Raw genomic sequence first — 72,089 nt, 5'->3', positions numbered from 1 at the left:
AGTTTTGAAGGCAATATCTGCAGAAATAAAGAAAATTGCAAGGTTGCATGATAACATCACGGAGTTAATGCTGACTCAAAAAATAATGAAGGAAATGGACACATTTCCCAGGATATGTCCAGCACCTGCAAGTTGACCCTTTTGCAGTACATCTCTATACAGAGTCAGGATTTGCCATTACAAGAGAACACCTGAGAAAGGCAAATGTCAGCCTTTACCTGGATGCCACTGGTGGTATCGCTGCTCGTCTCCCTGAACAGAAAGAGGATGCTTTATTATGCCCTCTGTCTTGGGGGTGAAGGTAGGGACAAGCCACCGATACCAGTAAGTGAAATGCTTACAAATGACCATACAATGCCAAACTTTACCTTCTGGCTATTGAAGTGGTGCAATAAACTATCCAGACTCACAGCACATTGTGTGAAAAAAGTGGAGACAAACTACAGTTGGGCCCTTATTCAGAGTGTGTTGCTTGCATTTAATAAACAGGACATTCTGTCATACATCAGACAAACACATCGCATCACTCAGCAAACCTTCACCAAAGAAGAGCTGAAGAGAGTAACAGTGCTTCAATTGTGCTCAGCTGACATTTTGAAGGCAGTGTCAAACTGTTTTGAGAGTAAAACACAAGACAAAGGCTTGAGAGAGTTTGCAACCCATTGTGCAGCTCTCGTGATCAACTGCACTTCACTGGACCATGCACTACACATCTATAGCCACATGTGCACTGTCTTTGGAACCAATCATGCCACAACAAAGGTTTCTGGCAGCGTTCAGATTTTATCCGATCATATTCGCAAACTCAGCCCAGGACTTTCTGACCACACTGACAGTTCTTTATCAGCAAAACCACTGGAAAATCAGAAAACCCAGCAATCAATGTCCATTTTGACAGGATCTCCATATTCTGTCCTTTTTTCTGATGTTCGTCACAAAGCAGAAGAGGGTGAAGATAAAGATGATGGGAAAGACTCTGACAGCACATATCATTGCCCTGGTATTCTAGATGTCCTGTCAAAAGACTATCTTGCATTGTTCCCATTGTGGTCTTGGATAATGCTTGGAGATTTATCTAGATATGCATCTGATATATCTGTGCAAATCCAGAGCAAACCTACTACTACAAGGAGCACCAATTGCTACGTTGAGAACTGGTTTGGGATTTAAAAAAAAATATCCTCAATAAGGAGCGTTTATGACCAGCATCTTTTCTGCGTAGGTTGTTTACCTCTTTAAAAGGACGGTACAGGGAACACATTCTCCAGCATGCTCTTCCAGAGTACATTCTGGAAAGGCATCTTAAAATAAGGGAAGGAAAAATTCAACACTTGCAAGAGCAATGGAAGAAAGAACAGATGAAGCAAGGTCATGAAAAACAAAATACTTTGATGCCCCTCTCAAAGTACCTTCTCCCAAAGCCCCAAAGAAAAAGTGTATGTTGGGAAAGTGTCGGTACACGCACCCACAACAGGGGGCGCAAAGGAACGGACAATGGAGTAGGTCAAATAACACTTTACTGTTGTGAATGTGCACAACAAATACAACAGATTACAACAATAGATCAGAATCAATTCACAAAGGTGTCGTGTGGGCAGGCTCGAAGATAGGAGACACCTGTCCAAAGCAGAACCGGAACCACACGATTTCCTCTGCCACCAGACCCCGGGAATACTGGAGCCGCCAAGTCCCGAATTCCCAGGTGGCCACTGCCTCCGCGTGTCGGACCTGGTACTGCTGGCGAGGAACAAAAACACAATTAAAGGTGGGCGCGTTTGCACCCAGTAATCCGCACGGCAGGAAAGCTACCTCCACCTCTCGTTGGAAAAAGGTCTGTTATCACTCACAAAAATCACAAAAGGTTACTGTCAAGCAGTCAGCTGAGAATATTACCTTCCAGGTAGAACGATATCTCGGCAAAGAGGTGGAGATGACGTCTTGCTGATATACCGATGCAGATCAGATGAGTGGTGACAGCTGTCACAGGTGATGAGTGTCAGCTGTCACCCCGGCTGCTCCTGTGAGGCGGCAGCGCCCTCTGGTGCCTGGAGCCAGCACTCCAGGCAGGGTGCCCTCTGGTGGTGGTGGGCCAGCAGTACCTCCTCTTCAGCAGCCCACACAACAGGACCCCCCCCCTCAACGGGCGCCTCCTGGCGCCCGACCAGGCTTGTCCGGGTGGCGGCGGTAGAAATCGGCCAGGAGGGCCGGGTCCAGAATGAAGCTCCTCTTCACCCAGGAGCGTTCTTCAGGTCCGTACCCCTCCCAGTCCACCAAATACTGGAAGCCCCGGCCCATCCTACGGACATCCAAAAGCCGGCACACAGTCCAAGCCGGCTCGCCATCGATGATCCGGGCAGGAGGCGGTGCCGGACCCGGAGTACAGAGGGGTGAGGTGTGATGTGGTTTGATTCGGGACACGTGAAATACAGGATGGATCCGCAGTGAGGCTTCAGCTGCCGGCCTCACTGCGGCTGGACTGATGACCTTCTGGATTTTGAAGGGACCGATGTAACGGTCCTGTAACTTGGGGGAGTCCACTTTGAGGGGGATGTCCTTTGTCGACAACCACACCTCCTGCCCTGGCCGATACGCAGGGGCCGGGGTCCGCCGACGGTCTGCATGGGCCTTTGACCTCATCCGGGCCCTCAGCAAGGCAGAACGGGCGGCACGCCACACCCGACGGCACTTCCGTAGGTGGGCCTGGACCGAGGGCACACCGACCTCTCCCTCAACCACTGGAAACAAAGGCGGTTGGTACCCCAGACATACCTCGAAAGGGGAGAGGCCGGTGGCTGACGACACCTGGCTGTTATGGGCATACTCGATCCAGGCCAGATGGGTACTCCAGGCCGCCGGGTGCGCGGCTGTCACGCAACGCAGGGCCTGCTCCATCTCCTGATTGGCCCGTTCTGCTTGCCCGTTGGTCTGGGGATGGTACCCGGATGAGAGACTCACCGTGGCCCCCAGTTCCCTGCAGAAGCTCCTCCAGACGTGGGAGGAGAACTGGGGACCGCGATCTGAGACAATGTCTGTTGGGATCCCATGCAGCCGGACGACGTGGTGAACCAGGAGGTCCGCTGTCTCCTGGGCCGTCGGGAGCTTCGGGAGGGCCACGAAGTGGGCCGCCTTGGAGAATCGGTCCACTATCGTGAGGATGGTGGTGTTGCCCTGGGACGGCGGGAGACCCGTGACAAAATCCAGGCCGATGTGGGACCAGGGGCGATGGGGCACGGGCAGCGGCTGAAGCAGACCCGAAGCCCTACGATGGTCAGCCTTGCCCCTGGCGCAGGTGGTGCAGGCCTGGATATAATCCCGGACGTCGGCCTCTAGGGACGCCCACCAGAAGCGCTGCCGGACAACTGCCACGGTTCTTCGCACCCCTGGATGACAGGAGAGCTTAGAGCCGTGACAGAAGTCCAGGACTGCAGCCCTAGCTTCTGGTGGGACGTAAAGTCTGTTCTTCGGCCCAGTTCCGGGGTCCGGGCTACGTGCCAGGGCCTCCCGGACGGTTCTCTCTACGTCCCAGGTGAGGGTGGCCACGATAGTGGACTCCGGGATGATGGGTTCCGGTGGATCCGACAACTCCGTTTTGACGTCATCTTCATGTACCCGGGACAAGGCATCCGATCTCTGGTTCTTGGTCCCGGGACGGTAGGTGATCCGGAAGTCAAAACGGCCGAAGAACAGTGACCAGCGGGCTTGCCTGGGGTTCAGCCGCTTGGCGGTCCTGATATACTCCAGGTTCCGGTGGTCAGTGAAAACCGTGAATGGCACGGATGTTCCCTCCAACAGATGTCTCCACTCTTCAAGAGCCTCTTTCACCGCAAGGAGTTCTCGATTGCCGACGTCATAGTTCCGTTCGGCCGGGGTCAACCTGCGGGAAAAATAGGCACACGGGTGAAGGACCTTATCGGTCTTCCCGCTCTGGGAAAGCACAGCTCCTATCCCTGAGTCCGAGGCGTCCACTTCAACCACTAACTGGCGACTAGGATCGGGCTGCACCAGAACGGGTGCAGACGAGAAGCGCCGTTTCAACTCCTTGAACGCGGCATCGCAACGATCCGACCAGGTGAAGGGAACTTTTGGTGAGGTCAGGGCTGTCAGGGGGCTAACTACCTGACTGTAGCCCTTAATGAACCTCCTGTAGAAATTAGCAAAGCCGAGGAACTGTTGCAGCTTCCTACGGCTAGTGGGTTGGGGCCAGTCTCTCACCGCCGCAACCTTGGCCGGATCAGGAGCGACGGAGTTGGGGGAGATGATAAACCCCAGGAAGGACAAAGAGGTGTGGTGGAACTCACACTTCTCGCCCTTCACAAACAGCCGGTTCTCCAACAACCGCTGCAGGACCTGACGTACATGCCGGACATGAGTCTCAGGATCTGGAGAAAAGATGAGTATATCGTCTAGATATACGAAGACGAATCGGTGCAGGAAATCCCGCAAGACATCATTGACTAATGCTTGGAACGTCGCGGGGGCGTTGGTGAGGCCGAACGGCATAACCAGGTACTCAAAGTGACCTAATGGGGTGTTGAATGCCCTCTTCCATTCGTCTCCCTTCCGGATCCGAACCAGGTGATACGCATTTCTAAGATCCAGTTTAGTAAAGATTTTGGCTCCATGCAGGGGGGTGAACACGGAATCTAATAATGGCAACGGGTATCGGTTGCGAACCGTAATCTCATTCAGCCCCCTGTAATCAATACATGGACGAAGTCCGCCGTCTTTCTTGCCCACAAAAAAGAAACCTGCCCCCATCGGGGAGGTGGAGTTCCGGATCAGCCCGGCAGCTAATGAGTCCCGGATGTAGGTCTCCATTGATTCGCGCTCAGGTCGTGAGAGGTTGTACAGCCTGCTGGACGGGAACTCAGCGCCCGGAACCAAATCAATGGCACAATCGTACGGACGGTGCGGGGGAAGGGTGAGTGCCAGGTCCTTGCTGAAGATGTCAGCAAGATCATGGTACTCAACCGGCACCGCCGTCAGATTGGGCGGGACTTTGACCTCCTCCTTAGCCTGGGAACCGGGAGGAACCGAGGATCCTAAACACACCCGATGGCAGGTTTCGCTCCACTGAACCACCACCCCAGACGGCCAATCGATCCGGGGATTGAGCTTTAACATCCATGGGATGCCCAAAATCACGCGGGAGGTGGCAGGAGTTACAAAAAACTCAATCTCCTCCCGGTGGTTTCCAAACACCACCAGAGTTACTGGTGGTGGTGTCTTGTGTGTGAGTAAAGGGAGGAGGGTGCCATCTAGTGCCCGCACCTGCAATGGCGTAGGAAGCGCCACCAGAGGGAGCCCTACCTCCTTTGCCCATCTGCTGTCTAGCAGATTCCCTTCTGACCCCGTGTCCACCAGTGCTCGGGCTTGAAGGGTTAAATCCCCGCTCAGGATTGTGACTGGGAGTCGTGTGGCAATTTGTGTGTGTCTCACTTGAATGTCTTGACCCCCCCTTAGCCCAGTCTCTAAGGGCGAGTGTTGACGTTTTGGCCGTTTGGGGCAGTCTCTGTGTGCTCTGTTGAGCTGCAGAGAAAACACTCTCCACGGATCAGCCTCCCCATTTTGGCCCTGTGCGTTTCCCTAACAACGTCACCAGGGGGAGCTGTTGCCCCACAAAGCGCTGCGGCTGTGGAGCGTGGGGAGGGCGGCCCCTTTTCGAACCCGGAAGGGAGAGGGGCGGCGCGTATCCGGTCAAGTCCTTCGCCTCGCTCCCGACGGCGTTCCTCTAACCGATTGTCTAACCGTATAACGAGATCAATAAGCCCGTCTAAATCCCGCGGTTCGTCCTTGGCCACCAGGAGCTCCTTCAGGACCAACGACAGTCCGTTTACGAAGGCGGCGCGGAGGGCAGTGTTATTCCAGCCGGACCTCGCAGCCGCGATGCGGAAGTCGACTGCATAAACAGCTGCGCTCCGGCGCCCCTGTCTCATTGACAGCAGCACGGCTCAAGCGGTCTCTCCTCTATTTGGGTGATCGAACACTGTTCTGAACTCCCTCACAAACCCATCATATATCAGAAGGAGCCGTGAATTTTGCTCCCAAAGCGCTGTAGCCCAAGCGCGTGCCTTGCCGCGAAGCAGATTAATGACATAAGCTATCTTACTAGCATCAGTTGCGTACATGACGGGACGTTGTGCGAAGACGAGCGAACACTGCATAAGAAAGTCCGCGCACGTCTCCACACAACCTCCGTACGGCTCTGGAGGGCTTATGTATGCTTCAGGGGAAGGTGGGAGGGGTCGTTGAACGACCTATGGAACGTCACTGTTACGCACAGGATCGACAGGAGGGAGAGCCGCAGCAGCGCCCTGAGGGCGCGCTTCCACCTGCGCGGCGAGAGCCTCCACCCTGCGGTTAAGGAGGACGTTCTGCTCGGTCATTAAATCCAACCGAGCCGTGAAAGCGGTGAGGATCCGCTGCAACTCACCGATCATTCCTCCTGCGGACGCCTGTGCGCCCTGTTCTTCCATTGGCCGTTCAACAGCCGGTTGACGCCCCTCGGGATCCATGACGCTGGCCGAGATATCCTGTTGGGAAAGTGTCGGTACACGGACCCACAACAGGGGGCGCAAAGGAACGGACAATGGAATAGGTCAAATAACAACACTTTACTGTTGTGAATGTGCACAACAAATACAACAGATTACAACAATAGATCAGAATCAATTCACAAAGGTGTCGTGTGGGCAGGCTCGAAGATAGGAGACACCTGTCCAAAGCAGAACCGGAACCACACGATTTCCTCTGCCACCAGACCCCGGGAATACTGGAGCCGCCAAGTCCCGAATTCCCAGGTGGCCACTGCCTCCGCGTGTCGGACCTGGTACTGCTGGCGAGGAACAAAAACACAATTAAAGGTGGGCGCGTTTGCACCCAGTAATCCGCACGGCAGGAAAGCTACCTCCACCTCTCGTTGGAAAAAGGTCTGTTATCACTCACAAAAATCACAAAAGGTTACTGTCAAGCAGTCAGCTGAGAATATTACCTTCCAGGTAGAACGATATCTCGGCAAAGAGGTGGAGATGACGTCTTGCTGATATACCGATGCTGATCAGATGAGTGGTGACAGCTGTCACAGGTGATGAGTGTCAGCTGTCACCCCGGCTGCTCCTGTGAGGGGGCAGCGCCCTCTGGTGCCTGGAGCCCGCACTCCAGGCAGGGTGCCCTCTGGTGGTGGTGGGCCAGCAGTACCTCCTCTTCAGCAGCCCACACAACAGTGTAAAGGTATATCAGATACAAAATACATTGCATTGTCTTAGTTGTTGAAGAAATCCATGATGTTTAATTATTATTGCTATTTTTCAGATTCTAAAATGAAGACCCAAACCAACACAGCCGCTTCACACGGAGAGTACTGCCACAATCCTCGTCCAGGTCAGTAATGAGTGAGGTGGCATTTTAACAATTCTGCAGATGAAAAATGGGAAGCCAGTAAACCCATTTTTAAAAAGCAAAATCAAATGTGAATATGCATCAAGATTTTTCCAGTAGTTTCTATTTTTTTTTTAATTTTCAGTCCATAACACTCAACTAATAACTGATAACAGGAAGTTCAGTTACCAGACATTTTAAACATTTAGATCTCAGTGTAATTGCTGTTGAATTTCAATTTAACCATAATAACAATAAAAAAAAAAAAACAAAGTTACCAGTTTTTATGTTTGCATGTGATTACAGAACAATTAATGTTTCAGTTTTGTCTCTTCAGAAACACAGGCAAAATTACACTTAACCGATAGGAGATAACCAAAATAAATCACAGTGTCTAAATATGCTTTCAGTTGAAGACCCAAACCGAGAAGTGGTCACACAAACTCAACATACAGGTATGTCTGTCTTATTTCATGCAAGTGTATTTCTTCCAATCTCCTGTCTCCCTTTCTATTGTATTGTTTCATTTTCTTGCTTGTACATTCTGCTTAATTGCTTTGCCGGGGGTGAATACCATCTAATTAATAAAGATCTTATACCTTATGTAAACCAAATCCATTTTGTTTTCCAATGTGCTGAAGTTGGATATTGTACATGTTACAGACATTGTCAAGGGTGCAGAAGCTGGTCTTGAATGGGTGAGGGCTCAAAAGCACACCTTTCATGGAAATGTGGAAGAACCTCAGTACTTCATGCTTGAAGTACTGCAGCAACCATCAGCTGACCCATCCAAACAATGGTGACATCCATAATGCTATGGATTACTTTGTTTTCAAAAAGGTCTATGACGTTTTCCTCCAGAATATGAGAGACAAACAAAAGTATAAAGTGTCAGCAGCTTTCAATAACCCGCGAGGGTAAGTGGGTGTATTTTATCCTTCTTTTTAATTCTTTTATCCTTTTATCCTTCTTTTTCTGTAATAATCAAGGCTGGGATGCAAATACATTAAAGATGTCGTCTTCCACAAGCATTAGCAAACCACTGCTTTTTAAAAGGTTCTATAACAATATGTAAGTTGCGTATATATTGTAAATGGACTACATTTATTTAGCACTTTTACATCTGCACCAGAAGCTCCAATAGCTTTACAATGATGCCTCACATTCACACAGTCACACTTACACACCAATGTCAGGGTGCTACCGTGCAAGGCGCTCACTATACACCGGGAGCAACTTGGGGATTGAGGACCTTGTCCAAAGGCCCTTAGTGATTTTTCAGTCTGGCTGGGATTTGAACCGAGGATCCTCCGATCTGAAGCCCAGCACTTAACCACTAGACCATCACCTCCCCCCTCACTGTATTCCCCCTATATTCTTGTGGAATTTACTGTTTTGTTGTTTTTATGTCTATATTTCCATTGTTGCATTTCCCAGCATGTTACACAGAAACTGTAATGCTGCTTACTAACATTTGTGATATGTCTGGAAATAGAAGCATAGGCAAACGTATGGGGGATGGGAGTGTGCCAGCAAACCAGCTTCTAGAGCAACAAGACGAGACAGAGCCCGCATGTCATTTGGACGCACAACAGGTGCTGCAGACTGAAGGAGACAGATACTAGTATATCTACAACAATGAAAACAGAATTAAAGTGACAGCAAAAATGATGCAGGCATTACAAATTTAGAGTCAAACAAGTCTAAACTCTTGTCACAACCAAAAACAGCTATACACATATTGCTTTTACAAACACCACAAATATTATTTGAATCCAGAATCATTTCCACTATCAATTGTTCTTGGTTTCTAGAATTAAATGTCTAGCTTTGTCTTACTTCTGAAGAGTTTGCCTCACTCCCAAAACACTAACAATAGCAATATATACTTCAATCTAACCTTGAGCAAATGAGCGTACCCTCTTATGTTATAATGTACTTGAGTTGTTGTTGTCCATTTGGCTGCTCCCAGTCTTGTTCGGGGTCACCACAACGGATACAGCCAGATGCTCATTTGGCACAAGTTTTACGCCCGATGCCCTTCCTGACGCAACTCCAGTTTTACCTGGAGAAACATCACAGCTGCTGGTGTACCGAAGAGTTCTCCCATCCAAGTACTAACCAGGCCCCGCACTGCTTAGCTACTGAGATCTGATGGTATCAGACTGACACAGAGCAGATCAGCTACAATATAATGTCCTTGAGTAAGTCCATGAAATGTAACCTTTACTATCATGAACTTGATTTGTTTTCCCATGTCCCATCTGAAAAATTCTAATGCTGCATATATGATATACATTCCACACATGCATTAATTCAGTGACCTGTACTGAACTGTTTGGGCTTTTCTGTCAGGTGCAAAAGCTATGGAACAAGACTTCCTCTGAAGAAATTGTAGCGGTGCTTGTCACTCTAGACAGGAAGCGAGCAGTCCTCCGTCTATCTGAATTCCAAACACTGGCCCAGGCTGAGTGGCTTGTTGGAGAGGTGAGGACAATACTAATATTTAAAGTGCACTTGTCTGATACAGTAACATGACGGAACATGAATCATTTGCACATTTAGTCTCCACATCCCCCCTTTTACACATACAAATACAGCAGAAGGACTACACTGTCCACTATTTACTGTTTCTGTTCAAATTTCTTGCAGTCAAATGGTTCTTTTTAATATTAATATTTAATTGTCATATATCCGCTACCTGAATTGCACTGTTCCTGTTGTGTGGGCCACTGAAGAGGAGGTACTGTTGGCCCACCACCACAAGATGGCGCCCTGCTTGAAGTGCGGGCTTCAAGCACGAGAGGGCGTCGGCTTTGCTGGAGGTGACAGCTGTCATCAATCAACACAAGCTGTCACCCATCACCACCACTACAAAGACCGGACTGCAACTCCACCTCCTCGCCGAGAAATCAACTACCATTCAGGTAGTTTCTCTGCTGACTGACACTGTGTGTGTTTAACTTGAACTTCTATTTGCAGCCGTTTTCCTGGAGTGTTTCCTTATCTGGAGGATTGGCGTTTGGTGTGACAGCGACGGCTTCGCCTCACACCCCAACTCAGATAAGTGGTTGACCAGGAGCTGCACGAGTGTGTGTGATTGGAGGTGGAGGTTTTCCCTCCTTTACTTAATACAGACTGTGGGATTACTGAGTGTGCGAACTCACTCTCATCTGGACTGTCTCTGTTCTCTGCCAGCAGTACCGGGTCTGACTGCTGAAGACAGCGGCCACCTGGGGCGCAGGGCTTGGCGGCTCCGGTGTTCTTCAGCTCCGTTGGTGGTGGAAGCTGTGTGGGATCCGGCTCTTCTCTCTCCAGGCGTCTTCTATCGTCGAGCCTGCCCACACGTCACCTGGTGTATGATTGACAGTCCACCATATTGTTATTGTCTGTACGTTGTTGTGCGATTCACAACATTAAATTGTTACTTTTTGGCTTATCCATTGTCCGTTCATTAACGCCCCCTGTTGTGGGTCTGTGTCACGTCACTTTCACAACAGTTCCTTCTAGTCATTCATTCTTTCATTCCTGAATTGCAGAGGCATGAGCAATTGCCATATCATCTGTCAAACTTAAGTTTGTACCTACCATATTTCCTTAACCTTTTTATTTCTTTAAGCCCTATACTGTACTTGCTGATAATACTAACAAATACCTTCCCCTGAGAATGAATGAAGTACTACCACATGGTATCGAATGTAGTATTTTTATTTTTTGACAGGCAGTGGAGTTCTACCTATTGTTGAGTATTAAAAAATACTCAAAGAACCATCTGCTTCCCTTGAACAATTACACCGTTCAAGTCATTCATCTGAAACTGTTGATATCATTAATGGAACTCCTCAAGGGTCAGTTATCCTCTTCAACATCATGATTAATGATATATCTTTGAAAGTACGTACTCACTTTGGGAAGTCTCTGTTTACAGATGATGGAGCTCTCTGGAAGAGGGGGAGAAATTTGCAGGTTCTTTTCTGTCAAATGCAAAAGGCTCTGGATCAGGTTGTTCAGTGGGCAAATGACTGGGGTTTTAGAATTTCTTCTGCCAAAAGTAAATCTATGATCCTTGGGAATAAAAGGAAAGTACCTGTATTAAATCTTCTGTTGTATGATTGCCCTGTAGAAAGAGTTAACGGATTTAAGTTCCTTGGTCTGTGGGTGGATGAAAGGCTTACATGGAAAGGTCACACAGGAAAAGTTGTAAGTGTGAAAAGGTGATCAACATTATTTGTAGTCTGGCTGGGAGTGACGGGGGTACTGAAAAAGATACCTTGACAATGATCTATTGTGCCATAAGATCCATTTTAGATTATGGTGCCAAATCTGTCCTCTGTATGTTGGACCGGTATGATTGAGAATCTGTGAGGGTGCTTTCAAAACGACTCCTATTCCAGCATTACTTGTCAAAATGAGGGAAACATCTTTGGAAATCAGGAGGAACAAGCTGGGGCTCCATTACTGGGCTAAGCTATGTGGCACTAGCTGTAGCTCTGCTTCAAAGTGCCTTTTAGATAGTTCTTAGGAGTTTTCAGGTAATGGAAAGAAGACAAACTTTTTACAGCATATAAAGCAGTTGGTGGGGGATTTTGGGTTGGAGCATGGGAAAGTGGCTGGGTCTTTTTGGTCCCCTATCCCACCTTGGTTTCTCCCTGAGCCTGCGGTTCTACTGTCTCTCCTTGAAGAAGGGAGAAATAGTCATTGTAAAGATGTGAGGATGCTTTTGGATGAATTTAGTGGATCCACTAAAATTTTCACTGATGGCTCAAGAGATTGTGTTTCTGGGAGAACCTGGATTAGGGTTTTATTGCAGATGAGAAACTTTGTTTCAGTATTCGCTTACCAGACAACATGAAAATTCAGTAAGGTATATCTTGTATATTATATTCCAATACTAAGGTGGTACTATGCTAGAATACTAAGGTATAATTAAATATCTAAAAAAGAAGAGTAAAATAGAAGAGTAGAAAAGAGTAGAGTAGAACCAGGGATGGTAGGTTTTATATAGTAACTTATGTATAAGAAACAGGGTAAAAGTATATTATATTATTTTGTAGGACTGTTATTATACGTAGTTATCATAATATCAGAAAAGTATAGAAAATTATTTGTAGCTAGAAAAAACATTAAAAAAGTAGAAAGTAAGAAAAGCTAGGAATAAGTATATAATATACACAGTATATGGAACATACTTGTACTCGCATATGAAGATTTCCAGGCAGGAATAAATATGTCATATCAAAACTTAACCTAAACAGTCTGCCGGGGTAATGAAACCACCAAGCACAGAACTGGAAGTTAAGTAGCTACATGAAAATTCAGTAAGGTATATCTTATATATTATATTCCAATACTAAGGTGGAACTATGCCAGTATACTAAGGTTTATTTAAATATCTAAAAAGGAGGAGTAAAATAGAAGAGTAGAAAAGAGTAGAGTAGAGCCACTTAGGTGTCCATGTCCATCTTCTCAGCTGAACTTCTGGCGATTCATAGGGCAATAGAATGGATAGAGCATAATAAGCCTCAGTACAGTGTTTCTGTGTAGGCTCTCAGTTGTCCAGGTGCTTTCCATAGTAGAGAAGCTTGAATCTTCGACTGGACTGGGTTGCTTGACGCGAGGACGTTTCGCTTCAAATCGCAGAAGCTTCCTCAGCTAAAATTCTTGCTCTGGTAGTCTGACTTCTGTCTTGACTCTTGTAGAAAAGAAAGAGTCCTTGTCAAAAATAAATATAGATCTGAATGTACAAATGGGTAAGGGAGAGTGCTTTAGTATCTGCAATGAGAAGCTTGAGATTCAATGGCAGCATGAGTGGGACCAAGGAGCGGAAAGGCCGTCAGTATTTTTCCTTGCAACCAACTGTAAGGCGTAAAAAGTGGAAGCGTGTAATTGGGCGGAAGGACAAAGTGATTTTAACTAGGCTGAGATTAGGGAATTGTGGTTTAGCAAGTAGTTTAAAAGTAGATGATTTGTGTGAGTGTGGGGAATTGGAGACTGTGGGTTATGTGCTTTTTTTTCCTGCAAATTGTACTCTTGCAGTAGACATTAGTTGTTTGCAGATCTGTCTGATCTGGGCCTGTCTGTGTTTTCCCTATGAACAGTCCTGGGGTCAGGGGAAAAGTCGGTTTTTATAGAGAGGGCTGTGGTGAAATTCCTTCATTCTTCTGGGTTCTATGAGAGGGTTTAATTAGTGTTTCGCTTTGACCTGTGGAGGGCAGCATTACGCCCTGCGGTGTACAGCCTGCCGGAATTTCAGAAGAAGAAGAAGAAAAAGACGACGACGACGACGACGACGAAGAAGAAAAAAAAAATAACAGCTAGCGAGCGGCACACTGAAATTTCTTCTTGGAACAAAGTAAACTTCACTCTGTAAGTATATTTCTTAAAGAGCTCGAAAACACGACGGTAAACTGGAAGAAGAAGAAAAAACGAAGTTAGTGTAAAGCGTCCAATAGCTGGTAAGATTGTAAAAACCAGCGGCTAACTGCTGCTAATGATGTGCTACGAGTTGTATCAGGTCAACTTGGTCAAGTCGTCGTCGCACTTTTCAAATTGGCAATCGGATTCGGTGTGTTACGCCGCGCGGTTTTATTTGTTTGCTTGATGTCGATTTGAACTGGTAAATTATTTTAAAGTCAGTTAGCGTGGGTGCTGGTCATAAGGTCCACAAGGCGAAAAGGCCCACATACCAAAACATCCACATATATTTGCCAAAACGTCCACAGTTTACTGGTACTACAATAAATATAATATTATTGTATGTATTTGTTAAATTATTTATTACCTTATCACATAAGGCATGTAGAAATTATAGCATTTTGAGAAAATAGTGACCTGTGGAAATACATGAAATAAAACGGACAACCATTATTTTCAGCCAAAATTCCTCATTTTAACACATCTCATGTGCACGTTTTGGCTTAAATCTGTGGACGTTTTGGTGTATTTGTGGGCATTTTGGCATTTCGACGTTTTGGTTGTGGACGTTATGACTAGAAAGACTTCAGTAGCAGGCCAATGCTTGTTTACTGTGGCGTTATCTCGCGCGGTAATGGTTCCATCTGCAGTCGTTCCTATGCTTGCTTTGCTTTATTACAGTTGGTTGGTAGCCTAGCTGTATGGTCCTATTTTTATGTCCTGTGACTTGCTTTCTTTTCCAGATGTGTCTTGCATACCACTGCGTTCCTCGTGTCACTACTGCACTCTTTGAACAGTGTTGCGTTACTACTGTGTACATCCACTCTTCTGCATTGCAGTGCATGACATTCTTGGGTACTGTCAATGTTTACCTCATGTCGGAGTATTCTAACTTGGGTTAAATATTGTTGATTGAAAATCAAAGTCACTGTGTCAGCATTCACAAAATATCTATTACATTTTCAGACCCTGGTCTTCCTAGTCAAACTTTATGAGTAAACATTAATATTAATGTAAATGAGAATTGCATTCTTATGGACCCTCTGGAAAAACACTCCTGTCCCACCAATGAAAGAGATTAGTGCTGTTGCAAAATCCAGAAAAAAAGTCAGACATGAACCCAGAAGAATATCCAGAGTACTTGAAGAAAGATTCACAAAAGAGATGAAACAGCTATACTCCAGTCTTCTTGCTGTCAGATGCCCAGCATGTTGAGAAGGGGAGAAAGTAGGGATGGCTTGCTCGTAAGGGCAATTTGGGTGAGACACTTCCAAATGGGAAAAGAGGAATTTGTTTCTGTCTGAGTCTACCCCTGTTACAGTGGTTATGTGTTCCAGACCATTTGATCTTCCTCTGAATGACATTGCCCAGTGAGCTCCCGCCCATTCTGGTGCAATTTCAGTCACTCTTACAGACTCGTGTAAAATCAATATTTTTCACAAAACTAGACCTTCAATGGAATCTTTTCAGGTTCCAGGTTTGCACAGCACATTATGTGTTTACATCATATGCAACTGTGAAGAGCGCGAGCTGTGGCGTCCATTGGTGCTGCATTCAGAAACCCTGAGAAGCTCATTTTTTATTTTTTTAAACGGCGGCAAGAAAATCAAGAGAGCAGCGCACCCACAGTGCATGGGTTAGTTTATGTGGTTAACAGCCTCGTTAATGTTTCCTCCTGCTTACCAAGGCATAGAGGTAAAGCACACGTTAAATACTTCTCATACCAGAGTTAAGTTGCTTTAATAACTGCCACTGTCATAACTGTCATTATCTCAAATGTGGGAGTTTGTTCATTTACCAACGCCTTTGGCTTTAACAATCAGTAATTAACAGCTTCACGGGCTCCCACAGGCTTAAAACAATTTTAAAATGTTTGATTCATGATGCCTTTCTTCCAGATTTTAATGTTCAGTGGACAGATTTAAAAAATAAACAGGAGTGATATTTGACAGCTGTTTGAGGTTTGATCAACAGATAAACGCTGTTGTCAAAGCAAGGTTTTTCCAGCTTCGTCTTTTGGCTAAAGTAAAGCACTTCCTCAGTAGATGTAATCTTGAGACAGCCATTCATACTTTCATCAGGTCTAGACTTGATAATTGTAATGCACTTTATGCTGGCATTAACCAGTCTTCTCTTCCATGCCTCCAGTTGGTTCAGAATAGTGATGGGATGAACAACACTGGTGCGTCAACACTGTGCCGAGCACACAAGAGTGAAACCCCGTATCGGTGCGCGTATCGCTTTAAGAAAAAATCACGTGACCGATACAGGAACTGTGTCGTTCGGCTGCGCCGTGCCAAATTGTGTTTATAAGGAAACAAACTATCGACATGTTGCGGATTTGTTGGATGGAGTTTTGCTGTTGGAGTTTTTCTTGCCCTCACCTTGTTCCACTGACTTCATGGATCGTTCAAAGACATTTCCCCAGTCTGGAATAATTTTGATCTTTTGACGCCAAATAAGAAATCTTTTTCTCCTTTGGGCATTGTTTACTGTTATTTTTCCAATTAGATATGTTTGTACTATTTTCAGTCTTTTATTTCGTATGCTTTAACACTTAAGTTATCACATTTCCATACATAAGTTACAAATTTTAACTCTGAATTTTATTAGACAAATTTGCTATATTTTACAAACCAACTCAGCTTAGCATTTACACAAACAAGGTTTTAAGCAAATTTTAAACTCTTCTCATGAACAGCTTAACTCGACACACAAATTGAGCACATAAAATTTTGCAATGATGAGATCATATTTTAAATAGAGGACTGGCGATTAACCATTTCACAGGCTGATGTTGCATTTGCAGCACGGTAACTTTTCCATCTTATTTACCTGCAATGATTTTATAACTACTGCAGGGGTCACTATTGAGTGACCAACACAGTGTCAACACAGTGCATACACAGTTTGTATAGTGTGTCAATACACTCCTTGAGGTATCATCATCCCATCACTAGTTCAGAATGCTGCTGCTCGTCTTTTAACAAACACTTTTAGACGTGAGAATATTACACCTGTCTTGTACTCACTCCACTGGCTTCCACTTTGTTTTAGAACTGATTTTAATGTTTGTTTTAAAGCTATTTATGACTTTACACCTCCTTACCTGTCTGAAATTTTAACTCTGCGCTGTTATAGTAGGACATTACGGGTATCTGGCCAGTTTATTTAGATGTTCCGAGGTCAAAATACAAACTCTGGGGCAATCGTGCTTTTGCGGTAGTTGGCCCCAGACTGTGGAATAAGCTAACTCTTGACTTACCCCCTATTCCTGACCTAGCACTTTTTAAAATCTAAATTAAAGACTTATTTATTTAAGATGGCTTTTAGCACCTAGTGAAGAGGTGACATGTTCTTTTTTTACTTTGTTGCATGTGTGTTTTATTATTATTATTATTATTTTTTTTTATGAATAGATCTGTGTTTTACTGTAAAGCACCTTGGACACCATCTGGCTGCTGTAAAGCACTTTATAAATAAATGTTATAGGCTTCTCTGGCTGTGAATGGAGAAATGCAGCAGAGATTGTCATTCGCTCAGGTACAGATAGAAACAAAAGACAAAAATTTCCTGTATATTTGTATTGTCAACTGTGTTGGTAGCATGGCCCAAGCAGAGGGTCACCCCTTTGAGTCTGGTCTGCTTGAGGTTTCTTCCTTAAATCATCAGAGGGAGTTTTTCCTTACCACTGTCGCCTGTGTGCTTGCTCTAGGGGTTGGTAAGGTTAGACCTTACTTGTGTGAAGCACCTTGAGGCAACTTTGTTGTGATTTGGCGCTATATAAAAAAATTGATTGATTGATTGATTGCTATAAATGAAAATAAATTGAAATTGAATTGAAAAAGTGTATTAAAAAACACACCAACAAAAAAGCCCCCCCCCCCCCCCCCCCCCAAAAAAAAAACAGCTTGGACGCTACACCATATAGAGAGATAGCATTAAATCAAACCCTGATCTCTTACTTGATTCATTGATTCAGTGACTCACTTGGTTCATGATTCTTTCTTTTGTGTGTTTTTAAAGGCTTTCTACAAACATGTCTAAAGTCCAACAGCTGAGGGATAAGTTGAGACTCCGGCTCACAGCTGATGACAAAGAAATATTTGAGTTGTTTGAAGGAGTGGTCTCAGAATATGAAGGCGTGATCGCAGACTATGAAGAAGAAATTTGTTCTTTAAAAGAAGAGAACAAAGGATGGAAAGAGCTGGCTACAGTTTTTAATCCTCAAGTTTGCTTATACAGAGCAGGTTTGTTCACTAACCTTTTGTTTTTCTTGTATTACTGATAACTTATATTTTTATAACTGCCAAATATTTTCCATAATCAGATATTCTACCAATAATTTTGTGAATACTCATGCAACAGGATGAGAAAGGTTTTATAAAAAAAGATATGTAATGTTTATAATGTAAAAACTCTCAATCATTTATTGCTCCAAGAAAGTGAAGTTACCATCCTTGATTTTGTCATGTTTTTGTCCCAGCTCAGCAGGGAATCTGAATTCAGACATGAGCAAAGCTAACTGAAAGGATTATGATTGCAGCAGTTTGTGTAGTACGACACATAGAGTCCTAGACCCTTATCTCCTTCATGCTACGGTATCCGGGGATAATCACCAGCATCAAAGGGTCTTGATGGCCTGTGTAGGCCTTAGTTATATCAGTCATAACACAGATGAGATGTTTAGACCCTGTGTCAGACATTGTTGTACATGCACGATCTGCCTCAGTGTGACCAGTTTTATATTTGCTACTCTCACCTTGTGCAACGCGCGTTACACCCTCTTGTGGACGTGCACACATCTGTCAGTCATGAATGATATGTACATTTATTCAGCAATTTCAGCAGATGCTCTCCCTCCCTGCCCCACCAGCAAAGGTGTACGTGATCAGTTGCCCCGATAAATTGGTCACAAGCAGTCTTGTTGCTGTAACACCCCTGTCACTTCTTGACAATTTAGCCAGTGTATGCTAACAGTATTAAAAACAGTGGCATACACAGATGTACAGCTAATAGATTATGGGTATGTTTTGTATAAGGTAAGAGCACGTTGAACCATGCTGATAAACGTCGTAATACAGCAAGTACATCAAAAAAATTTGGGCATGCACAATATTTTCGACGCATGCCAGTGTATGACTCAGTTGTTGTCACAAGTTTCTTGTGCATTACTCATAAGTCAAAATGCGTCCACTGACGCTGTCCCTTGATTGGCTGAAAGCTGCAGTCCTCATGCAAACAGTCTGTTACAAATATTAAAACCATTCACACAGAGTAAATATAAAGTCTTAATCTTACCTGTTCATTTTAGTCAGATTCATCATCACAGTCTGACAAAGACATATCCACATAAAGCTTCCTGATTTTGGAAGACGACGTCTGAAAATGATCCCTTGTCGTGGCTGAAGAAACACAGCATTTTAAAAAGAAGTCCCACTGTTTTTCAGCCTGAACCAGAGAACGACAGCGTTTTGTTCCACAATAAGAAAATTAACTTATTTTAAAAGTTGAAAGAGTTACAGAACTGAGCATGTTGTTTTTTTTTGGGGGGGGGGGTTTGTGCTTTAAAAAAATTTTTTAATCTCTGACAGTAAACGCACCAAATGACTCATCACTATCTAACACAATTACATTGTGTGTTGGATGCAGCAACATATAGCACCAGCACGTTTCCAGGCCTGACTTCAATTCCTCACGACAATAAAATGCTTTATTATATGGCTGTGATGCTATGCACACTAGGGTGGCCAGAAAATGTACAGGAATTTTTTTATTTTTCAAATTTGATATCGCACACCCCCCTATTTTGTGAGAATCATTGAGAAAACAATGCCTGTGAAATTTTAAGCCAATCTAATAAGTGCAAGTGGTCTCTCAGAGGCATTAAAGATCAGTAAAATTCAGTAGGATTTGGCGCATATGAAGTCTTTGTCCAAAACTAAGGTCAGTTTTCATCAGGTCTGTAAAATATTGATTACAAACTGATGCAAAATCATCTCTCAAAAGCTCAATGGCCTGTCAAATAAATAAAACTTAAATAAACTTCAAGAGATCCAGTCTCAAGCATAATAGATTTGGAACAGTTCGGTAGGGGATCAGCCGGATCTCACACACACACATGCACAGGGTGAAAGCTCATGCTGACTCTCCATGGAATCCAACCTCCCAGCTGAAGTGCACCGTGTATCCTACCCATCTGAAGAGATCCATGCTTGATATTGCAACCACAGTCTTTTTCATGAAGAAAGCATAGATATTCAGAGGTCACACACAACAAAGCAGTATGCAGGTATGGGCATGAAAATCAGATTTTATTTGATATCATACTTAATTCAATTCAATTCAAATTTTTTTTTATATAGCGCCAAATCACAACAAACAGTTGCCCCAAGGCGTTTATATTGTAAGGCAAGGCCATACAATAATTATGTAAAACCCCAACGGTCAAAACGACCCCCTGTGAGCAAGCACTTGGCTACAGTGGGAAGGAAAAACTCCCTTTTAACAGGAAGAAACCTCCAGCAGAACCAGGCTCAGGGAGGGGCAGTCTTCTGCTGGGACTGGTTGGGGCTGAGGGAGCGAACCAGGAAAAAGACATGCTGTGGAGGGGAGCAGAGATCGATCACTAATGATTAAATGCAGAGTGGTGCATACAGAGCAAAAAGAAAAAGTGCATCATGGGAACCCCCCAGCAGTCTACATCTATAGCAGCATAACTAAGGGATGGTTCAGGGTCACCTGATCCAGCCCTAACTATAAGCTTTAGCAAAAAGGAAAGTTTTAAGCCTAATCTTAGAAGTAGAGAGCGTGTCTGTCTCCCTGATCCGAATTGGGAGCTGGTTCCACAGGAGAGGAGCCTGAAAGCTGAAGGCTCTGCCTCCCATTCTACTCTTACAAACCCTAGGTACTACAAGTAAGCCTGCAGTCTGAGAGCGAAGCGCTCTATTGGGGTGATATGGTACTACGAGGTCCCTAAGATAAGATGGGACCTGATTATTCAAAACCTTATAAGTAAGAAGAAGAATTTTAAATTCTATTCTAGAATTAACAGGAAGCCAATGAAGAGAGGCCAATATGGGTGAGATATGCTCTCTCCTTCTAGTCCCCGTTAGTACTCTAGCTGCAGCATTTTGAATTAACTGAAGGCTTTTTAGGGAACTTTTAGGACAACCTGATAATAATGAATTACAATAGTCCAGCCTAGAGGAAATAAATGCATGAATTAGTTTTTCAGCATCACTCTGAGACAAGACCTTTCTAATTTTAGAGATATTGCGTAAATGCAAAAAAGCAGTCCTACATATTTGTTTAATATGCGCTTTGAATGACATATCCTGATCAAAAATGACTCCAAGATTTCTCACAGTATTACTAGAGGTCAGGGTAATGCCATCCAGAGTAAGGATCTGGTTAGACACCATGTTTCTAAGATTTGTGGGGCCAAGTACAATAACTTCAGTTTTATCTGAGTTTAAAAGCAGGAAATTAGAGGTCATCCATGTGTTTATGTCTGTAAGACAATCCTGCAGTTTAGCTAATTGGTGTGTGTCCTCTGGCTTCATGGATAGATAAAGCTGGGTATCATCTGCGTAACAATGAAAATTTAAGCAATACCGTCTAATAATACTGCCTAAGGGAAGCATGTATAAAGTGAATAAAATTGGTCCTAGCACAGAACCTTGTGGAACTCCATAATTTAGTCTGTGAAGAAGATTCCCCATTTACATGAACAAATTGTAATCTATTAGACAAATATGATTCAAACCACCGCAGCGCAGTGCCTTTAATACCTATGGCATTCAATTAATCATTGAACACTACTAAATTGCTCAGTGCTTCAGAATGTTAGTGTGAACTACAAATTATTATAATATTCGATTAGCCCTAGGCTCCTCAAATCCTGCGCAGATGAGCTGTGTGGGGTCATGGAGCGGGTCTTCAACCTGAGCCTGAAGCTGAGGATGTGCCACACCTGTGGAAAACGTCACGTATGGTCCCAGTGCCCAAAACACCGCACGCCAAGGACCTCAACAGCTTCAGGCCAGTGGCACTCACATCCCACCTGATGAAGACCTTAGAGCGCCTCGTCCTGTGTCACCTCTGCTCCACGGTGAGGTCTGCTATGGACCCACAGCAGTTTGTTTACCGGCCCGGCATCGGAGTGGAGGACGCCATCATCTCCCTGCTGCACCGCTCGCTGTCCCACCTGGAGAGGCCCAGCAGTGCTGTGAGGATTCTTTTCTTTGATTTCTCCAGCGCTTTCAACACCATCCAGCCGCGGCTCCTGAGGGACAAGCTGGTGGTTGCAGGAGTGGACAAGGATCTGGCTGAGTGGGTCCTGGACTACCTCACAAACCGGCCCCAGTTTGTGAGGACCAAGAACTGCGTGTCTGACCTCCTGTCCTGCAGTGTGGGGGCCCCCCAGGGAACAGTCTTCGCGCCCTTCCTCTTCACTCTTTACACTGCAGACTTCAGACACAACACGGACAGCTGTGTCCTGCAGAAGTTCTCTGACGCCGCCGCCCTCATTGGACTCATTATGGACGACGATGACGTGGAGTACAGAGGATTAATGCAGGACTTTGTGGACTGGTGTCAGAGGAACCACCTCCTCATCAACGCGGGGAAGACCAAGGAGATGGCGGTGGACTTCAGACACTACACTCCCCCCCAGTGAACATCCAGGGAAGGGACATTGAGAGAGTGGACTCATAAGTACCTACGTGTTCATCTGATCAACAAACTGGACTGGACTCACAACACGGACGCACTTTGCAGGAAGGGTCAGAGCCGCCTCTACCTCCTGAGGAGGCTGAGGTCTTTTGGAGTGAGGGGGCCACTCCTGAAGACCTTCTATGACTCTGTGGCGGTGGCTTCAGCCATCCTGTACGGTGTGGTCTGCTGGAGCAGCAGCATCACAGAGAGGGACAGGAAAAGACTGGATAAGATCATCAGGAAATCCTGCTCTGTCCTGGGCTGTCCTCTGGACTCTGCAGGAGGTGGGGGACAGGAGGGTCCTGGCATAAACTTACATCTATGCTGGACTACAAGTGTCACCCCCTGCAGGACGTTCTGTCTGCTCTGGAGAGCAGTTTCAGTGACAGACTCATCCACCCTCGCTGTGTGAGGGAGAGATTCTGCAGATCGTTTCTCCCAGCTGCTGTCAGACTGTACAGTGAGCAATGCTAGTACTGTGGTAACCATAGCAACCAGGACAATAATCATGTCATTACCTGCTGTATTTATTAGGTGCAATAATTTAACTTATGGTGCAAACTTAAGTCACTTTACCTACTATATTTTAACCTGTCCATATTGTAAATATCAGAGTAACTTATCTTACATTTCACGCTGAAGTCACTTTATCTGATCACTTTTACATCCCGACAGTGTATATCATCCCGGCAGTGCAGCATTGAACTGAACAATGGTAGCCTTAGCTTTACCCGGCACTCAGTGCTTTTTTTTAGTTCTTGTTTTTTAAGAGATACTTGTCTGTTTTATTGCATGCCCTTCTATTCCTACTGTTCTATGCTGCGATGTGACACTGAAATTTCCCCATTGAGGGATGAATAAAGGCTTTTCTTGTATTTATTGTAATAATCTAAAACATTTGCTAACAAAAAGGTGCAGCTGATTTCAATGAAATCCTGACTAAAAGTGGCGAGCAGCGACAACTGCTGTACCAGGTGGTTGAGCACCACTGAAAACTAGTCCCAACAACAGATGCTACAAAGCAACGACTCATGTGAATTCAGTCTTACTGTTTGATTACTCATGCATGTCTGAACTAGAGACAATCCGAAACACCTGTTAACTGTTGTTCTCATATTATGATTGCACGCTAAGAGTAACTTTAAATTGTTTGATTATTTCAGCATTGAAACAGTTTTCCTATATTTTAGATATTAATGTACTGCAAAAATGGTTCTTTCATGTTACTTTTTCAATAATAGTCTGATTTGTTACATTATTAATGTTGTCACCTGTACTGGTTCAATAACTAATAGGTCATTGGTTTTGCAGTTTAATGTTAAATAAAAGTTTAAGTGGAAATATTGTTTAAGTTTGAATAAAAGTTAGTTTAAGTGGAACATATAATCGCTGTAATACTTGTGTAATAGTATTAACGAAAATGTATCTATTTGTTGAAAGCCATATAATTAAATCAATAAATGTTCATCATATTTTGGTTCTGATACATTTTGTTCTTGATTTTAATGACCAAAGGTTAAATTCAGTCAAACTGGAAAGGATAGAATTCTTTATGTAGTGTAATGACACTGGCGTTATTCTGGACGAGACTCGCTGAAATTTCTAATTTTGCAAAAAAAACAGTGGGGCCTTGGGAGACCACTTAGACATGATGGATTTTCATGAAATTTTAACATGTTTTCTTCACCGTTTCTCTTAAAATGAAGGGGTGTACGACTTGAAATTAAAAAAATATATATATTTTTTTTCAGCCACCCTAATGCACACTGATTGGCTGATTTCTGGTCTGAGATTTTCCCATGTCAGACTGGTTACCATGACAATTGGTCTGGAATGCATATGACATTCATTGCAAAACCAGAAAGCTAAAAAGACAATGAGAAAAACCAAGTCAGACATCAACATACTCCATAAATATCTAAATAGAATTTGAAAAAAACGCACTTGAAAACTTAACAGCTAACGACCGGACCATCTGTTAGCAAGTTGGTCACGGAGGTGAACAGGTCTGACTATGAGCCGTCAGCAGCTTTCATATTTGGGCGATACCGTAAGGTCGCGTGTTTATATACAACCCCTGGCAAAAATTATGGAATCACCGGCCTCGGAGGATGTTCATTCTGTTGTTTAATTTTGTGGAAAAAAAGCAGATCACAGACATGACACAAAACTAAAGTCATTTCAAATGGCAACTTTCTGGCTTTAAGAAACACTATAAGAAATCAAGAAAAAAAGATTTTGGCAGTCAGTAACGGTTACTCTTTTAGACCAAGCAGAGGAAAAAAATATGGACTCACTCAATTCTGAGGAATAAATTATGGAATCACCCTGTAAATTTTCATCCCCCAAAACTAACACCTGCATCAAATCACATCTGCTCGTTGACATTAACCCTATGTCATGAAATTGACCCTATGTGTCTTTTTGCAAGGAATGTTTTCACAGTTTTTGCTCTATGGCAACATGCATTATCTTCTTGAAAAATGATTTCATCATCCTTAAACATCAGAAAAGTGTCCAAAATATCAATGTAAACTTGTGCATTTATTGGTGATGTAATGACAGCCATCTCCCCAGTGCCTTTACCTGACATGCAGCCCCATATCATCAATGACTGTGGAAATTTACGTTCTCTTCAGGCAGTCATCATTATAAATCTCATTGGAACGGCACCAAACAAAAGTTCCAGCAGCATCACCTTGCCCAATGCAGATTCAAGATTCATCACTGAATACGACTTTCATCCAGTCATCCACAGTCCACGATTGCTTTTCCTTAGCCCATTGTAACCTTGTTTTTTTTTTTTCTGTTTAGGTGTTAATGATGGCTTTCGTTTAGCTTTTCTGTATGTAAATCCCATTTCCTTTAGGCGGTTTCTTACAGTTCGGTCACAGATGTTGACTCCAGTTTCCTCCCATTTGTTCCTCATTTGTTTTGTTGTGCATTTTCGATTTTTGAGACATATTGCTTTAAGTTTTCTGTCTTGACGCTTTGATGTCATCCTTGGTCCACCAGTATGTTTGCCTTTAACAACCTTCCCATGTTGTTTGTATTTGGTCCAGAGTTTAGACACAGCTGACTGTGAACAACCAACATCTTTTGCAACATTGCGTGATGATTTACCCTCTTTTAAGAGTTTGATAATCCTCTCCTTTGTTTCAACTGACATCTCTCGTGTTGGAGCCATGATTCATGTCAGTCCACTTGGTGCAACAGCTCTCCAAGGTGTGATCACTCCTTTTTAGATGCAGACTAACAAGCAGATGTGATTTGATGCAGGCGTTAGTTTTGGGGATGAAAATTTACAGGGTGATTCCATAATTTATTCCTCAGAATTGAGTGAGTCCATATTTTTTTCCTCTGCTTGGTCTAAAAAAGTAACCGTTACTGACTGCCACAATCTTTTTTTCTTGATTTCTTATAGTGTTTCTTAAAGCCAGAAAGTTGGCATTTGAAATGACTTTAGTTTTGTGTCATGTCTGTGATCTGCTTTTTTTTACAAAATTAAACAACTGAATGAACATCCTCCGAGGCCGGTGATTCCATAATTTTTGCCAGGGGTTGTATAACCTTGCTTGCTCTTCTGTATGGAAATATCAGATTTGGGTGTTTTTTGTAGGGACCTTGCAAATGCTTGGTCTGTTCTTAGACCTCAGTCTGATATTTTCCCGTATACACCTCGCGCTCACTTAATAATCCCTTAATATTCAGAACACACACACAAACACCACTATACTGCTTTATTATAATGAATCATCTTCTTTCGCCTGTTCCCATCGGGGATTGGCCTCAGCAGATCATTCCTAATTTATCCATTTAAATTCTTTCTTGCAGACCCGCAGCAGCTGTTGGTGAATAAAGATGATGTTATCCCTGAGCACCAGGAACATACAATGAATCTAGTCCAAAATGACTCTAGGCCTACAAATATTAAAGTGGAACAGAAGGAACTCTGGGTCAGTCAGGAGGGAAAGCAGCTTCATGGGTTGAGGGAGGCTGACATCACAAAGTTCCCTTTCACTGTTGTCTCTGTGAAGAGTGAAGATGAAGAAAAACCACAGTCATCACAGCTTCAGCAAAACCAAAGAGATGAGCGCACAGAAGTGGAGCTTCTTTCTAGCACCTCTGCTGAACACAGAACACTGAAAATAGAAGCTAATGGAGACGACTGTGGAGGATCACGACCAGCCAGCAACTCAGGTCCATGCAGTAATTTACAACCACATACTGATGGTAAGAGTTCTGATGTTTCTCAGACTGATGGCACACTGAGTTTATCTGAAAATGACACACATGATGACACATGGTAAAAGTGGTTCCTAAACTTGAAAGCTTGGAAATATATATAAATTTCCAAACTCTCAAACTTTGAAATTGAAGAACTATGCATGCGAGGTTGATCATTTTCTAAGGGCCGCTTCACACATAACATGAAGTTGGGGGAAAGAAGCAGAAACCGGTGTCGCAGACCGAACGGTCCCCCCTAAAAATCGGTCCGCCCTGCCTTTATTGCGCATGCATCATCAGCCACAGTTCACAGATTATCACCACGTTTCTGCTTAAAACTGACTTTAGAATGATTTAAGAGGTTTTACCTTGTTATCTGATGGTTAATAATCCCATTAATCCATTTTATCTCTTTGGGTGAAGACAGTCCGTCTCAGAAGAGCTGCTGTGGTCTGAAATGACGCGTGTGCAGTTGAGGCAGGGCGGACCACTTTTTAGGGGGAACCGTTCGGTCTGCAACACCGGCCGAAAATACGCAAACGGAAAACAAAATGGGGAACCACGAAACAGTCCACCTGCTGTCGGGAGGGACACACGGTCGGACAGGCGTGCACGATCACGCGGCGATCATTTTGTGCACGCTCGTGTTTGCGTGCACGAACACAGCAAAAAAAATTTAAAAACCCCACAATTTATAATACTTAATTCGTGTTACAATTAGTGGACGTAGCCTCTGCCTAGACGTACACCAGGAAGCAATAAAATGAAGTGGATCACTGTTCACCCTTTTATGTTTTACATGAATTACCTGATGCTCTCATCTCATAAAGTGTCGGCTCTCTTGTCATGAACACATCAGCCAGCATGGCGTGTCCAGCGCACAGTGATCTGCTGGTTACCCCCTTGCAAATATGTGCTTTTTAATTATTACAATGTGGGGAAATCCCTCAGTTGCATGCTCCTTGTGGTGGTGTCCAGCAGTACAGTGCGCTGACGTGGCAGCTGACAGGTGATACCTGTTTTAATTTATTTCCACGTGAGGATAGCATGCTGATGTCTGCGCTTCATGGTGAGGTTAGGCAAGGTCATTCTACAAGCCGCTGCAGGTCTTCTCCAGCTGTGACTTGTGAGCACAGATGTCTGGACAGCTGCAAGTCGCAGGGATATGCCCACCTTTGTCTGTGGACCTCGTCATCTCACAGGAAAAAAAGGCTCATTCTCTGTTCCTTTATGTGATTTGTATTTTGCAGTACATTTGGTTTGGTTGTCGTGGCTGCTCTCTAGGACATCCTGAGAATTTGTTGGCTCCCCAGTACGTTGGTGGACATCACAGCCAGCCAATACACAGGTTGTGTGAGTGCTCTTTGGCATCTTTTGACTCTGCTCCGGTGAAATCTTGCATTTATCTGTGATGTCTTCTGGCTCCTTGTCTGTTCAGTGTTTGCAAGGACTGAGTATTTGTTAGGGATATGTGGAGTCCAGCAACTTGGGTGCTTTGTCCTGTGCAGTCCCTGATAACTTTCAGGGTCTGATCATGGAAGAGCTCTCATATTCAAATCATTCATCCACATCGCATGCAAACTCCAGCAAAACAACCTTATCTTCAAGTCTACCCATAGGTGGTCTTGGACATCAAGCAGTCTGCAGTACACAGGACTTCAATAGGGCAGCGCAGTCTCATTTGAACCTTGCGTGATATTGCGGGGGGCGATAATCATTGACGCTTCAAAATGTCGTATGAGCAATGAACGCAACAGCTAGCAGCTCGTGTAGCTGCCGTGCTCTGATCACTTCACCCGTCCTTTATGATGAAATAATGCTGAATTTATGTGGAAATGATTGTTTGTTTGTTTGTTTTTTTTTTATATAGCGCCAAATCACAACAAACAGTTGCCCCAAGGCGCTTTATATTGTAAGGCAAGGCCATACAATAATTATGTAAAACCCCAACGGTCAAAACGACCCCCTGTGAGCAAGCACTTGGCTACAGTGGGAAGGAAAAACTCCCTTTTAACAGGAAGAAACCTCCAGCAGAACCAGGCTCAGGGAGGGGCAGTCTTCTGCTGGGACTGGTTGGGGCTGAGGGAGCGAACCAGGAAAAAGACATGCTGTGGAGGGGAGCAGAGATCGATCACTAATGATTAAATGCAGAGTGGTGCATACAGAGCAAAAAGAGAAAGAAACAGTGCATCATGGGAACCCCCCAGCAGTCTACGTCTATAGCAGCATAACTAAAGGATGGTTTAGGGTCACCTGATCCAGCCCTAACTATAAGCTTTAGCAAAAAGGAAAGTTTTAAGCCTAATCTTAAAAGTAGAGAGGGTGTCCGTCTCCCTGATCTGAATTGGGAGCTGGTTCCACAGGAGAGGAGCCTGAAAGCTGAAGGCTCTGCCTCCCATTCTACTCTTACAAACCCTAGGAACTACAAGTAAGCCTGCAGTCTGAGAGCGAAGCGCTCTATTGGGGTGATATGGTACTACGAGGTCCCTAAGATAAGATGGGACCTGATTATTCAAAACCTTATAAGTAAGAAGAAGAATTTTAAATTCTATTCTAGAATTAACAGGAAGCCAATGAAGAGAGGCCAATATGGGTGAGATATGCTCTCTCCTTCTAGTCCCCGTCAGTACTCTAGCTGCAGCATTTTGAATTAACTGAAGGCTTTTTAGGGAACTTTTAGGACAACCTGATAATAATGAATTACAATAGTCCAACCTAGAGGAAATAAATGCATGAATTAGTTTTTCAGCATCACTCTGAGACAAGACCTTTCTGATTTTAGAGATATTACGTAAATGCAAAAAAGCAGTCCTACATATTTGTTTAATATGCGCTTTGAATGACATATCCTGATCAAAAATGACTCCAAGATTTCTCACAGTATTACTAGAGGTCAGGGTAATGCCATCCAGAGTAAGGATCTGGTTAGACACCATGTTTCTAAGATTTGTGGGGCCAAGTACAATAACTTCAGATTTATCTGAGTTTAAAAGCAGGAAATTAGAGGTCATCCATGTCTTTATGTCTGTAAGACAATCCTGCAGTTTAGCTAATTGGTGTGTGTCCTCTGGCTTCATGGATAGATAAAGCTGGGTATCATCTGCGTAACAATGAAAATTTAAGCAATACCGTCTAATAATACTGCCTAAGGGAAGCATGTATAAAGTGAATAAAATTGGTCCTAGCACAGAACCTTGTGGAACTCCATAATTAACTTTAGTCTGTGAAGAAGATTCCCCATTTACATGAACAAATTGTAATCTATTAGACAAATATGATTCAAACCACCGCAGCGCAGTGCCTTTAATACCTATGGCATGCTCTAATCTCTGTAATAAAATTTTATGGTCAACAGTATCAAAAGCAGCACTGAGGTCCAACAGAACAAGCACAGAGATGAGTCCACTGTCCGAGGCCATAAGAAGATCATTTGTAACCTTCACTAATGCTGTTTCTGTACTATGATGAATTCTAAAACCTGACTGAAACTCTTCAAATAGACCATTCCTCTGCAGATGATCAGTTAGCTGTTTTACAACTACCCTTTCAAGAATTTTTGAGAGAAAAGGAAGGTTGGAGATTGGCCTATAATTAGCTAAGATAGCTGGGTCAAGTGATGGCTTTTTAAGTAATGGTTTAATTACTGCCACCTTAAAAGCCTGTGGTACATAGCCAACTAACAAAGATAGATTGATCATATTTAAGATCGAAGCATTAAATAATGGTAGGGCTTCCTTGAGCAGCCTGGTAGGAAATGGGTCTAATAAACATGTTGATGGTTTGGATGAAGTAACTAATGAAAATAACTCAGACAGAACAATCGGAGAGAAAGAGTCTAACCAAATACCGGCATCACTGAAAGCAGCCAAAGATAACGATACGTCTTTGGGATGGTTATGAGTAATTTTTTCTCTAATAGTTAAAATTTTGTTAGCAAAGAAAGTCATGAAGTCATTACTAGTTAAAGTTAATGGAATATTCAGCTCAATAGAGCTCTGACTCTTTGTCAGCCTGGCTACAGTGCTGAAAAGAAACCTGGGGTTGTTCTTATTTTCTTCAATTAGTGATGAGTAGAAAGATGTCCTAGCTTTACGGAGGGCTTTTTTATAGAGCAACAGACTCTTTTTCCAGGCTAAGTGAAGATCTTCTAAATTAGTGAGACGCCATTTCCTCTCCAACTTACGGGTTATCTGCTTTAAGCTACGAGTTTGTGAGTTATACCACGGAGTCAGACACTTCTGATTTAAAGCTCTCTTTTTCAGAGGAGCTACAGCATCCAAAGTTGTCTTCAATGAGGATGTAAAACTATTGACGAGATACTCTATCTCCCTTACAGAGTTTAGGTAGCTACTCTGCACTCTGTTGGTATATGGCATTAGAGAACATAAAGAAGGAATCATATCCTTAAACCTAGTTACAGCGCTTTCTGAAAGACTTCTAGTGTAATGAAACTTATTCCCCACTGCTGGGTAGTCCATCAGAGTAAATGTAAATGTTATTAAGAAATGATCAGACAGAAGGGAGTTTTCAGGGAATACTGTTAAGTCTTCTATTTCCATACCATAAGTCAGAACAAGATCTAAGATATGATTAAAGTGGTGGGTGGACTCATTTACTTTTTGAGCAAAGCCAATAGAGTCTAATAATAGATTAAATGCAGTGTTGAGGCTGTCATTCTCAGCATCTGTGTGGATGTTAAAATCGCCCACTATAATTATCTTATCTGAGCTAAGCACTAAGTCAGACAAAAGGTCTGAAAATTCACAGAGAAACTCACAGTAACGACCAGGTGGACGATAGATAATAACAAATAAAACTGGTTTTTGGGACTTCCAATTTGGATGGACAAGACTAAGAGACAAGCTTTCAAATGAATTAAAGCTGTAAATTAAATTAAAAGCTGAATTGTTGTACAAAAGCTTCAGATATCTGTCGCTGAGATAGATGATGACTGAAGTGCAGTTTTAAGCAGAAACGAGATGTTACTCCATGAACCGCGGCTAATGACGCATGCGCAGTGAAGGCAGGGGGACCGATTTTTAGGGGGGGGCTGTTTGGTCTGCGACACCGGTAACGCGTTACTCTAATCCAGTGCTTCTCAGTTATTTTCTGTTACGCCCCCCAGGAAGAAGAAGACATTTCACCCACTGAAATTTCCCCCATTGACGGATGAATAAAGGCTTTTCTTATCTTATCTTACCTCCCCCACTATAAATAGTAAATAGTGACTATAAATAGTATCATTTGTCCATAAAACTGTTATAAGTACACCTCTGCATAACATTGTATCCTTATTAACATTAAAGAAAACAAAAAAAGAACTTCAGATCAACTTTCAGCAAAGAATAATTTTATTAATCATCTCCCTCCCGTCTCTTCTGTACTTTGCTGCACGGTGAAACCGTCTGATAAGACTGTAGTCTCTTGCTACCGGATACTATAAACCTTGCCGCTAACCTTGCCCACTCTGGAGGCCAGTTAATTACTTTTCCAGTTGACAGAGTTTGTAGTCCGACCTCCCCTTGAGGTCGGGGTAAGCACGAATGTCATGTGTCTATAGGTGTCAGGAAAGGGTGATTGATGGGGAGTAACATATACACTGGAGACAGTCCCTGCCCTAGGGGATCAAGGACAGAACAGTTTTCCCCACATGCCCATACATTTAGCTTAACTCAGTTACAGAGCAAGTAACTAGGTGTTGGGAGATCTGCCCCCCCCAAGAAACGGGCAAGTAAATAGGAGTTGGACATGGTCATAAAAATTGGCGGGCAAGTAAAGAGGAGTTGGAGGCAATATCCAGCAAGTAAGTGCAAACTAGAGACATTATATTAGCACTTATGACAAGTGGGGCAGAGAGCACAGTAAAAGTAAATGGCATCTGGCAGTCATACACTAATAGTAATTTGCGCTTGAGAGGCACCTCCCAGCCATATATTTACACTGATTTTTTTTTTTTTTCTGTATTTCCTTTCAGTGTGTTGGTCAGAGGAAGAAAGCATGGCTCATGAGGTTGCCTCCTTGTTGATTACTGAGGAGGAAAGATCCATAATGGAGGGTAGACCTAGAACAAGGTCTGGTATGAGGCATATATATTTCACTGACAGTAGCAGAAGCACCCCAGCCCCACCAGGCGGCTGCACCTTTAACACTGGTGAACTTGCAGAGGGAGGTGAAAGCACTGATACTGAGGGAGAGTATTTGAGAACCGCTGCCTATCACTCAAGGCCAAAACGCAGGACAAGGCAAAGAGTGCACTGGGCAAAAATGAGGAAAATTTCCCAGGACCCTCTCACTGTTGAGGAAGATGAGGGGGACCTCTCAGTCAGTGAGGACAGTGATCAGGAGCAGATCAGGGCCAGTGATAGTCCCCAGGGCAGCCCTCCTACCCCAGAGAGTCAGGGTGAGTGGTCAGGAGAAACCTACACTGACTCCAGTCACTCTACCACTGTCAGTGAAGACATTGATACCACCTCTGGGGAGGAGGATGGTTTCACCACTGATTCGGAGGAAGGACTTGATCACAGGGCAAGAAACAGGGTCCGAAATCAGCAGGTCACCAGGATTGAGACTACCTGGCATGGTGGTGACTACTGGGAGCCAGAAGCTTCAGATTCAGACAGTAGTGATGATGCTGATGGATGGTCACAGTGTTTAAGGCACCATCGATTGGAAGAGTTCAGTGGTGCACTTCCTGGTGCAGATGTGGACCTTGGCCCAGATGCCTCCCCCATGGAAGCATTCCACAAGATTTTCCCAAAGAGTCTGGTGAAAAAACTAAGAAAAGAGACTAATAGATATGCCCGATGGGTATGCCAGAAAAAGGGAGAATGGGACAGCAAATGGTCTCATGTGGATGATGCAGAGATGAGAGCTTACCTGGGCCTCCTCATACTGATGGGAGTGAACCAGAAGAACTCCATTCCAGAGTACTGGAGCACAAACAGATGCCTCAGGAACGATTTTGTGGCAAGCACTATGTCCAGAAATCGCTTCCAAAAGATAAGCCAGTATTTTCACTGCCACAACCCACAGAAAGACCCTGCCAATATGAGCAACACCGCCAGAAGGGCAGTGGCAAAGGGGAGACACCCAGTTTACAAAGTAGAGCCTGTGCTGAATGAAATACTGGAGAGATCCAGAACATGCTACAATATGCACAGAGAGGTGTCTATTGATGAGGCAATGGTGGCTTACAAAGGGCGGTTTGGTGGCATTCCAACAGTCTTCCTGAAGGGAAAGCCACATGCGAAAGGTTTTAAAGCATATGTCCTTGTCGATGCACATTCCAATTATGTCAGCAACATAAAGTTCATGACCAGCACTGGCAGTCACGAGTTAGACATGAGACATGCCAAGAGAACCAGGGCAGTCTGTGTTGATCTGATCAGCCACATTAGGGGCTTCCACCACATCCTGTACACTGAGTCCTGTTACACCAGTTATGAGATGGTGACTCATCTGCTGGATCATTACACCACATATGTGGTTGGTAGTGTGCGCCAGGACAGAATAGAGTTCCCCAATGCCCTGAGAACCAACCCAAGGAGAAACCCTGAAAGTGATAGGGTCAAAAACCTGCAAAGGGGACAGTTCCTATCCAGACAGAGGGGTGAGGTGGTCACAGTGGTGTGGAAGGATTCCAACTTCTTGGCTCTAATGACATCATGCATGGAGGGCTTTAGAGAGGAGGGGGATGAGAGAGTGGTGAGATTCATCAGGTTCCCAGAGACAGGCAGGAAGATTCCATACTCACTGCCAGCCCCACAAGTAGTAGACAAGTACAACCTCTATATGGGTGGTGAGGATAGAGCCAACCAGATAAGATCACACTACACATCTCAACGACAGGCCCACAAATGGTGGAAATACTTGTTCTACTGCCTGCTAGACACAGCCCTGGCAAACAGCTGGATCATATATAAGGAGTCTGTTGACCCAAAAATGTCCCATAGGGACTTCCAAGTGGCAGTTGGGGAACATATGGTTGGTGGTTATACAACCAGAAAGAGAGTGCTGACAAATAAAGAGCCACCCATCCTGACATACAAGGACCATGTACTGGTTCGTCATGGGAAGAGAGCTTCCTGCAGAATGTGTATTAGGGTCGGCAGAAAGACACCCTCGGGAGGATTTGTCACCAGCATTACTAAGTGCAGGGAGTGCTCCATTCATCTCTGCAAAGATTGCTTCCTACCATATCACCATGTTTGCACAGGGGCTCCTGATGTCACATGTGCCACTCAGACAGAGGAGGAAGACTTGGCTGAAGCAGGAAGACTCTGGGGACCCCAGGGAGGCCCAGCACCAGCCAGAGGAAAAGAAGGACACCCTGCCAGGAGGGGACAGGCTGCCAGGAGAGGACAGGCTTCCAGACGAAGCCCAGATGCCAGACAAAATAGCCCAGATGCTATTTACTTTTAGCACTGTTAAACATGGACCATGCGCAACTCCTATTTACTTAGACTGCCAAAAATGAGACCACGCCTGACCACACCCCACTACAGTTCAGTGATACAAGACTCCACCTAACTATTAACCACACCCTACTATTATACACCCAACTCCTATTTAGTCTTCCGAAGGTTACAGACCCAACCGCTTATTACTTTGCTGGGAAGTGCTTGGCAAAAGTGGTAGAATACTAGGCATCTTTATAAAGGCTAGTAAGTAGGACCTGGGAGCAAGAGACTAGTCATGCAAAATTTTGCCTGGGAGGAAAGGGATTAACATCATCCAGCATGACAGAGACCATGTCTACTGCTGCTCAGTCTTTTGATTTATTTTCCTAGCTCTTTATCTACTCTTGTTGTTTATTTTTTTAATTTAAATTTTTTTTCATTTACTTTTTTCCTTCTGTCCAGATTTAATCATTATCTTTTCCTCAAATGTTTTCATTATGTTTCTCTGTGTACATGTACAGTGGGGCCAAAAAATATTTAGTCAGCCACTGATTGTGCACGTTCTCCTACTTAGAAAGATGAAAGAGGTCTGTAATTTTCATCATACAGTGAGGAAAATAAGTATTTGAACACCCTGCGATTTTGCAAGTTCTCCATTTAGAAACCATGGAGGGGTCTGAAATTTTCATTTTAGGTGCATGTCCACTGTGAGAGACATAATCTAAATAAATAAATAAATAAATAAATAAAATAAAATAAAATCCGGAAATCACAATGTATGATTTTTTTTTTTTTTTTTAATAATTTATTTGTATGTTACTGCTGCAAATAAGTATTTCAACACCTGTGAAAATCAGTATTAATATTTGGTACAGTAGCCTTTGTTTGCAATTACAGAGGTCAAACGTTTCCTGTAGTTTTTCACCAGGTTTGCACACACTGCAGCAGGGATTTTGGCACATTCCTCCACACAGATCTTCTCTAGATCAGCCAAGTTACTGGGCTGTCGCTGAGAAACACGGAGTTTGAGCTCCCCTCCAAAGATTTTCTATTGGGTTTAGGTCTGGAGACTGGCTAGGCCACTCCAGAACCTTGATATGCTTCTTACGGAGCCACTCCTTGGTTATCCTGGCTGTGTGCTTCGGGTCATTGTCATGTTGGAAGACCCATCCACAACCCGCCTTCAATGCTCTAACTGAGGGAAGGAGGTTGTTCCCCAAAATCTTGCAATACACGGCCCTGGTCATCCTCTCCTTAATACAGTGTAGTCGTCCTGTCCCATGTGCAGAAAAACAACCCTAAAGCATGATGCTTCCACCCCTGTACATCACAGTAGGGACGGTGTTTTTAGGATGATACTCAGCATTCTTCTTCCTCCAAACACGGCGAGTGGAATTAAGACCAAAAAGTTCTATTTTGGTCTCATCTGATCACATAACTTTCTCCCATGACTCCTCTGGATCATCCAAATGGTCATGGGCAAACTTAAGATGGACCTGGACGTGTGCTGATTTAAGCAGGGGAACCTTCCGTGCCATGCATGATTTTAACCCATGACGTCTTAGTGTATTACCCACAGTAACCTTGGAAACAGTGGCGCCAGCTCTCTTCAGGTCATTGACCAGCTCCTCCCATGCAGTTCTGGGCTGATTCCTCACCTTTCTTATGCTGCGTTCACTCCGGGCGTGACACGAGCGACAGCAGCGACAGGTTGCCATGTAATCCCTATGGAAGGACGTGTTTTGGTGCCAAGCCGCGCAGTGTTTGTGGCGCGATATTGTGTCACGTCGCGTTGCCCTCCTCCCCAAGTTGAAAAATCTGAACTTTTTCGTCTCGTCGCACCACGATGACCAATCAGGGACTGAATATGTAGTGATGTGGAGATGTGAACATGTCCTGTCTCTGGTAGTCAGCCTGTGAGCAGGACCTGTGTCCCTTTTGTCCTTTATTTCACAATTATGACAGAGTTTGGGGGAAGAGCGAGCAGCAGCAGCGGGAGCGGAGGTTTTTTTTTTTTTTTTTTTTTTTTTTATAACGTGCGTGCGAGAGCGAATTGTCCGTGAAGACTATTAACTACACGGATGTATAATAAAGCAAATGGTGACTGGTTTCTAAACACAATTATGAAAGTTTTTGGAGCGCGTAGCAGCCCTGCAGCAGGGGGAGCGGAGTTTTTTTTTTTTTTACGTGCGCACGTGAGCGAATCGTCCCTGAAGACTATTTTATTTATTAACTACACAGATGTATAATAAAGCAAAAGGTTACTGGTTCATCAACACAATTATGACAGAGTTTTTTGGGGAAGCGCGAGGAGCAGCCCCACAGCAAGCAGCGGAGTTTCTTTTTCTTTCTTTAATTGTTTACATGTGCGCGCGTGACCAGGACAGGAGGTCCTCAAACTGCAGAAGCGGAAGGGCCGCTGAAAGAGGCCATCATCCAGACGCAGCTCCTGCAGCAAATAATGATACTCCCCGAATTGGGAACTTCTCATGACGTTTGTCAGCTTTCCACAACAACTCGCTCTGTCTGATCAAGGTCCGTCATGTTAACTTGACTGACAACCGGAGCCGACAAGCGGAATGGAAGTTTCTCCTATTTGATGATGCACTGGGGCGAATTTTCGCAGCGAACGCAGAGCGGCACACCGGGCGATGGTGGCACGTTCGTCGCCACGTGACCCCCGCGAATTTGTGGCATCTAATCGTGCACGGTGTGAACGCAGCATTAGGATCATTGATACGCTACGAGGTGGGATCTTGCATGGAGCCCCAGTCAGAGGGAGATTGACAGTCATGTTTAGCTTCTTCTATTTTCTAATAATTGCTCCAACAGTTGATCTTTTTTCACCAAGTTGCTTGGCAATTGCCCCGTAGCCCTTTCCAGCCTTGTGGAGGTCTACAATTTTGTCTCTGGTGTCTTTGGACAGCTCTTTGGTCTTAGCCATGTTAGTAGTTGGAGTCTTACTGATTGTGTGGGGTGGACAGGTGTCTTTATGCAGCTAACGACCTCAAATAGGTGCTTCTAATTTGGAATAGGGCAATTCTGCAGCAGAAATGCTAGAAAACCAAAAAAATCAAACATCATTTTAAACAAATATAAAGTTGATTTTCCAAACCTTGACCCTGAGAGAAATATGGAGCAAAAAACCTTCCTTAAATATATCAATTTTTTTTTCTATTCAAATGAATAACTGCCTATTTTTCAGTTCGGAGTTAGCTCCATATGCTTTTTTCCATTACAGAAAAATTTGTATACGAGGGCTGTCAATAAAGTAACGGTCCTTTTTATTTTTTTCAAAAACTATATGGATTTCATTCATATGTTTTTACGTCAGACATGCTTGAACCCTCGTGCGCATGCGTGAGTTTTTCCACGCCTGTCGGTGATGTCATTTGCCTGTGAGCACTCCTTGTGGGAGGAGTCGTCCAGCCCCTCATCGGAATTCCTTTGTCTGAGAAGTTGCTGAGAGACTGGCGCGTTGTTTGATCAAAATTTTTTCTAAACCTGTGAGACACATCGAAGTGGACACGGTTCGAAAAATTAAGCTGGTTTTCAGTGAAAATTTTAACGGCTGATGAGAGATTTTGAGGTGAGACTGTCGCTTTAAGGACTTTTCACGGTGCGAGACGTCGCGCAGCGCTCTCGGGCGGCGGCGTCAGCCTGTTCAAGCTGAAAACCTCCACATTTCAGGCTCTATTGATCCAGGACGTCGTGAGAGAACAGAGAAGTTTCAGAAGAAGTCGGTTTCAGCATTTATCCGGATATTCCACTGTTAAAGGAGATTTTTTTTTAATGAAAGACGTGCGGACGGGTCCGCGCGTCGGGACGCAGCCGCCGCGACGCTCCGCCACAGGAAAAACACCTCTGTTGAAAGCCTTAAGGACAAGTTGGAACATGTCCTGCCTGTTAAACAATTTCTCATATACTCACTCCACTGAAAGCCATCAAAAGCCGCCTGGATTTTACAAATGGTTATCAACACGGAGGTGTTTTTCCTGTGCCGCCGCATGCGCACGAGGGTTCAAGCATGTCTGACATAAAAACATATGAATGAAATCCATATAGTTTTTGAAAAAAATAAAAAGGACCGTTACTTTATTGACAGCCCTCGTATTTGTCTTATACTTCTCCATTAATTTTTGCCTGAATAATTGGCTCACAGCTACAACGTATTGATAAAGCAGTTCATTTTTATATACCTCAGTCATGGAATTCCTACCAAGGTCTTGAATTTTACCCCTTTTCAGTGGTAATTCCGTTACTGTAATTACCCAGTAATTTAGGCTGTCACCCTATCCCTTGATTTAGGAGAAGGCCCTTCAAGATTCTCTTCCTGTAGGACCCTGTTGAACAAATTATAGTGAAATTCAGTGTGGAGTATATCACACTTGGGAGAAAATGTGGTAACGGAATTACATCGGCAACGGCATTGCCCAGTAACGGAATTACAGGTAGTACACATAGTACACAAACTTTACTTTTCTTTAATCTTGAGTTAGAAATTTTGGTTTCCCTTTGGGGAAAAAAAAGGTGGCAGCACATTCTAATTTAATTGTTTTAGTGAATCAGGAACAATAGATGGCACCTTTCTGGAAGCCATAAGTTGTGAGGCCACATGTGAAAATTGTGCAGATTTTTCATCCAGTAACATCCAAGACACAAGTGAGTATTGTCTATTTCATTTTTTGCATTTGTAATGAGTTTTACATGTAGATTGTAATGGTTTAATAAATCAGTATTCTTTTTATGCAAATCTGTTTGGCCTAAGTAAATGAGGGTAAACACCATGGAGTCTCCTGGAGATGCTGCAACGTATAAACAGTGTATTGTCATGCCCAGATATTGGCATAAAAGAGAAACAAATGTCAAACAAATGTTTAGGGATAAGGGGCTTTCACAGTGGGGTATTCGTAGAGCTGCTCATTGCAGCGTTGTTTCATTTAAATGCGGCCGAAATACGTGCATACTCAGCCTTTAACAGTGTTCGTTCATACTTGCAGCTGCGTGTGTTCGCGTTTTAATGTGTGCACAGTCGCGTGTGCCATGCTGCACCAGTTTCGGTGCTATTTTCTGTCTCTGTGGAAGTGCGCTCTGTTCTCTACTGCATGGTGTGGTGCAGCTCAAAAACAGTCATTTAACATTATTATTATTATTTTATTTTTTTTTTATGCAGCGAGTGCGCATTTATTTTAGAGTCACAGCTCTTTTCAGCTTTGATCAGACTGATCGATCAGGGCATTTGATGAGCGCACCGACATGTAGCGAGTGCGCGTTTATTTTAAAGAGTCGCAGCTCTGATTAGACGCACAGAGAGAGGGAGGGAGTGGTTTTATTTTATTGCTGATGTATTTTTGAATCCCATCCTCCAATGGACAGGATTTCGACCCCCCTCCCATTAAAATTAATTGATTATCCTAAAAATGATTAATTTCTGCTTCATTACCTAACAAATACATGTAGCAGCATGTACTATTATTTTGTTTACTTTAAAAAGTGGTAAAACATTCATGTATTTTGTAACCCTGTTCCATCTGTTGGCACAAACCCTGGTGGGGTTGATTACTATGACATTCACATTGCCCTTCCTTATATTGCAGACATCATGCCTTTGGAGCCAAAAGAAAAGATGCGCCGATACCGTGAAAGGCTGAGGCAAAATGATGAAAAGATGGATCTCATCAGAAAAAAAGACCGTGACAGAAAACGAGCCAAGAAGCTGAACATGACAGCAGAGGAAGCTTTAGCAGGGCGGGTAAAAAATCGAGAGAGGGTTGCCTCATTCCGCACAAAGAATGGAAGAGGTACTAAGTCATCTGCACAAACATGCAAGGCAGGAAACACTCTGGTGGTTAACCTATTCAAGTCTCCACAGGCACTTGGGAAAGCCAAGAAAAGGGTTCTTCAGGTGTTACCCAATTCTCCTCGTAAAAGAGTAGCAGTGATAGAAGCCGTTGGAACTGATTTTGGTATGAAGTCCAGCAAGTGTCCAGCTAACGACAGGAATGATGGAAATAATATCAATGAAGCTGTCTGGGAAAGGGTGAAAAACTTTTATTTGAATGAATCGTGGATATGCCCAGGTCAGAAAGATTGTCATTGTCCGAAAGCCTGGGGAGCCAAAACAGGTCCTACAGAAACAGTACATGCTTACAACACTTAAGCAGTCTCATGCAATGTATAAACAAGAACACCCTGATGACAAAGTGTGTTTTTCACACTTTGCAAAGCTAAGGCCTATCAATGTAGTTTTGCAGCAGGATATCCCTCATTATTCCTGCTTGTGTAAGTACCATGAGAATGTTCATCTCCTTGTTGAATCCTTGAATAAGGCTGGGGTCAACATTCCGACTTCCTTCAAGGAGTTCATAGCTCTTGGCGTATGTGATCAAACTGAGGAGAAATGCATGACTGGAGAATGCACTGACTGTCCCAGGTGGGCACACCTATCTCCTGATGGTGATGTAGGCACAAAGGTCATAAAGTGGCAGCAGTGGGTAACTGAGGGTAAAATTGCCCGCCGTGATATTGAAGGGACTGTTGCTGAGTGTTTCAATGAACTGGTTGAGAAAATGCCACACTTTCTGATCCACACATTTGTGAAGAGAATTCAAGCAGAGGAGTTTAGGAAGGAGAGGGAAAGTGTAAAAGATGATCCGAACAAGGTGGTTATCCAAGTCGATTTTGCAGAGAATTTCACCACCAAAATCCAGTGAGAGATTCAGTCAGCCTATTGGGCTTACAGCCAGGTTTCTGGGTTCACCGTTTGTATCTGGGAGCAACAGGGTGTTCACTCCCTTATAGTGACTGACTACCTTCATCATGATAAGTTTGCTGTGAATCTCTTCCTTCACAAGATCCTACAATGGTTGGATGAAAACGTGAGGCCTTTCCAATACCATGTCTTCTTCTCAGATGGTGGAGCCAGCCAATTCAAGCAGAGGTTCCTTTTGTGCAGTTTAACACTGTTTGGTCGCCAGATCAAATGGCAGTTTTTTGCTACAAGCCATGGCAAAGGACCATGGGATCGGAGGTACTGCCAAAAGGATAGTTGCCAAGGAAGTTCTGAGTGGCAAAACATCAGTCACAACATCGCTGGAGTTTGCAGCCGTAGCCAAGGAACATTGTCCAGGGATTGAAGTTCTTCACGTCCCAAAAGATGAAATAGAGAATGCCAAGCCAAAGTTACTGCAAGACCTTGAAGGTATATGCCAAATTCCTGACACCAAGAGCAAGCACACCATCAGTACAGCTGGGCCCTAATGTGTTGATGTCATGGATCATGCCAGGGCAACATCTACTAAACGACATGTCTTCAAAGTCAAAAACAATGGTTGCAGCTTAAAAGACAAGTGGATCAGATGTTGGAAATCCATGCTGATGAAGGCACTGAGGGACCTGCTGATCATACTGATGATGCTGGACCTGATCTGCCACTGGAAGGTTTGAGGGCTGCAGGTGTAGATGTTACTGTTGGAAACGGGGTGAAAGTCCAGTACTCCCACCAGAAGAACCAAAGGAAGTTTCTGGGCCAGGTAATTTTATCTGGTGAGGATATTGTGGTGAAGTTCTTAAAGAAAATTCCTGCCTTTGATAAATACATTTGGCCAGAGCCTGAGGAGGAGGACATTGAAACTGTTCACAGAGAAAACATTGTAGAAATTTTGCCAGAACCTCAGATGGACAGGCTAGACAGAATCACTTTCAACCAGTAGTGCTCCAAGTGATTCTGTAGTGCAACGTTTTACCCAGTAGTTCTGCAAATGCTGTTTATCCCAAAGCTATATAAGTGTTAAATGAAATGTATTTGTTTAGTTCTACACAGCTTTTGAGGGATCTTTTTTTCCCTGGTTAACAGCCTGTTACTTGAAATTTTGTGCTTAGTGAAAAGATATTTAAAAATTGGGTAAAGACAGATGATGTAAGGTTCATGTAATTCTGTTACCATCCCATTTGTTCATCATTACTAATAGTATGTCTGTATTACACATTCAAATATTTTAAATTTTTCAAGAGGATTAAGTCTTTCACTTGAGAATCAGTGATGCTATTGATGAAGCTACAGTGAATTAGTCTGGACAGTTGTTTGTGACCGCCCATTCAATTTTTAATCATAATTGCTTGAACATTTGGCATGAATTGTCGAAATTTTGTTTTATTATTATTATTATTATTATTATATCAAGCTTTGTGTTTCAGAAGGTTTTCAATAATCCACAAAGGCTAGATGCATTGATGGTTAGTTATTTGTAAGAATGTAATTCCGTTACCAGTTTATAATTCCGTTACCACTCCATTCAGTCATGTTATTTTTCTTAATTTCTCTGAGAATTCAGAGACACTATTGACAAAGCTACAGTGAATTAGTGAACTGGACTACCACTATAGTTTGTGACCAACCACTCATTTTTTAGCTATAACTGCTTGAAGAGAACTAATTGGCATGAAATTGTCTAAATCTTATGTTTTTCTTATGTCAACTAGCAGGCTTTGTGTTTTCAGAAGGTTTTCAATAATTCACAAAGGCTAGATGCAATGATATGTTCAGTTATTTCAGCGGCTGTAATTCCGTTGCCAGTTTGTAATTCCGTTACCACAGGCATGTTACTTTTGTAAGGATATCTTTGGTTAATAAAGCAAGATTTCTCCTAAACAAAGACTGGTTTTCCTAGCCCACATAATAGGCTCTGAGAAATTGTGGGCAAGTTATGCCCACCTACCATCAATTCAGAGCAAATTGGAATGCAAAATCAAGAAAAATTTCCATCAAATTTCTGAGGTAATTACGTTACCGACATTCCATGCCTCATATTTGCTCTACAGTGAATAGATAATTTCACCAATATTTTATACATGATAGCTGGGGTCAAGGAGCAGATAAGTGATAGGTGTTCTACCAATTCAAGCCAATCATTTTGTGATAGTGGCTAAAACCTTGGTCAAAATTTGCTCTGATTGTAATTCCGTTACCGTAGAATTGCCCAATAATAAGTGGAGTGGAGGTGGACTTTTTAGAGGCGGACTAACAGGTCTTTGAGGGCCAGAATTTTTGCTCATTGGCAGGTGTTGAAATACTTATTTGCAGCAGTAACATGCAAATAAATGATTAAAAAAAATCATACATTGTGATTTCCGTTTTTTTGGATTATGTCTCTCAGTGGACATGCACCTAAGATGAAAATTTCAGACCTAAGTGGGAGAACTTGCAAAATCGCAGGGTGTTCAAATACTTATTTTCCTCACTGTAGGTACACTTCAACTATGAGAAAATGAGGAAAAAAATCCAGGAAATCACATCATAGGATTTTTAAAGAATTTATTTGTAAATTGTGGTGGAAAATAAGTATTTGGTCAATAACAAAAGTTCAACTCAATACTTTGTAACATAACCTTTGTTGGCAATGCCAGAGGTCAAATGTTTCCTGTAAGTCTTCACCAGGTTTGTACACACTGTAGCTGGTATTTTGGCCCATTCCTCCATGCAGATGTCCTCTAGAGCAGTGATGCTTTGTGGCCGTCGCTTGGCAACACGGACTTCCAACTCCCTCCACAAATTTTTTATGGGGTTGAGGTCTGGAGACTGGCTAAGCACTCCAGGACCTTGAAATGCTTTGTACGGAGCCACTCCATTGCCCGAGCGCTGTGTTTGGGATCATTGTCATGCTGGAAGACCCAGCCATGTTGCATCTTCAATGCTCTCACTGATGGAAGGAGGTTTTGGCTTAAAATCTCACAATACATGGCCATGTTCATTCTTCCCTTAACACGGATCAGTCGTCCTGTCCCCTTTGCAAAATAACAACCCCAAAGCATGATGTTTCCACCCCCATGCTTCACAGTAGGTATGGTGTTCTTGGGATGCAACTCAGCATTCTTCCTCCAAACATAAGTTGAGTTTTAACTAAAAAGTTCTATTTTGGTTTCATCTGACCACATGATATTCTCCCAATCCTCTTTTGGATCATCCATATGCTCTCTGGCAAATGTCAGACGGGTTTGGACACGTACTGGCTTAAGCAGGGGGACACGCCTGGCACTGCTGGATTTGAGTCTCTCTCTGCGTAGTGTGTAGCCTTTGTTACTTTGGTCCCAGCTCTCTGCAGGTCATTCATCAGGTCCCTCTGTGTAGTTCTGGGATTTTTGCTCACCGTTCTCATGATCATTTTGACCCCATGGGATGAGATCTTGCGTGGAGCCCCAGATCGAGGGAGATTATCAATGGACTTGTATGTCTTCCATTTTCTTACAATTGCTCCCACAGTTGATTTATTCACACCAACCTGCTTGACTATTGTGGATTCACTCTTCCCTGCCTGGTGCACATATAAAATTTTCTTCCTGGTGTCCTTCGACAGCTCTTTGGTCTTGGCCATGGTTGAATTTGGAGTCTGACTGTTTGAGGGTGTGGATAGGTGTCTTTTATACAGATAAGTTTCAACAGGTGCCATTAATACAGGTAACAGGTGGAGGACAGAAGAGCTTCTTAAAGAAGAAGTTCCAGGTCTGTGAGAGCCAGAAATCTTGCTTGTTTGTGGAACTAAATACTTATTTTCCACCATAATTTACAAATAAATTCTTTAAAAATCCTACAATGTGATTTCCTGGATTTTTTTTTTCTCTGTCATTTTGTCTCTCATAATTGAAGTGTGCCTATGATGAAAATGACAGACCTCTCTCATCTTTCTAAGTAGGAGAACTTGTACAATCAGGGACTGACTAAATACTTTTTGCCCCCACTGTATGTATGTATGTATGTATGTACAGCATGTATGTTTGATTGTTACAATAAAGTAAAAAAAAAATTACAGACGGTTGCCCAGTTCCGGATCACCTTTTTTAAAGTCCCGCTATACGGAGCCATAATGCAACTGAGTATCCTTTATTGTGTATTGTTGTATTGGACATTTGGATGTTATTTAGCTGAAAAAGTCTGGGTGGTGTAGCACTTCTACTTAAAGTGTGAAGCCACATTATGTGTGGTGCAAACATTTGCCAGAAACGGATCACTTTTGCCACTTCCGGATCACGACACACTGTCACTTTGGGGGCATTCCTGGCATCTGGCTGGAGCCCTTCTAATGCAGAATGATACACACTGTGCCCGAGAATGTATTTTGAACACAAAATGATATAAATTATACTTATTAAATGAGAATTTACTTAGTTTCAAAAGGCGCCGTTATACATTTTTACGAGCAAAAAATGAAGAGTGGACGTGAGATTTCTCCCGAATTAAAAAGTAAAAGCCCCCACATTCATGCCCATTCCTGATGTTGAGATGACCCCCAAAGTCCACATGACTCACAACTACAGACACGAGGCTGCTGCTTCAGTGATCCGCAACCGGCAAATTTTCGCGTTGGATATAAATGCGCGCAGCAATTAAAATAATTTTAGAGATTGTTACTTTCAAACTTGCAGGAATGAATGAGTCAGAAAAAACACGCACACCGCAGACATTGATTCCTCTACTGATCACAAGGATGGCTGGATCCGGTCGAGCTTGTGGTCGTTTGTAGACAAAACATCATTCTTTCCATTGTTGCCAAGTATTAGCTTATTCATGCTGATTACGAGAAACGGCGGCGCAAAAACTACAGCAGTGATCCAGAACTGGCAATGATCCGGAACTGGGCAAGTGACTATACTGCTGTTCAGCTCCTCTGCTATGGTGCTATGATAACGGTACTCGCTGAAGCAGCATTCACAAAGCGTCATGATTGCTGGCAGTATTTTTGGCACGTTTCAAACAATGTTGGACTCTGTAGTTTTCTCTGGGCCCCTCCCCAATCGGACCGGGAGTGACATGTTTAGCCGCATGTTATCCCTGAATTGCTGGCTGTCTGAGTGGTGTCCAAAAAATGAGGTGGGCTTCACAGATAATTGGCAAAGCTTCTGGGGAAAACCTGGTCTTGTTAGGAGAGATGGCATCCATCCCACTTTGGATGGAGCAGCTCTCATTTCTAGAAATCTGGCCAATTTTCTTAAATCCTCCAAACCGTGACTATCCAGGGTTGGGACCAGGAAGCAGAGTTGTAGTCTTACACACCTCTCTGCAGCTTCTCTCCCCCTGCCATCCCCTCATTACCCCATCCCTGTAGAGACGGTGCCTGCTCCCAGACCACCAATAACCAGCAAAAATCTATTTAAGCATAAAAATTCAAAAAGAAAAAATAATATAGCACCTTCAACTGCACCACAGACTAAAACAGTTAAATGTGGTCTATTAAACATTAGATCTCTCTCTTCTAAGTCCCTGTTAGTAAATGATATAATAATTGATCAACATATTGATTTATTCTGCCTTACAGAAACCTGGTTACAGCTGGATGAATATGTTAGTTTAAATGAGTCAACACCCCCGAGTCACACTAACTGCCAGAACGCTTGTAGCATGGGCCGAGGCGGAGGATTAGCAGCAATCTTCCACTCCAGCTTATTAATTAATCAAAAACCCAGACAGAGCTTTAATTAATTTGAAAGCTGTTCTCTTAGTCTTGTCCATCCAAATTGGAAGTCCTAAAAAACAGTTTTATTTGTTATCTATCGTCCACCTGGTCGTTACAGTGAATTTCTCTGTGAATTTTCGGACCTTTTGTCTGACTTAGTGTTTAGCTCAGATAAGATAATTATAGTGGGCGATTTTAACATCCACACAGATGCTGAGAATGACAGCCTCAACACTGCATTTAATCTATTAGATTCGATTGGCTTTGCTCAAAATGTGAATGAGTCCACCCACCACTTTAATCATACCTTAGATCTTGTTCTGACTTATGGTATGGAAATTGAAGACTTAACAGTATTCCCTGAAAACCCCCTGATCATTTCTTAATAACATTTACATTTACTCTGATGGACTACCCAGCAGTGGGGAATAAGATTCATTACACTAGAAGTCTTTCAGAAAGCGCTGTAACTAGGTTTAAGGATATGATTCCTTCTTTATGTTCTCCAATGCCATATACCAACACAGGGCAGAGTAGCTACCTAAACTCTGTGAGATAGATTATCTCGTCAATAGTTTTATATCCTCATTGAGGACAACTTGGGATGCTGTAGCTCCTCTGAAAAAGAGAGCCTTAAATCAGAAGTGCCTGACTCCGTGGTATAACTCACAAACTCGCAGCTTAAAGCAGATAACCCGTAAGTTGGAGAGGAAATGGCATCTCACTAATTTAGAAGATCTTCACTTAGCCTGGAAAAAGTCTGTTGCTCTATAAAAAAGCCCTCAGTAAAGCTAGGACATCTTACTACTCATCACTAATTGAAGAAAATAAGAACAACCCCAGGTTTCTTTTCAGCACTGTAGCCAGGCTGACAAAGACTCAGGGCTCTATTGAGCCGAGTATTCCTTTAACTTTAACTAGTAATGACTTCATGACTTTCTTTGCTAATAAAATTTTAACTATTAGAGAAAAAATTACTTATAACCATCCCAAAGACATATCGTTCTCTTTGGCTGCTTTCAGTGATGCCGGTATTTGGTTAGACTCTTTCTCTCCGATTGTTCTGTCTGAGTTATTTTCGTTAGTTACTTACTCCAAACCATCAACATGTCTATTAGACCCCATTCCTACCAGGCTGCTCAAGGAAGCCCTACCATTAATTAATGCTTCGATCTTAAATATGATCAATCTGTCTTTATTAGTTGGCTATGTACCACAGGCTTTTAAGGTGGCAGTAATTAAACCATTACTTAAAAAGCCATCACTTGACCGAGCTATCTTAGCTAATTATAGGCCAATCTCCAACGTTCCTTTTCTCTCAAAAATTCTTGAAAGGGTAGTTGTAAAACAGCTAACTGATCATCTGCAGAGGAATGGTCTGTTTGAAGAGTTTCAGTCAGGGTTTAGAATTCATCATAGTACAGAAACAGCATTAGTGAAGGTTACAAATGATCTTCTTATGGCCTCAGACAGTGGACTCATCTCTGTGCTTGTTCTGTTAGACCTCAGTGCTGTTTTTGATACTGTTGACCATAAAATTTTATTAGAGATCAGAGCATGCCATAGGTATTAAAGGCACTGCGCTGCGGTGGTTTGAATCATATTTATCTAATAGATTACAATTTGTTCATGTAAATGGGGAATCTTCTTAACAGACTAAGGTTAATTATGGAGTTCCACAAGGTTCTGTGCTAGGACCAATTTTATTCACTTTTTACATGCTTCCCTTAGGCAGTATTATTAGACAGCATTGCTTAAATTTTCATTGTTATGCAGATGATACCCAGCTTTATCTATCCATGAAGCCAGAGGACACACACCAATTAGCTAAACTGCAGGATTGTCTTACAGACATAAAGACATGGATAACCTCTAATTTCCTGCTTTTAAACTCAGATAAAACTGAAGTTATTGTACTTGGCCCCACAAATCTTAGAAACATGGTGTCTAACCAGATCCTTACTCTGGATGGCATTACCCTGACCTCTAGTAATACTGTGAGAAATCTTGGAGTCATTTTTGATCAGGATATGTCATTCAATGCGCATATTAAACAAATATGTAGGACTGCTTTTTTGCATTTGCACAATATCTCTAAAATTAGAAAGGTTTTGTCTCAGAGTGATGCTGAAAAACTAATTCATGCATTTATTTCGTCTAGGCTGGACTATTGTAATTCATTATTATCATGTTGTCCTAAAAGTTCCCTGAAAAGCCTTCACTTAATTAAAAATGCTGCAGCTAGAGTACTGATAGGGACTAGAAGGGGAGAGCATATCTCACTCATATTGGCCTCTCTTCATTGGCTTCCTGTTAATTCTAGAATAGAATTTAAAATTCTTCTTCTTATAAGGTTTTGAATAATCAGGTCCCATCTTATCTTAGGGACCTCATAGTACCATATCACCCCAATAGAGCGCTTCGCTCTCAGACTGCAGGCTTACTTGTAGTTCCTAGGGTTTGTAAGAGTAGAATGGGAGGCAGAGCCTTCAGCTTTCAGGCTCCTCTCCTGTGGAACCAGCTCCCAATTCTGAGCAGGGAGACAGACACCCTCTCTACTTTTAAGATCAGGCTTAAAACTTTCCTTTTTGCTAAAGTTTATAGTTAGGGCTGGATCAGGTGACCCTAAACCATCCCTTAGTTATGCTGCTATAGACGTAGACTGCTGGGGGGTTCCCATGATGCACTGAGTGTTTTTCTCTTTTTGCTCTGTATGCACCACTCTGCATTTAATCATTAGTGATTGATCTCTGCTCCCCTCCACAGCATGTCTTTTTCCTGGTTCTCTCCCTCAGCCCCAACCAGTCCCAGCAGAAGACTGCCCCTCCCTGAGCCTGGTTCTGCTGGAGGTTTCTTCCTGTTAAAAGGGAGTTTTTCCTTCCCACTGTCGCCAAGTGCTTGCTCACAGGGGGTCGTTTTGACTGTTGGGGTTTTTCCATAATTATTGTATGGCTTTGCCTTACAATATAAAGCGCCTTGGGGCAGCTGTTTGTTGTGATTTGGCGCTATATAAATAAAATTGATTTGATTTGACGCCAAAATTTATTTGGCTTCATACTGTCCGCTGCCAACATTTTAAGACAAAGCGGTCTTTCCTCGTCTCCCACTGTAGTGTGGAAAAAAAAAAACCCAACATTGAGCTGCATTCCGTTATGGTAGAGTCCTCAGTAGTCCCTTCACGCTCTCTGACAATGAGAGCGCCACTGCCACCTACTGTAGTGGACATGCAATTACACTGTTTTCTAGTCTCGGGGAAAAAAGCATGTTCCCCGCGGTCGCATCGCTCTCCCATTTGAGAAGGACTGCCATAAGCCGTGTAAACGCTAATCAAATTAGCGCCTAAAGCTACTGCTTTCCAATGTGACACGCAGAGTAAAATTAAGCCTTTTAAGAGAAAGAGGGTCCACTGATCTGAAATTGACTGACTGCGCATTGAAAGTGAAGCTGTGCGTTTGTCTATTTTTAAAAAACACATGGTACGCTCGACGTGGGGGGTGACTGTTGACCCGGCGGCCAGCTGCTGTCTCTCTGCCCGGTGTGAGAGACTGGGTGAGTCACAGCTCCGCTCCCGGCTACACTGACAGTTTCTGAAAGATCCTCTCAGCAAAAGTCCACTCTTTCTTCTGTGTTTTGCTGACTCTCACTGAGTGTTTCACTTTTTAATTTTTGCTTTTTTTGGACAACACACAACACGGTAATGTAAATAAAATAAAATAAAAAACTGTGTGAGGCTTGCATGTTCAGCCTCCAGCTGAATTCCATCTGCTGAATTGCATTGAAAGAGGGATACAAAAACAGAAAAAAACACAAGGACCCAGTCCACCAACCTTATAAAAGGTTAAATTTTACAAGTTGGGGAAAAAGAAAACAAACACATCCCATTGCCATTTTAGCGAAATGTCAAGATTTTGGCGCAGCTATTTTGCTATTGTGTCCAAATAAAGCTTATTGCATGGGAGCGCTCAGGTTGTGCTGATTTTTGCTTTGATATTTATCTTTTTGATCAAGCACATCTTTTTTACACATCTTGGATGTGTGTGTCTCTTCTGATTTACTCAGATGTTGGTGCACAGACATTGTGCCATTGCTTAGGGAGAGCCCTGGACTATTGATGTTGTTTAAAAACACAAAAGTACTTTTTATCCGATTACTCAATTAATCGCCAGAATAATTGATAGAATACTCGATTACTAAAATAATCGATAGCTGCAACCCTAGATCTCACGATCCCACAACCACGCAAACGTAAATACGAGGTTTGTCAATAAAGTAACGGTCCTTTTTATTTTTTTCAAAAACTATATGGATTTTATTCATGTTTTTACGTCAGACATGCTTGAACCCTCGTGCGCATGCGTGAGTTTTTCCACGCCTGTCGGTTACGTCATTCGCCTGTGAGCACGCCTTGGGAAGAAGTGGTCCCGCCCCCTTGTCGGATTTTCATTTTCTGGAAATGGCGGAATGAAAAGGACTTTTTTCCCATCAGAATTTTTTCAGAAGCTGTTAGAAAGTGGCACCTGGAAACCATTCGAAAAATTTATCTGGCTTTTGGTGAAAATTTTATGGGCTTCACAGAGAATAAGGACTGTTACTACAGCTTTAAGGACGGCTTTAAGGACGGTCGGCGCGCCGCGCTCCAAGCTGCGACGACGAGGCACAAACCACTGGATCATTTCTAAACAGATGGCTCTGTGGATACGAAACCGTCATGTGCTCTTTCTCTGGTTATCACAAGAGCTGGAAATCAGCCATTTTCCAGCAGATTTCACTTTTAACAAGAGATTTTGTCATGGAAAGCCGCGCGGAGGCTTTGTGCGTAACGACCGATTTGCTGTGGAAGCGAGACAAAGGAACACCTCCGTTTCGGAGTGTTAGAGGACAAGTTGGGGCATGCCTATCTCTGCTTTCAATGCTTACCAGCCCAGTGAGTATAAGAGAAATTGTGGAGAGCTGGGCATGTCCCAACTTGTCCCCTGGCACTCCGAAACAGAGGTGTTCCTTTGTCTCACTCGATCAGCGAATCGGTCCTGACGGGCGAAGCCTCCGCGCGACTTTCCATGACAAAATCTCGTTAAAAGTGAAATCTCCCGGAAAATGGCTGATGTCCAGCTCTTGTGATAACCAGAGAAATTGCTCACGACGGTCCCAGCTCCACACAGCCATCTGTTTAGAAATGATGTGGTGTTTTCTGCCTCTCAATGGCGGCTCGGAGCGCGGCGTGCCGTGCGCCATTGTGGGGCGTCCTTAAAGCTGTAGTAACAGTCCTTATTCTCTGTGAAGCCCGTAAAATTTTCACCGAAAGCCAGATAAATTTTTCGAATGGTTTCCAGCTGCATGTCGCTAACAGTTTCTGAAAAAATTCTGATGGGAAAAAAAGCCTAAATCTTTCCGCCATTTCCTGACAATGAAAATCCGACGAGGGGGCTGGACTGCTCCTCCCACAAGGCGTGATCACAGGCGAATGACGCAACCGACAGGCGTGGAAAAACTCACGCATGTGCACGAAGGTTCAAGCTTGGCTGACGTAAAAACATATGAATCAAATCCATATAGTTTTTGAAAAAAATACAAAGGTCCGTTACTTTTCTCACAGACTTCGTATAAAGATGACTGCCTGAAGAGAACATGTAAATTTCCACATTCATTGATGATATGGGGCTGCAGGTCAGGTAAAGGCACTGGGGAGATGGCTGTCATTACATCATCAATAAATTAACAAGTTTACGTTTATTTTGGACACTTTTCTTATCCCATCAATTGAAAGGATGTTTGGGGATGATGAAATCATTTTTCAAGATGATAATGCATCTTGCCATAGAGCAAAAACTGAAAACATTCCTTGCAAAAAGACACATAGAGTCAATGTCATGGCCTGCAAATAGTCTGGATCTTAATCCAATTGAAAATCTTTGGTGGAAGTTGAAGAAAATGGTCCATGACAAGGCTCCAACCTGCAAAGCTGATCTGGCAACAGCAATCAGAGAAAGTTGGAGCCAGATTGATGAAGAGTACTGTTTGTCACTCATTAAGTCCATGCCTCAGAGACTGCAAGCAGTTATAAAAGCCAGAGGTGGTGCAACAAAATACTAGTGATGTGTTGGAGCATTCTTTTGTTTTTCATGATTCCATAATTTTTTCCTCAGAATTGAGTGATTCCATATTTTTGTCCCTCTGCTTGGTCTAAAAAAGTAAACGTTGCTGACTGCCACAATTTTTTTTCCTGATTTCTTAAAGTGTTTCTTAAAGCCAGAAAGTTGCCATTTGAAATGACTTTAGTTTTGTGTCATGTCTGTGATCTGCTTTTTTTTCTACAAAATTAAACAACTGAATGAACATCCTCTGAGGCCGGTGATTCCATAATTCTTGCCAGGGGTTGTATATAGGCCCAACACCATAGTAGGAGAAACATGCCCATATCATGATGCTTGCACCACCATGCTTCACTGTCTTCACTGTGAACTGTGGCTTGAATTCAGAGTTTGGGGGTCGTCTCACAAACTGTGGCCCTTGGACCCAGAAAGAACAATTTTATTCTCATCAGTCCACAAAATATTCCTCCACTTCTCTTTAGGCCAGTTGATATGTTCTTTGGCAAATTGTTTCGTCTTCTGCACGTCTTTTATTTAACAGAAGGACTTTGTGTTGGATTCTTGCAAATAAATTAGCTTCACACAGGCGTCTTCTAACTGTCGCAGCACTTACAGGTAACTCCAGACTGTTTTTGATCATCCTGGAGCTGATCAATGGGTGAGCCTTTGCCATTCTGGCTATTCTTCTATCCATTTTGATGGTTGTTTTCTGTTTACTTCCACGTTTTTTGTTTTTGTTTTTTTTTGTTTTTTATCCATTTTAAAGCATTGGAGATCATTGTAGATGAACAGCCTATAATTTTTTGCACCTGCCTATACGTTTTCCCCTCTGCAGTCAACTTTTTAGTCAAACTACGCTGTTCTTCTGAACAATGTCTTGAACGTCCCATTTTCCTCAGGCTTTCAAAGTGAAAAGCATGTTCAACAGGTGCTGGCTTCATCCTTACATAAGGGACACCTGATACACACCTGTTTGTTCCACAAAACTGACAAACTCACTGACTGAATGCCACACTATTATTGTGAACACCCCCTTTTCTACTTTTTTTTTTACTTATAGCCCAATTTCATAGCCTTAAGAGTGTGCATATCATGAATGCTTGGTCTTGTTGGATTTGTGAGAATCTACTGAATCTACTGGTACTGTGTTTCCCATGTAACAATAACAAATATACTCAAAACCTGGATTAATCTTTTTAGTCACATAGCACTACTATTATTCTGAACACTACTGTAAATGCTGTTTGTTATATACAGCAAGTTCGCCGACACCTGCCATCACTACAACTGTAATAGGTCAGTTCAGTACAGGAGAGACTTGGTGCTTTTCAATGAAATTAAAGGAAAAATCCTCCAATGTTGACATAACTGTATTGGCCAAAATGAGTCAAACATATTACCATATCAAATATCTGTAAAAATCCAATATTGTTGCTATCTAACGATACAGTACAGTGCATTCAAAGCTCCCTTGACTGGAGTGGGAGATGGTCATCCTTGCTTTGTGAAATCATGTTTGTGCAATGTAGTTTTGGCTCCCCCTTTTTTTTGTTCAAGGTCGCCACAGTATAGCCAATACAGGTCCGATTTGGGATTTGGCACAAGTTTTGCACCAGCTGCCCTTTTACCTGTAGAAACAGACATCCCCTAATCTTTTTAAGAGGTGTCCTATCAAAGTACTAATCAGGACCTACCCTGCTTAGTTTCATAGATCTGATGGGATCAGGCTTACACAGAGCAGAGCATCTGCTTATTTTTGAAAAGTACCAGTACATTCATTCATTCATTCATCTTCTACCGCTCAGTCCAATTAAGGGTTGCGGGGGGCTGGAGCCTATCCCAGCAGTCATAGGGCGCGAGGCAGGGTACACTCAGGACAGGACGCCAGTCTGTCGCAGGGCCACAAATAGACAAACAAACACAGACACACCCACACACACCTACGGACAGTTTTAAAGATGCCAATCCACCTAACCCGCATGTCTTTGGATGTGGGAGGAAACCGGAGCACCCGGAGGAAACCCACGCAAACACGGGGAGAACATGCAAACTCCACAGAGAAAGGCCACGGGAATTGAACCCACAACCTTCTCACTGTGAGGCAACAGTGCTAAACCACCGTGCTGCTAAACCACTAAGCCACCGTGCTGCCCACTACCAGTACATAATTTCTTATTTCATTCTTTCTCTTATCCTGGTCCTGGTTGTGGTGGCATTAGACCAAGCAGCTCATCACACACTCCACACTTCCCTATCCTCAGGTAATTTCTCTAACTGTTCCTGGGGCATCCTGAGGCACTCCCAGGCCGCCTGGAAATTATAATCCCTCCAGCATGTCGTGGGTCCTGTTGGACGTGCCTGGAAGACCACCCTGGGGAGATGACAGGGGGTGTCCTGACCAGATGGCCACAAACCACCTCAGTTGGCTCCTTTCGATGTGAAAGGAGACAGCTGTCATTTTGGGGGAGCCAGCCAGAGACCAAACCTGTTTTATCTACCAAACTGTAAACATTATTTATGCTCCAGAGTAGGACATTTTAACATGAGCTTCTATGGTTACCTGCTCATTTCTGGAGCCAGCCTCAGATGGCCATTCATGGAACTGCAACTTTTTCTTGTTCCACGTGTGCATCATTTTGAGCCACCTAAGCTTAATGCTTGTGAGGATTATGTTTGTGAACCGCAGATATTTTCATACTACCGTCACAGTGGTTGATACCACGTGCTTTTGTGTAATGTAAATGAAATGTTTCATTACAGTTCATGAATGTATGAAAAATACAACAAACACTTTTGATTTATCATTTCTATCAGTGCATTAACTTACTGTAGTCAGGTCATATGCACCACTCTATTTTATTTTCATTTCATGGATGTTGTATCATTTATGTAATTAATGGATTTTTTTTTTTTTTTTTTTTTTTTGCAGCTGTTCAGCAGTTGCTGATTAAAGAAGAAAGTCTTCCTGAACAAGTGTTGAATCTGAGTGTTAACCAGGAGGACGTTAAAGAGGAACAAGGGGAACTCTGGATAAGTCAACAGGGACCACAGGCTGAAATCACAAAGTTCCCTTTCGCTGCTGTTCCTGTGAAGAATGAAGATGAAAAACCACAGTCATCACAGGTTCATCAAAGCCAAAGGGACGAGAGCACAGAGGCTGAGCCTGTAGCCAGCAGCTCAACTGCACACAGAACACTGACAACACAAGTGGACTGTAAGGGCTATGGAGAACGGCAACCAGCCAGCAACTCCGGTCCAGACAGTCCTTTACAACCAAATACCAGTGGTAGCAGTTTAGACAGTTCTGAAACTGACAGTTACAAATGGAAGCAGATCAAAAAATGTAGTTCAGGTTTTAACTGTCTGAAAAACAGCAAAGTCTCTGTTGGTCATAATGGGTCCAAAAAGCTTAGGAAACAACTTAATTGCTGTGAATATAGAAAAGATTGTTGTCACAAGAACTATTTAAAGAGACAAAAGGGAAGGCAACATAGTGAGAAACCATTTTGGTGTTCTGAGTGTGGGAAAAGATTTGGAAACAAATGGAATCTGAACAGACACATAAAAATTCATACAGGACAGAAACCATTTAGGTGTTCTGTCTGTGGGAAAAGATTTGTAGAGAATTGTGATCTGAATAAACATATGAAAATTCATTCAGGACAGAAGCCATTTGGCTGTTCTGAGTGTGGTAAAAGATTTGGACTGAAGAGCTATTTGAGCAAACATGTGATAATTCATACAGGACAGAAACCGTTTAACTGTTCCGAGTGTGGTAAAGGATTTGGGCAGAAGATCAGTCTGATCAGACACATGATGATTCATACAGGGCACCTGGCATTGTTAAAATCCCAAATTTTTGGTTGAAAGCATTGACAGTCCAGGCAATGGGTGAAATAATTGCTCAAAAGGTGATAAAAGCATGAAATTTGACATGGGTTCTCTTTGGGTGGCACTTAACAAATCCAGATATGGATGGAAGTCAGAGCGCTTAATTTTTTAGCAACAGTTGCTCGGCAGACAGTCTTGATAACGGGTCACTTTTTGATGTTTGAAGTTGCCATATGATAATTGAGTCAGATTAGCCAATAAATTATTTCATTGCAATTGTTACCTTGGTTCATCACTTTCTTTAACACTTTTATTTCATTAGCAATATTTGATGAACTCCAAGGCAACGCTCTAAAGACATCATTTACAATCAAAATAAGTTACAAATTACTCTACAGTTGCTAAAGTGGGACTAAAAAGATACAAACCTTTATTTTGTTAATGTTAGTCAGGTACATAGTCTAAGAATTATCATTCCTTGCAATACTTCACTCATCCATGTATATAAATTTCCCTCGATGCCACCGATTCTCAGGATACCTGAGCATATCACATCCAGTGAAGTTTGATCGAGCTCCCCCTTGATTGTCTTTAAATATCAGTTGGAGAAAATATTCTTATTTCTTAGCTTTAGTTTGTTCATTACCTCTGCCAAGGAGGTAATGGTGTAGTTCATGCAGTTTCTCTTTATAAATACATTTGCTGAAGATCTAAGGGTTTAACCCTCTGGGGGCGAGCAAGCTTTACTAAATTCTAAATAACTTTTTAATGATATGAGATAGAAACTTACTTTTTTGCTGAATAGTTAACTCCGCAGACTTTCGAACCACCGTCCACCATCTTTGTACTCCTCATAGAAGCTGTGTGATGACGCGAGCAATGTGAGTGTCCAATTGGAATTGGTTCACTGTCACATGGTTTTCCAAAATCCAGTTGTAGGGCAGATTCACCTCACGTGACACACCAAAGATTTTTAGGAGTGATGTGTTACTAGTTTATTACAGTTTGCTGTGTGTTTTGAATAAATGTATGTGGAAAATTATTTTCCGCTTTAGTTTTTCCTTTCATATTTCTGATTGTAAACCTTTATTACACTTATAAAACACAACTATAGCATATATTTTGAAAGTACAGGTTGTCCTGAAAAAAAAAGACATAAAACTTGATTGTGGGATGCAAGGAGAGCTGTTAACAGCAATAATAAAACAATTATGCCAGGCGAGTGAACTGTCCAAAAAAATGCCCTCGGACCCCAGAGGGTTGACCACGGAATCTGAAACATGATGGTAGATGCGTGAAACGACGTGGAATAACTCTCTTTGCCAAAGGGTATTCCATGTGACGTCAGTGACCCTATGGCCTTGATGGAGGTTTGCGCTCTCCGAGTGCTTCTAGTTGTTTATATTACACTTTCCTCATTTAGTTCATCACATCGACACAGAAGCTTATGTCAGAGATTGGCAGGGCTCATTCAGTGAATTAAGTTCACTCTTGATTGTCTCTCAATATCATTTGTAAAAAATAGTCCATTTCTTTGTGTTTTTGTTTGCTTATTGTTTAATATGAGATGAAACTCAGATAAAACTGAAGTTATTGTACTTGGCCCCACAAATCTTAGAAACATGGTGTCTAACCAGATCCTTACTGTGGATGGCATTGCCCTGACCTCTAGTAATACTGTGAGAAATCTTGGAGTCATTTTTGATCAGGATATGTCATTCAAAGCGCATATTAAACAAATATGTAGGACTGCTTTTTTGCATTTACGCAATATCTCTAAAATCAGAAAGGTCTTGTCTCAGAGTGATGCTGAAAAACTAATTCATGCATTTATTTCCTCTAGGCTGGGCTATTGTAATTCATTATTATCAGGTTGTCCTAAAAGTTCCCTGAAAAGCCTTCAGTTAATTCAAAATGCTGCAGCTAGAGTACTGACGGGGACTAGAAGGAGAGAGCATATCTCACCCATATTGGCCTCTCTTCATTGGCTTCCTGTTAATTCTAGAATAGAATTTAAAATTCTTCTTCTTATAAGGTTTTGAATAATCAGGTCCCATCTTATCTTAGGGACCTCATAGTACCATATCACCCCAATAGAGCGCTTCGCTCTCAGACTGCAGGCTTACTTGTAGTTCCTAGGGTTTGTAAGAGTAGAATGGGAGGCAGAGCCTTCAGCTTTCAGGCTCCTCTCCTGTGGAACCAGCTCCCAATTCAGATCAGGGAGACAGACACCCTCTCTACTTTTAAGATTAGGCTTAAAACTTTCCTTTTTGCTAAAGCTTATAGTTAGGGCTGGATCAGGTGACCCTGAACCATCCCTTAGTTATGCTGCTATAGACGTAGACTGCTGGGGGGTTCCCATGATGCACTGTTTCTTTCTCTTTTTGCTCTGTATGCACCACTCTGCATTTAATCATTAGTGATCGATCTCTGCTCCCCTCCACAGCATGTCTTTTTCCTGGTTCTCTCCCTCAGCCCCAACCAGTCGCAGCAGAAGACTGCCCCTCCCTGAGCCTGGTTCTGCTGGAGGTTTCTTCCTGTTAAAAGGGAGTTTTTCCTTCCCACTGTAGCCAAGTGCTTGCTCACAGGGGGTCGTTTTGACCGTTGGGGTTTTACATAATTATTGTATGGCCTCGCCTTACAATATAAAGCGCCTTGGGGCAACTGTTTGTTGTGATTTGGCGCTATATAAAAAAATTGATTGATTGATTGAAAGTGTTCATTCTTGTTCTGCACTTCAAGTAGGTTGGGTAGATCCAGGGTTTTCGGTGTCTGCATTTTATGCTTATTATTTTCCAGGTGTCAATTTTGAGACAAATCGCGATGGTTTCGTTGTACACCATTGATTGTTAATTCTTAATTTGATTGTATATTAATTCAGTTTTGACCAATCAGATGGTCCAGAAACACCTTGTATGCTTACCAATTGGTCAAAATGTGTTGTTTGTCAGCAGGATACCAAAGAACCTTAAATATGTCAAGCAAAATCAAAGCGTGGAGATGCTGGAGCTGGGTATATTTGAGTGGCAAAAAAAAACAAAAACCTGAAGAGATTAAAAATAGTTTTTAGCATACTATATGAAAAATTATGCTCACAATTATAAGATACATATGAATCTAAATAAAATACAGGCCATGCTGGTTAGCTTAGATGCAGAAAGGGCATTCGACTCTGTTCGATGGAAATTCCTATTCAGTGCTATGGAAGACACTGGAAGCCTTGTATGATTAAACCATCAGCTGGATTAATAGTCAAAAGGGAGCTCACAGACTCCTTTCTGTTGGAGAGATCCACAAGACAAAGTCGTCTCATATGTCCACTGTTGTTTGCGATTTTTATTGAGCCATTGGCTTAATGAATCAGGCAGAACAATGAAAGCCACAAGACAAGGTTGTCTCATATGTCCAATGTTGTTTGCAATTTTTCATTCAGCTATTGGTTCAATGAATCAGGCAGAACAATGAAAGCCACAAGACAAGGTTGTCTCATATGTCTAATGTTGTTTGCAATTTTTATTGAGCCATTGGCTCAATGGATCAGGCAGAACAATGAAATCAAAGGTATAGAGATGTCAGCAGGTGAACAAAAGCAGGCCCTGTTTGCAGATGATGTGCTTGTTTGCCTTTTCACACCCCACAGTCTAATATTTGACAGCATGCACAGGATATGGAAAGAGAGCAACATGGGTCCAGCGACAAATTGATCATCAGTGCCCATTAACTATGAAACCACCAGACTGGAAGAATTTCTTCACAAGTGGTCAGAACAAGTCTCATGGGGAAAACGGTCACAATGAAAGAGATACCAGAACTGTTTTCAGATCAGGAAGAAACCGATAACAGAATTATATGTATCCGAAGCCCAGGCAGTGATGTGTTCTTCGTTCTGCTACATCATGCATCCAACTTTGAAATCACCATTCTATTTGACACTGGTGCAGGGAACAAGAGAAGACTCCTGAACATCTCTCACACACTGTGACACCTCCGGTGCATAAAAGGACTTGGGAAAATTTGGCCCATCAAACAGGTCCAGATGACGGAAGCCAAACTAGGAGACTCGTGGGATTTTCCTGCAATATTGTTTGAAGAACTTGAGCAGTTCACATGCTATGTATGGTAGGGCGTGATTCATGTCTGGATGCATGCAGAGGGAAAAAAAATATGGACTCACTCAATTCTGAGGAAAAAATTATGGAATCATGAAAAATAAAAACGCTCCAATACATCACTAGTATTTTGTTGCACCACCTCTGGCTTTTATAACAGCTTGCAGTCTCTGAGGCATGGACTTAATGAGTGACAAACAGTACTCTTCATCAATCTGGCTCCAACTTTCTCTGATTGCTGTTGCCAGATCAGCTTTGCAGGTTGGAGCCTTGTCGTGGATCATTTTCTTCAACTTCCACCAAAGATTTTCAATTGGATTAAGATCCGGAATATTTGCAGGCCATGACATTGACCCTATGTGTGTTTTTGCAAGGAATGTTTTCACAGTTTTTGCTCTATGGCAAGATGCATTATCATCTTGAAAAATGATTTCATCATCCCCAAACATCCTTTCAATTGATGGGATAAGAAAGGTGTCCAAAATATCAACATAAACTTGTGCATTCATTAGTGATGTAATGACAGCCATCTCCCCAGTGCCTTTACCTGACATGCAGCCCCATATCATCAATGACTGTGGAAATTTACGTTCTCTTCAGGCAGTCATCATTATAAATCTCATTGGAACGGCACCAAACAAAAGTTCCAGCAGCATCACCTTGCCCAATGCAGATTCAAGATTCATCACTGAATACGACTTTCATCCAGTCATCCACAGTCCACGATTGCTTTTCCTTAGCCCATTGTAACCTTGTTTTTTTTTTTTCTGTTTAGGTGTTAATTATGGCTTTCATTTAGCTTTTCTGTATGTAAATCCCATTTCCTTTAGGCGGTTTCTTACAGTTCAGTCACAGACGTTGACTCCAGTTTCCTCCCATTCGTTCCTCATTTGTTTTGTTGTGCATTTTCGATTTTTGAGACATATTGCTTTAAGTTTTCTGTCTTGACGCTTTGATGTCTTCCTTGGTCTACCAGTATCTTTGCCTTTAACAACCTTCCCATGTTATTTGTATTTGGTCCAGAGTTTAGACACAGCTGACTGTGAACAACCAATATCTTTTGCAACATTGCGTGATGATTTACCCTCTTAAGAGTTTGATAATCCTCTCCTTTGTTTCAATTGACATCTCGTGTTGGCCATGATTCATGTCAGTCCACTTGGTGCAACAGCTCTCCAAGGTGTGACCACTGCTTTTTACATGCAGACTAACGAGCAGCTCTAATTTGATGCAGGTGTTAGTTTTGGGGATGAAAATTTACAGGGTGATTCCATAATTTATTCCTCAGAATTGAGTGAGTCCATATTTTTTTTCCCTCTGCTTGGTCTAAAAAGTAACGATTACTGACTGCCACAATTTTTTTTCTTGATTTCTTACAGTGTTTCTTAAAGCCAGAAAGTTACCATTTGAAATTACTTTAGTTTTGTGTCATGTCAGTGATCTGCTTTTTTTCTACAAAATTAAACAACTGAAAACATCCTCCGAGGCCGGTGATTCCATAATTTTTTCCAGGGGTTGTATATGGATGGATGATGACTGCTGGTAAACTCCAACCATTGTGGTTTTCAGGACCACTGATTCTTCCAGAGTTAATTTGCTGAGTAGCGATGATGCCGCCTTATCTGACTGTGACACTGCAAAGGAAGTGGCATCATGTAGTGAGAGTGATGATGATTTTAACACGTAAATGGCTAGTTATGATGTGCATGATGTGTGCTTTGAGCCTGGGAGCTATTTACACTTTGCGGCAGTGAGCCAACTTTATTTTTTGTTGTTTCATATTTGTCAGCAGTGTAACAAACGTGTGGCAATAGTTGAGGATTTATTTCTGTATTATGGTCTTGAAGATATGTAGATGTAGCAATAATCAGCAAATGAACTTATTCAGCTTATTGTTGCTGATGGTTTATTATAGCATTTTGTTCAATGAGCTTTACAATATCTTCTGTTTGTAAATGCTAGACAATGGGTTTACCTGGTTTGCTGTTTGTTTCGGCTGACACTGGCAACAGGGGGTTAAATTATTTTTCTTTGATTTTAAAATCTTTATTATTTTGTTGATTCACGTGACCATGCGCGCGGCAGTCTCTATTTCTTGTCATATAATACGGGGTTAGCACTGTTGCCTCACAGCGAGAAGGTCATGGGTTCAATTCCCGTGGCCTTTCTGTGTGGAGTTTGCATGTTCTCCTCGTGTTTGCGTGGGTTTCCTCCGGGTGCTCCGGTTTCCTCCCACATCCAAAGACATGCGGGTTAGGTGGATTGGAATCTTTAAAATTGTCCTTAGGTGTGCGTGTGGGTGTGTCTGTGTTTGTTTGTCTATTTGTGGCCCTGCGACAGACTGGCGTCTTGTCCTGGGTGTACCCCGCCTCACGCCCTATGACTGCTGGGATAGGCTCCAGTCCCCCGCAACCCTTAACTGGACTAAGCGGTAGAAGATGGATGGATGGATGGATAGATATAATATGGGTCAGTATTATTTTGCTTTAAGAGAATTATTGTCTTTGTTGTGTGGGCCGCCAGAAGAGGAGGTACTGCTGGCCCACCACCAGAGGGCGCCCTGCCTGAAGTGCGGGCTTCAGGCACGAGAGGGCGCTGCCGCCTCCAGGAACAGCCGAGGTGACAGCTGTCACCCATCAACCATGACAGCTGTCACTGATCATCTACTTCACACCAGGAATAAAAGCAGGAAGACACCTCCACCACATCGCTGAGATATCAACCTCATTGAGAGGTAATATCCTCAGCCGTTTGTGTATAATCTGTATATTGTGAGTGTTTGCAGGAGTACCGGTTCCTCTGTCGGTGGAAGCTGAGTGAGTGCTGGACGGCACTCTTTTCCCCTGAGGAATCACTGCGTACTCTGCAAGATATTGAGTGAGAGGTGGAGGTGGAATTCCCACCATAATTGTTACTGGGTGTACACACACCCACACTTGACTGTCTTTGTTTTCCGCCAGCAGTACCACATCCGACACGCCGAGACGGTGGCCACCTGGGGACTTCAGGACTTGGCGGCTCCAGTATCCCTCGGGTTCAGTGGCGGTGGAAATCGTGTGGTTCCGGTTCGTCTCCAGACGGGCGTCTCCTATCGTTGAGCCTGCCCACACGACACCTTTATTGATTGACTTGTATTCATTCTGTAATCTGCTGTGTTTGGTTGTGGCATTCACAACAGTAAAGTGTTCTAATTTAACTCCTTCTATTGTCCATTCATTTATGCCCCATGTTGTGGGTCCGTGTCACTACACTTTCCCAACAGGATATCTCGGCCAGCGTCATGGACTCCGAGGGGCGTCACCCGGCTGTTGAACGGCCAATGGGAGAGCAGGGAGCGCAGGCGTCTGCAGGAGGCGTGATTGGTGAGCTACAGCACATTCTCACTGTCTTTACGGCTCGGTTGGATCAAATGACCGAGCAAAACATCCTCCTGAACCGCAGGGTGGAGGCTCTCTCCGCGCAGGTGGCGGCGAGCGCTCAGGGCGCTGCTGCAGCTCCTCCTCCTGCCAACCCTGTGCAAGATATGAATGTTCCAGTGGTGGTTCAACAACCCCTCCCACCATCCCCTGAAGCATACATAAGCCCTCCTGAGCCTTACGGAGGTTGTGTGGAGAAGTGCGCGGACTTTCTCACGCAGTGTTCGCTCGTCTTCGCACAACGTCCCGTCATGTACGCATCAGACGCTATCAAAATAGCTTATGTGATTACTCTGCTTCGGGGAGAGGCACGCGCTTGGGCTACGGCGCTTTGGGAGCAAAATTCACGGCTCCTTCACACGTACACTGGGTTTGTGAGGGAGTTCAGAACAGTGTTTCACCCGAACAGGGGAGAGACCGCTTCAACTGTGCTGCTGTCTATGAGACAGGGACGCCGGAGCGCAGCCGCTTATGCAGTCGATTTCCGCATCGTGGCTGCGAGGTCCGGCTGGAATAACGCTGCGCTCCGCGCCGCCTTCGTAAACGGACTGTCATCGGTCCTGAAGGAGCACCTAGTGGCCAAGGATGAACCGCGGGAATTAGATGGGCTTATCGATCTTGTTATACGGTTAGACAATCGGTTGGAAGAACGCCGTCGGGAACGAGACGAAGGGCGTGGCCGGATATGCGCCGTCCCTCTTCCTTCCGGGTCCGAAAAAGGTCCGCCCTTCCCACGCTCCCTGGCCTCTGCGTCCCGTGGGGCGACAGCTCCCCCTGCTGACGAAGCTATGGACACGAGCAGGGCCACATTCAGACCACCGAAGAGACAGGAGACTTCCCCGCGGGGCGTGTTTTGTTTGTGGCTCAATGGAGCACCAATTGAGTCATTGCCCCGAACGGTTAAACACCAACGCCCGCCCCTAGAAACTGGGCTTAGGGTGGGCCAAGAAATTCACGTGGGACACACACACATTTCCACATGGCTCCCAGTTACAATCCTTAGCGGGGATTTAACCCTTCAGGCCCCAGCACTGGTAGACACAGGGTCAGAAGGGAATCTGCTAGACAGCAGATGGGCCAGGGAGGTAGGGCTCCCTCTGGTGGCGCTTCCTTCACCATTGCAGGTGCGAGCACTAGATGGCACCCTACTCCCTTTAATCACACACAGGACACTACCAGTAACTCTGGTAGTGTCAGGGAATCATAGGGAGGAGATTGGGTTTTTTGTGACTCCTTCTACCTCCCGTGTGATTCTGGAGTTCCCCTGGATGCTAAAACACAATCCCCGGATTGATTGGCCATCCGGGGTGGTGGTACAGTGGAGCGAGACCTGCCATCGGGTGTGTTTGGGATCCTCGGTCCCTCCCGGTTCCCAGGCTAGGAAGCAGGTCAAAGTTCCCCCCAATCTATCGGCGGTGCCTGTTGAGTACCATGATCTTGCGGACGTTTTTAGCAAGGCTCGGGCACTCACCCTTCCCCCGCACCGTCCGTACGATTGTGCCATCGATTTGTTGCCAGGCGTGGAGTTCCCGTCCAGCAGGCTGTACAACCTCTCCCGACCTGAGCGCGAATTGATGGAGACTTAATCCGGGACTCCTTAGCTGCCGGGCTGATCCGTAACTCCACCTCTCCGATGGGAGCAGGTTTCTTTTTTGTGGGCAAAAAAGATGGCGGTCTTCGTCCATGCATTGATTACCGGGGGCTGAACGAGATCACGGTTCGCAACCGATACCCGTTGCCTTTGTTGGATTCGGTGTTCACCCCCCTGCATGGAGCCAAAATCTTCACAAAGTTGGATCTTAGGAACGCATACCACCTAGTTCGGATCCGGAAGGGAGACGAATGGAAGACGGCATTCAACACCCCGTTAGGTCATTTTGAGTACCTGGTCATGCCGTTCGGCCTCACTAACGCCCCTGCGACGTTCCAAGCTTTGGTTAATGACGTCTTGCGGGACTTCCTGCACCGATTCATCTTCGTATATCTGGACGATATACTCATCTTTTCTCCGGATCCTGAGACCCATGTACGGCATGTACGTCAGGTCCTGCAGCGGTTGTTGGAGAACCGGCTGTTTGTGAAGGGCGAGAAGTGTGAGTTTCACCGCACCTCTTTGTCCTTCCTGGGGTTTATCATCTCCTCCAACTCCGTCGCTCCGGATCCGGCCAAGGTCGCAGCGGTGAGAGACTGGCCCCAACCTACGAGCCGTAGGAAGCTGCAACAGTTCCTCGGCTTCGCAAATTTTTACAGGAGGTTCATTAAGGGGTATAGTCAGGCAGTTAGCCCCCTGACAGCCCTGACCTCACCAAAAGTTCCCTTCACCTGGTCGGATTGGTGCGATGCCGCGTTCAGGGAGTTGAAACAGCGCTTCTCGACTGCACCTGTCTTGGTGCAGCCCGATCCTAGTCGCCAGTTTGTGGTTGAAGTGGACGCCTCTGACTCAGGGATAGGAGCCGTGCTATCCCAGAGCGGAGAGACCGATAAGGTTCTTCACCCGTGTGCCTATTTTTCCCGCAGGTTGACCCCAACAGAGCGGAACTATGACGTGGGTAATCGAGAGCTCCTTGCGGTGAAAGAGGCTCTTGAGGAGTGGAGACACCTGTTGGAGGGAGCGTCAGTGCCTTTCACGGTTTTTACTGACCACCGGAACCTGGAGTATATCAGGACCGCCAAGCGACTGAACCCCAGGCAAGCCCGCTGGTCACTGTTTTTCGGCCGTTTTGACTTCCGGATCACCTACCGCCCCGGGACCAAAAACCAGAGATCGGATGCCCTGTCCCAGGTGCACGAACAAGAAGTCAAGACCGAGCTGTCGGATCCACCGGAACCCATCTTACCGGAGTCCACTATCGTGGCTACCCTAACCTGGGACGTGGAGAAGACCGTCCGGGAGGCCCTGGCACGGAGCCCGGATCCCGGAACAGGACCGAAAAACAGACTGTACGTCCCACCAGAGGCCAGAGCTGCCGTCCTGGACTTCTGTCACGGGTCCAAACTCTCCTGCCACCCAGGGGTGCGTAGGACCATGGCAGTGGTCCAGCAGCGCTTCTGGTGGGCGTCCCTGGAGACTGACGTCCGGGCTTACATCCAGGCCTGCACCACCTGCGCCAGGGGCAAGGCGGACCACCAGAAGGCACAGGGACTCCTACAGCCACTTCCTGTGCCTCATCGCCCCTGGTCCCACATCGGTCTGGATTTTGTCACGGCCTCCCGCCGTCCCGGGGGCACACCACCATTCTCACGATAGTGGACCGATTCTCCAAGGCGGCCCACTTCGTGGCCCTCCCGGATCTCCTGGTCCACCATGTCGTCCGGATGCATGGGATACCTACAGACATTGTTTCGGATCGCGGTCCCCAGTTCTCCTCTCAGGTGTGGAGAAGTTTCTGCCGGGAACTGGGGGCCACCGTAAGCCTCTCGTCTGGGTATCACCCACAGACTAACGGACAGGCCGAACGGGCCAACCAAGAGTTGGAGCAGGCCCTTAGGTGCACGACCTCCGCACACCCGACGATTTGGAGTGAACATCTGGCCTGGATCGAGTACGCTCATAACAGCCAAGTGTCCTCTGCCACCGGCCTCTCCCCGTTCGAGGTGTGTCTGGGGTACCAACCCCCTTTGTTTCCTTTGGTGGAGGGAGAGGTCGGTGTGCCCTCGGTCCAGGCCCACCTGCGGAGATGCCGTCGGGTGTGGCGCACCGCCCGTTCGGCCTTGTTGAGGGCCCGGACGAGGGTAAAAGCCCATGCAGACCGTCGACGGTCCCCGGCCCCCGCATACCAGCCCGGGCAGGAGGTATGGCTATCAACCAAGGACATACCACTCCAGGTCGAGTTGCCGAAGTTGAAAGACCGCTACATCGGACCATTCACCATCCTCAAGGTCCTCAGTCCTACCGCAGTGAGGCTCCGACTCCCGGCCTCACTGCGGATCCATCTGGTCTTCCATGTCTCCAGGATAAAACCACATCACACCTCACCCCTCTGTGCACCCGGTCCGGCGCCGCCTCCTGCCCGTATTATCGACGGGGAGCCGGCTTGGACAGTACACCGGCTCTTGGACGTCCGTCGAATGGGCCGGGGCTTTCAATATTTGGTGGACTGGGAAGGGTATGGACCTGAAGAACGCTCCTGGGTGAAGAGGAGCTTCATCCTGGACCCGGCCCTCCTGGCCGATTTCTACCGTCGCCACCCGAACAAGCCTGGTCGGGCGCCAGAAGGCGCCCGTTGAGGGGGGGGTCCTGTTGTGTGGGCCGCCAGAAGAGGAGGTACTGCTGGCCCACCACCAGAGGGCGCCCTGCCTGAAGTGCGGGCTTCAGGCACGAGAGGGCGCTGCCGCCTCCAGGAACAGCCGAGGTGACAGCTGTCACCCATCAACCATGACAGCTGTCACTGATCATCTACTTCACACCAGGAATAAAAGCAGGAAGACACCTCCACCACATCGCCGAGATATCAACTTCATTGAGAGGTAATATCCTCAGCCGTTTGTGTATAATCTGTATATTGTGAGTGTTTGCAGGAGTACCGGTCCCTCTGTCGGTGGAAGCTGAGTGAGTGCTGGACGGCACTCTTTTCCCCTGAGGAATCACTGCGTACTGTGCAAGATATTGAGTGAGAGGTGGAGGTGGAATTCCCACCATAATTGTTACTGGGTGTACACACACCCACACTTGACTGTCTTTGTTTTCCGCCAGCAGTACCAGATCCGACACGCCGAGACGGTGGCCACCTGGGGACTTCGGGACTTGGCGGCTCCAGTATCCCTCGGGTTTGGTGGCGGTGGAAATCATGTGGTTCCGGTTCATCTCCAGACGGGCGTCTCCTATCGTCGAGCCTGCCCACACGACACCTTTATTGATTGACTTGTATTCATTCTGTAATCTGCTGTGTTTGGTTGTGGCATTCACAACAGTAAAGTGTTCTAATTTAACTCGTTCTATTGTCCGTTCCTTTACGCCCCCTGTTGTGGGTCCATGTCACTACACTTTCCCAACACTCTTCTTGTGTTGAATGTTACATCATATTATTTTCGGCTGAATAAGTGTTTCAAATATATATATGCCTGAGTAGAAACATACTATATTCTGCATACGCTATTTTGGTGCCGTAGCATCTCCAATACTGCAAGTTTGAGAGGGCTACTGGTTATCCACAGCAGCAAGAGCACTATATTAACCACCCACATACTTCTAAGTGTAGGCTAACATCTAGTATCCCAGAAGTTAAGACAGATGCAAAAACTCATTTCCACTAGTTTCAGTGTCAGCCATGTTCAATTAGCCATGTTCAATTATGAGTCAACCAACATACATAGGCATTTATACATATCATTGGATTCCTCACCATTAAAAACATGAGTGTAGACACCAAAATCGTGTCTCTATCTGTCTTAGGAACTGAATATGGGTGAAAATGTGATTTCACTACTTTCACATTTGAAAATGAGGTCACACAGGTAGTCCAACCCAATTTGGTGATGGAGGCATCTACTTTTCATGTCTAGGGAGGTCCAAGGAACAAAATAAAGGTGGTCTTGTACTGTCCTGAGGAAGGCGGGTGCACGAGGGATCAGTCGGACCCCAGGACAATATTTACCGTAAAATTACCAGGATTGTGGTCATTTCTGGGCAGCACGGTGGCTTAGTGGCTAACACTGTTGCCTCACAGTGAGAAGGTCATGGGTTCGATTCCTGCTTGTGGCCTTTCTGTGTAGAGTTTGCGTGGGTTCTCTCCGGTTATCCGGCTTCCTCCCACATCCAAAAATGCGCAGGTTAGGTGGATCGGATACTTTAAATTGTCTGTAGATGTGCATGCAGGTGTGAATGTGTTTCTTTGTGTGTAGCCCCCTGCGACAAACTGGCGTTCTGTCCAGGGTGTACCCCACCTCACACTCTGTGACTACTGGGACAGGCTCCAGCTCCCCACAACCCTTAATTGGAGTAAGAACAGAATTTAAATTAATTTGACAATATACTTGTCCTCAGTCAGTACATTTGAGAATGCGTGTTGATGCATATGATGGGAAACTACTACTTTGATGGCACAGAATGACATGGGTCCCACTTAGATAGCATGGAGCGATTTTTACACTCCGTAACGCACACAGATAAATTATTTATTACATAAAAAATAGTTCTTAAAACTTAAAAGAATGGAAGACATTTAATTGTATCATTGTTAAAGGTGTAATATAAATTCTTCTAAGAAAACAAATGCAAATATGTGCTGTGAGTGCTGTAAAGCTTGAATCTAGCATCACTTTTTTAAAATTCTTTATTTTGGTTTTTGGACAACAGAGAATAGTTTTAGTTAGAAATATGTTCAGTTTCCTCTGTAGTCATGAGTTTTAAACAGCAAGAACAAAATACAACATGGGAGAGATAAAGCGTGCAAAGAGAGTCTACAGGCCTATCGCAGACATTCGAAATTTAAAGCAAAATAATAATAATTGAAATTAAAACACTAAGACGGCATCGGACTGTCACCTCCACAAGGTCCGCTCGAAGAGGTTTGTTGGGTATTTTCTCCTCCAAACATTCTTAAAACCTTGATAAGACAGAGTCAAGAAACACCAGTGAGACAGAAAGTCAAATTTATCACGCGCGGAGTGCAGTCAGGCTGTACACCAAGGCTACACTAAAGTCTGGCCTGCTCTCCCGCTCTTTTTATTAGAGAGGCCCTCATCACATAAAAAAAAACTTGTCCTAAGGGGGGGGGGGGCGACGCAAGACAAGTTTCTTCCCGTAACATAAACACATACGTCAATAAGCGCAGCTGTAAGGAAAAACAGTTTCTTTCTTTTGCTCTTATCGTCGAAGGTCAGCACATCCCGTTCGTCTGTTGCAGTTATCAGCTGTTGTGCATCTGCCTGGAATGTCCTGGTCTTCACACTAAGCATCACATCACAACAGTCAAAACAACCTTCAGTTCTTTTACTCCCAGTTCAGCCTGACCCCGTCATGCTTCACTCCCAGTCGTTAGCGGCTACAAAACATTGTATAATAATAATAAGTACATCCAGCTCTTCATTCCCAGTTCAGATTGACCCCAGCATGCTAAAACAA

At 43.9% G+C, this 72,089-nt stretch overlaps 1 protein-coding gene across 1 annotated transcript; it reads left to right on the top strand.

Moving 5' to 3' along the window:
* Positions 1-13,666: 13,666 nt before the first annotated feature.
* LOC117508803 (zinc finger protein 350-like) lies at positions 13,667-58,254 on the top strand. Its single transcript, XM_034168634.1, has 4 exons — positions 13,667-13,743; positions 17,818-18,041; positions 26,344-26,552; positions 56,764-58,254. The coding sequence occupies exons 2-4, from the start codon at positions 17,831-17,833 to the stop codon at positions 57,535-57,537; spliced, it is 1,194 nt and encodes a 397-aa protein (XP_034024525.1). The 5' UTR covers positions 13,667-13,743; positions 17,818-17,830; the 3' UTR covers positions 57,538-58,254.
* The last annotated feature ends 13,835 nt before the right edge of the window (positions 58,255-72,089 follow it).

This window comes from Thalassophryne amazonica, chromosome 4 (genome assembly GCF_902500255.1).
Source record: "Thalassophryne amazonica chromosome 4, fThaAma1.1, whole genome shotgun sequence".
NCBI classification, from domain to species: domain Eukaryota; kingdom Metazoa; phylum Chordata; class Actinopteri; order Batrachoidiformes; family Batrachoididae; genus Thalassophryne; species Thalassophryne amazonica.
Note: the sequence above shows the minus strand (reverse complement) of the source record. Positions and strands in the feature narration are given on the sequence as shown.

What these genes read in the sequence shown, in the direction of transcription:
- LOC117508803 (XM_034168634.1), top strand. Translation starts at nt 17,831, where the DNA reads ATGTCTAAAGTCCAACAGCTGAGGGATAAGTTGAGACTCCGGCTCACA. An exon ending in AGTTTGCTTATACAGAGCAG is followed by an intron (nt 18,042 to 26,343) that starts GTTTGTTCACTA and finishes TCTTTCTTGCAG; the next exon opens with ACCCGCAGCAGCTGTTGGTG. An exon ending in TTGTCTCTGTGAAGAGTGAA is followed by an intron (nt 26,553 to 56,763) that starts GATGAAGAAAAA and finishes GTTCCTGTGAAG; the next exon opens with AATGAAGATGAAAAACCACA.